This window comes from Nelumbo lutea, chromosome 4 (genome assembly GCF_056320005.1).
Source record: "Nelumbo lutea isolate HS-2025 chromosome 4, American lotus-T2T, whole genome shotgun sequence".
Lineage (NCBI taxonomy): Eukaryota > Viridiplantae > Streptophyta > Magnoliopsida > Proteales > Nelumbonaceae > Nelumbo > Nelumbo lutea.
The window spans coordinates 26,911,370-26,983,458 of NC_142687.1; the positions used below are offsets into that span (position 1 = coordinate 26,911,370).

The 72,089-nt window shown below is 41.5% G+C and overlaps 1 protein-coding gene and 2 pseudogenes across 3 annotated transcripts; all 3 read left to right on the forward strand.

The window, feature by feature from the left end:
- The first annotated feature begins 18,846 nt into the window (after window positions 1-18,846).
- LOC148854763 (leucine-rich repeat receptor-like protein kinase PXC1) lies at window positions 18,847-27,671 on the forward strand (annotated as a pseudogene). Its single transcript, XR_016112977.1, has 5 exons — window positions 18,847-19,159; window positions 24,064-24,142; window positions 25,119-25,170; window positions 25,467-25,934; window positions 26,538-27,671. The product of XR_016112977.1 is annotated as a leucine-rich repeat receptor-like protein kinase PXC1 (transcript).
- Window positions 27,672-36,105: 8,434 nt separating this feature from the next.
- LOC148854764 (disease resistance protein RGA2-like) lies at window positions 36,106-40,339 on the forward strand (annotated as a pseudogene). The gene has a single exon (XR_016112271.1). The product of XR_016112271.1 is annotated as a disease resistance protein RGA2-like (transcript).
- A 28,638-nt stretch (window positions 40,340-68,977) lies between these two features.
- LOC148854765 (protein ASPARTIC PROTEASE IN GUARD CELL 1-like) lies at window positions 68,978-71,402 on the forward strand. Its single transcript, XM_088983098.1, has one exon. The coding sequence runs from the start codon at window positions 69,617-69,619 to the stop codon at window positions 71,099-71,101; it is 1,485 nt and encodes a 494-aa protein (XP_088839224.1). The 5' UTR covers window positions 68,978-69,616; the 3' UTR covers window positions 71,102-71,402.
- Window positions 71,403-72,089: the final 687 nt, after the last annotated feature.

The window sequence follows — 72,089 nt, forward strand, 5'->3', positions numbered from 1 at the left end:
GCGACGTATAAGTGGAAGAACGCTGCAAGGTACATTTTTCAATTGGTAAGTACCATGATGAAGCATATTGTGATATTGTAGATATGGATGCTTGCCACATTTTGTTAGGGAGGCCTTGGCAATTTGATACAGATGCAAGGCACATGGGTAGGAAGAATACCTACCAACTTGAAAAAGAAGGTACACGCTATACTTTGTTACCCATTGCAGAAAAAATGCTACAAATACTCAAAAGGCACATGAGAAAAATTTCCTTACCATCGCCCATCATCATGCTGAATTTGTTAAAGAATGTAAGGATACTCATGAGATACATTTGTTAGTAGTAAAAGGAGAAGATGTTAATGATGAAAATACAATTCCAGCTGAAATACAGGGACTACTGGATGAATTTAATGATGTAGTTCCAGAGGAGTTATCAAATGAACTCCCTCCCATGAGAGATATACAACACCATATTGATTTTGTTCCAGGTGCTAGTCTACCTAACCTCCCACATTACAGGATGAGTCCCAAGGAGAATGAAATTTTACGTGAAAAGGTAGAAGAATTATTGAAAAAGGGACACATTCAAATCAGCATGAGTCATTGTGCAGTACCTGCCTTATTAACACCTAAGAAGGATGGCAGTTGGAGAATGTCTGTCGACAGCAGGACCATTAACAAGATCACCATTGGGTACAAATTTCCCATTCCTCGGCTGGACGACATGCTGGATCAACTAAGCGGAGTTGTAATTTTCTCAAAAATAGATCTCAGGAGTGGATATCATCAAATTAGGATCCGTCCCGGAGATGAATGGAAGACAACCTTCAAGACTAGAGATGGCTTGTTCAAGTGGTTGGTCATGCCCTTTGGACTAACCAACGCACCCAGCACTTTCATGAGGCTGATGAACCAGGTATTGCGCCCTTCATTGGTAAATTTGTGGTAGTCTATTTTGATGATATTTTGATATACAGCAAATCTATCACTGAGCATGTGGGACATATTAGGGAGGTCTTGAAAACATTGAGGGAAAATAAATTATATGCTAATTTGAAGAAATGCATCTTTATGAATGATAATTTATTATTCCTGGGATTTATTATAAGCAAGGATGGTGTGAAAGTAGATGAGGAAAAGGTGAAAGCCATTAGGGAGTGGCCGACCCCATCCACTGTCACAGATGTCAGGCGATTTCATGGGTTGGCAACCTTCTATAGGCATTTTATTAAGAATTTTAGTAGTATCATGGCTCCCATTACTGAATGCTTGAAAAAGGGGAAATTTCAAGAAGAACAAGAGCAAAATTTTGCTCTCATAAAAGAAAAGTTATGTACTGCTCCTATTCTTGCCTTACCTGATTTCAATAAATTATTTGAAGTTGAATGTGACGCCAGTGGAGTTGGCATAGGGGCTGTATTGTCCCAAGAAAAAAGGCCCATTGCTTTCTTTAGTGAAAAATTATGTGAAGCCAGGAGAAAGTGGTCTACCTATGACAAGGAATTTTATGCTGTGATAAGAGTCTTGAAAACATGGGAACACTATTTAATTGCAAAAGAATTTGTTCTCTATACTGACCACCAGGCCCTAAAATATCTTAGTGGGCAAAAGCAATTAAGGAGTGATTTACATGCCAAATGGTCTGCTTTCCTAGACAAGTTCCCATATAAAATTGTGTATAAGACAGGATAGCAAAATAAAGTGGCTGATGCACTTAGTAGGCGTGTAGCCCTCATCAAGACCCTCAGCGTTGAGATTGTGGGTTTTGAGTGCCTAAGAGACTTATATGCCCAAGATGAAGACTTCCAACAGGTATGGGAGAAATGTGTGAATAAGCAGTCAACAGAAGACTTCTTTATTTACGACGGGTTCCTTATGAAAGGGGAACAGTTGTGTATCCCTTGCACCTCCCTCCGCGAAAAGATCATCAGGCATTTGCATGGGGGTGGACTAGCAGGACACTTGGGAAGGGACAAAACAATAGAAGCTGTTAAGGGGCGATATTACTGGCCGAAATTGAGAAGGGACGTCTCTACCATCGTAAGCAGGTGCTATGTTTGTCAGATAGCTAAGGGACAAACCCAAAACACAGGTCTCTACATGCCCCTACCCGTTCCTACTGCTATATGGGAAGACTTCTCCATGGATTTTGTTCTCGGCTTGCCAAAGACCCAGAGGAACATGGACTCCGTCTTCGTGGTGGTTGATAGGTTCTCAAAAATGGCTCACTTCCTCCCATGCAAGAAAACTGCAGATGCATCCGCAACAGCCAAATTAATTTTCAGGGAGATTGTTCGCTTACATGGGGTACCCAATACCATCACTTCAGATCGCGACACACGGTACCTTAGTCACTTTTGGATGACCCTGTGGAGGTTGTTTGATTCATCACTTAATTTCAGTAGTACAACCCATCCGCAGACAGATGGACAAACAAAAGTGGTAAATCGAACCTTAGGGAATTTAATTCGCAGCATATGCCGGGAACGGCCGAAACAGTGGGATTTCGCCATAGCCCAGGCCAAGTTCGCCTATAACAATGCAGTGCATAATTCTACAGGCAGATCCCCATTCTCCATCGTGTACATGAAAGTCCCTAACCATGCACTGGATTTAGTGAAACTACCCAAGGCACCCAACGCCAGTATCTCAGCAGAACAAATGGCAGAACAAATCCGGTCCGTCCAAGACGCCGTGAAGCAGAAGCTAGAGCAATCCAACGCCAAGTACAAGATGGCCGCAAACAAACACCGCCGACCTCAAGTATTTGATGTAGGTGATGAGGTTATGATCTTCTTAAGAAAGGAAAGAATTCCCGTAGGTACCTACAACAAGTTGAAGCCTCGGAAGTATGGTCCATACAAGATCGTGAAGAAGATTAATGATAATGCCTATATAGTAGACCTACCAGATCATATGGGTATATCCAAGACCTTCAACGTTGCTGACCTTCACCGGTACCTGCCAGAGATAACACTTGCCTATCCTCGTCACGACTCGGGGTCAAGTTCTCTCCAAGTGGGGGAGAATGATGGAGGCCCATCCCAAGGCCCATCTCACTCCTAGGGGCGGCAGCTCCTAGGATAAGGCCAAGAGTCCAAGATAATTCAAGAATTCAAGACTTATCAAAATTCAAGAATTCAAGATCCATCAAGAATTCAAGAATTCAAGACTCATCAAGAATTCAAGAATTCTAGATAATCCAAGATTCATGCATGGATAAGATCAAGGGAGATCGGACGGGGGAGATCAAGTCAAGAAGAGTTCGATCCTATCTACAAGTTTGAGATGTTTAGATCAAATCTAATTTCTTTTCCTAGTTCTTTTATAATTTCTCAATGTATTATAAATACTGTTATTTCCTAGAATTATTAATCAATTCATACTTCAGATTTTCAGAATTTCTTCAAGTTCTCTTCTTCCTATTTTCGCTACATTTTTCTCTCTCCTAGAGAAATCGGTGTTTTTCGCTAGGTGCTAGCGGACGCCCGGTGCTTGCATAGCCAGCTCCGGTTCTCATTGCTTCCACGCTGCGTCAGTAACTGTCCTTTACAGGCCACATAGGCTAAGGTATGATCTGCTAATAAAGTTTGCGTTTCTATTTACATGACTGGTAGTGAAGTATTGAAAATATGATAATAGCTTCCTATCACGATACAAGTAGTACATTGTTTCTAACCAGTAAGAAGATTTTATATTACTATTCAAAAAAGAAAGTAGCTGAAGGGAGTCTTATGTGATGATTAATCTCTGAATTCCTTAGCTCTGAGCTGCATCCAGCCCATCTATAAGAGCTCGAATTTCTGCATCATAACTTGCAGACGGCCCAGCAAGGTCGCCCTTGGGCTGCAATGGTTCCTCGTGTGGGGCATTTGATGATGTAGCTTCTTCCTGCAGGTCCTGTGTTAGCATTATATGAGCCATCAAAAGCCAGATGCGGTGTCAAATTTGCTGGGAGGTTCTGAGTAACTGCTGTATATTGTAGACTGTAGAGTATGATAATATCTAGTTTTTTGAATGATGTCCATTCATCCATTGGCGAGTAATGTTTGCCTTGAAAAATGGCCTTGTTTCTGGCTGTCCAGATTAAGTATATAAAAACACAAACCTTTGCTTGTCCAGATGAGCACTCAAGGATTTCATCCATTAATTGTTGTATAACTTCATGCAGTGGGTTGACTACCGCTGTGTCTGGGTTGATTCCCAGTTGACTTCCACACCATATTGCTCTTGCAAAAGGGCATGAGAGCAAGTGATTACTTGTTTCTGTAGTTTGTTTACAAATATGCAGAGGAGATCCTCGTCTTTCAGTCATTGTTTACACTTGTCTTTAGTTAATAGCCCGTCCCATAAAAGCTTCCATGTTAACTGTATGCAACGGTAAGGAAATTTGAGGTTCCAAAGTTTTGGCCATTTGAAATGGGGGGCGGATGACGATGGGTTTGTGGAGAGAAAGGTTCTGTAAGCTGATTTGACAGTAGTGTATTCTCCACTGTTATTTCTTCTCCAGATTAAAATGTCTAAGCTAAGTTGTTGGTTTGGATGGAGACAGTATTTTTTGGGCTGTTTCATCATCGACCAAGTATCCTTTGGAGGTCTTGATTCCAAGTGGATCCCTCAATGAGAAGATCAGCAACTTTGGGTTGGTTTTCTTGCTGAGACGTGGTGTGAACTGGATTTGGTATTCCACTAGTAACGGTGGGAACCCAGGGATCTTTGAAGATCGATATAGAGAGACCATCCTTGACTAGCCAAAGTGAGATGATTTTCAGAGTGGGGAGGAGCTTATGGGCTTGCTTCCACCATAGAGAACTAGATCTCTTCTTCTTGGCCGAAAATAAATCACCATTGGGGAAATATTTTTCTTTTATTACTGTACCCCGTATTGAATGAGGTGCTAAAAAAAACTTAAATTATATATAGATGTATTGAGATTTTCATTTTTTCTATAAGAAATTCACATCAATCAATAATCAACTACGACTTGAAAGATTATTATTTTAAATTATTTGATTAATGATTTTTTTTTAGAATTTGTATTTCATTAATATGAAAATGTAGAAAGGTATTATTGAAATGAATAATCACGCCAAATTATAAAATACAATGTTAAAGGCTTGAATTATCAAATTTTGCTACCTAGTAATAGGATGGACCTGCTTTTGTTTTAGCGCAGGCCCCGTGCAAAAAAAAAAAAAAAATCCAATGTGTAATATGTTAACTAAAGGATTAAAAATAAATGTAAATCTTACATCATTTGCCTTGAAAAAAAAAATAATGAAAGAAATCATAAGGGTGCAATTTAACTAGGCCAGACTTATACCTTTATTGGGCTTGGATTATATTTATATAAAGCCATACTTCTTAATTATTATATATGAATGTATATAAAAGTATAAAACATGTTTACTAGTATAGAACAAGTTTTCAATCATATCTACTCTTATATTAGGCCATAAAATCAAATGAAAAATGACCATGCAAGACTATATATATTCATAAATTCTTTCAAACTCAACCAATCCACCCAAGCCCAATTCCATGCCAAGTTATATTGGGGTTAAACTTTGCTTGGGCCTGCGATAATAAACTTGGACTGACTTGGGTTGGACTGGGTTGATCTTGAGGTTAGCACTTTTAGGGTTGGGCTTGGGTTGATCTTCAACCTGACCCAACCCCCAAGTTGCACTCTAAATGTAAGTCAACAATAATGTATTTTGTAAATTAATTCATGTAATTCACCCACTAAATTAATTTAAATAAAGTTATATTTTGTTAGTGTAATAATTTGTAAAAAAGAAATCATGGTTCCGCATAAATAAAAATGCTATAATAAATGACAAAATTTAGGGTGACCAATTCATTATATTCAATTATATTATAAAACATCTACATGGCAGTTAAATTTGGTAGGATATTGATGAAGGGAGATTTGGCCCGACCTAACAGTTATGCGACACGTGGCAAAGGCAACAGTTCGGCACAAAAGCAAGCCTAAGGGCGAACACCAAGGGGAGAAACCAGCAGTCAGAACTCCCTACTAGGGGCCCGAACTCACCCTTGGCCCCAAACCAGAAAAGTAATCCGAACTGGCCTGCATATAACAGTTCGGTACATACTTCTCATAACTGGCTTGCCTTGTAACAGTTTGGGACATACTTTGCCGAATTGGCCTACCTTGTAACAGTTCGGGATACCCCTCACTGAACAGACCTGTCTTGTAACAGCTCGGGATACACCTCGCCGAACTGGTATGCCGTGCAACAGTTCAGGATACACCTCGCCGAGTTGACCTGCCCTATACATACCTCTGAACTCAAGACTTCGCCTCGCTCACCACTCCACATCGGCCTCGGGGCACCAAAACCAAGTAAACCGCACTATGCCTGACACTGAGGAAGTCCGTACCCGAGGGCGCCGCACCTGACTGACTTGGGATCTGACGCTTGACGGCCACACTCTAAACGACCACCTGCCACCACCTCCTGACACCGCCACCTCCAGTTAGAGAGACGGTTAAGTAGTGACGGTTCTGTCCCAGCAGAAAGGACGACGCCCGAATTGACAGATGCAAGGGTAATCATACCCGACCTGACAAGGGCCTCGGAGCGAGCACGCGAAGTGATTATAAAAGGCCCCCTACCCCCAACAAACAAGGTATGTGAACTTTGCGCTATCTGGTCTACACTTTGCCTTTGAGAGATTACTGACTTGAGCTTCGGAGTTATCACACCAGGTTCCCCCCGGAGTTCTCTCATCTTTCCCGTTTCAGGCTCCCAGACGCTCCAGCTCAGAGGCAAATTCGTTGATAGCTAAGACCGGCCAGATTGCGCTCCATCAACTGGCGCCGTATGTGGGAACGCTTCTAAAAGCCTCCCTCTAAATCTCTTTTACCTACCCTTCTTTCAAAAACTCCAACACCCACTCCAACACCAAAATGGCCTCCTCCAACAGTGCCGGACATGGAACCAAAACAGCCACTACTGGAGAGCAACACCATGTTCCGACGGTGTGCATTGGGCAATTCACCATCCCCCTTTCAGTGGATGGGATCCCAAGTCTGAATGTGCCACAGGCGGTGGCACCTCTGAACACTCCCTCGTTGAACATTCCTCTTCCACTCCCCATCGAAACGAACTTCGCGGAACCAACTACTGTCCCACTAGCAGCCCGCCAAAACAGCTAGATGATCTCATGTAATGCATGCGGGCAATGCAGACCCAAATGCAGCAATTCCAGAAGCACCAACTCCAGTAACACCAAGTGTTGCACCACCTCTCCCAACACCATTATCAACAACAGTTCCCTCAGCTACCTTTGAACCAACCACTGCTTCCCCCCCGACACCCTGTTTCAAAGCCGGTCAAGGCCTCCCCTCAAGGTGGACGACCTCACCAAGGAGAGGCTTCCCGACCACAGAACCCCCCTAATAATCAGGCCTCATCCCCGGGCCATAAGCAAAGAAAGATCACCCCCGCCTCGCAGCTCGCGGGTGGGTCAGGAACCTCACCCACGAAGTCACCCCGGCGCTCCAAGCTCGAGTTCCCACTCACGGAGAACCGCTTCAGCACCTTAGCAGCAGGCCAACATTTCGAGCCCAGCGAGCTCGGCAACACGGAGGCCAGCAGCGCCAGCACCAGGCCCACTCAAAGAAGGTGCCGGCAAAGTTGCCGAACTGCTACCCGTGTGCTACCCGAGCTCAGAGGCAAGGAAGAAACGAGCTCGGGCGAGGTAAAAATCGTCCCCATTCTCTCAGTTCCTTCCCCCCTTTCAGCAGAACTTTTGGCAGTCCCCTTGCCTAGTGATTTCAAACTCCCTTCTCTGGACAAGTATGATGGGTCCTTTGACCCCAACGACCACGTCGACGCGTTCCAGTCGCAAATGCACCTCGCTAGGGCAAGCGAGTCGTGCATGTGCGTGGCCTTCACCACCACCTTCAGAGGGGTGGTCTGCACCTGGTACCGGAACCTAGCTTCCGGGTCAATAAGAAGCTTTACCCAGTTCGTGCAGATCTTCACTGCGCACTTTGTTACCAGTAAAAGGTGTCCTAGAATCGAGGAAAGTATCTTTGGGGTAATCCAAAGAGAGGGAGAACCCATCCGGAGCTACATCAAACGGTTCAATGAAGCATGTTTGCAGATCCCTCGGTTAGACCCCACGGTACAGCTCACCGCGATCAAAAGAGGGGTGATGCACAAAGAGTTCAAATGGCACATGGTGGTCAGCCAGCCAGTAACCGTGGCCGACTTCCTCAAGCTCGCAAACAAGTTTATGAGAACAGAGGAAGAGATCAACCAGAGAAACGAATACGGGGTTGAAAAAAGAAAAAGAGAAGGCGAGCCCTCCAACCCCAGCGACAGAAGAAGCCAGAACCGAGAGGCGAAGCCAAGCTAACCGTCCCGAGCTCCCTTAGCAGTTCGGACAGGCTACACGCCATTGAACACAAGGCGGACCGAGATCTTGATGACGATTAAGGATGCCCCCTACATAAAGTGTTCACCTCGCTTGAAGAGCAACCCAAACGAGAGGAACAAAAATTTATATTATAGTTTTCATAAAGATCACGGTCATAGCACCGAGCAAGGTAATAATCTCCGCGGCGAGATAGAAGGACTCATCCGTCGCGGCTACTTAAGAAATTTTGTACATTATGACAATAGTAATAAAGTAAGTCGGCAAGGGGAACATGGGAAGGATGTCCCCGAGCCAAGCAACAGACCGGCCGAAGCCTTGCAGCGACCTCCCCCAGAAGAAAGGCCAGTCCGGGGAACCATCCACGTGATAGTGGGCGGTTCGGTGGTGGCAGGATGCACTTCGGCGGCAGCAAGGACGTCAGTTCGCGAAGCAGCCCGAGAGGAGCAGAACCCTCCCAAGAGGCCGAAGAAGGAAGAACCGATCTTTTTTACAGAAGACGACGCACAATGTGTTCACTACCCCGACGACGACGCGCTCGTCATAAAGCTAAGGATCAGCGACTTCGAAGTCCGACGCGTACTGGTAGACTCAGGCAGTTCGGCGGACATCCTATTCAAATCGGCGTTTGACCAATTGCAGTTGTAGAAAAGCGAGTTGAAACCCGCGCACACTCCTCTGGTGAGCTTCAGTGGAGAAGAAGTCAGGCCCCTAGGGAAGATAACCGTACCTGTGGAAGTCGGCACATGGCCATACGCAGTAAGACTCAACCACGATTTTCTGGTGGGCGCAACCCCCTCCCCATACAACGCCATAATAGGGCGACCAATTACGCATATTCTGCGTGCTCTAGTCTCCACCTATTATCTAGCAATGAAGTTCCCAACGGACTTCGGTGTGGGGGTAGCGCGGGGTGACCAACTTGAGTCCCGCAAATGCTATGTTGCCACCATAAAGGGAAAAACCAAGGCAGCCGATGACCTCGAACTAGAGCAGCCTGCGGAGTAGGGCGAGGAACGAGCTTCACCCATTAAGGAAACAGTCGCAGTCCCGACCTCGGCTACAGATCCGGCGCGAACACTCCAGATCGGTGCCTCCGTCAAGGAGCCTTTAGGAACTGAACTGGTGAGTTTCTTACTCCAAAATTTAGATATTTTTGCATGGTCCGAGGCAGATATGCCCGGTATTGACCCTGGCCTTATAACTCACAAGCTTAACATTGACCATGTAGTCAGACCCATTAGACAGAAGAAACGCAACTTAGCCCCGGAGCGCTGGAGGGCAGTCGACGAAGAAGTCGAAAAGCTCCTCGCAGCGGACTTCATAAGGGAAGTTCATTACCCGAGCTAGGTAGCCAACTCAGTGCTGGTGAAAAAAGCCAACGGCAAGTGGCGCATGTGCGTCGACTACACTGACCTGAACCGAGCTTGCCCAAAAGAGTGCTTCCCCCTGCCCCAAATTGACCGCCTAGTGGACACGACCTCGGGACATGAGCTGCTAAGCTTCCTGGATGCCTACTCAGGCTACAACCAGATCAAGATGGACCAGTCCGACCAAGAAAAAACCAACTTCATTACCGAGTTTGACCTGTACTGTTACAAGGTCATGCCCTTCGGGCTAAAGAATGCTGGTGCAACCTTTCAAAGATTTATAAATAAACTTTTTCGGCCTTTAATTGGCACGAAAATTGAATGTTATGTAGACGACATGGTTGTCAAAACACAGTTTTCGCGTGAATTAATAAAAGATTTGGATTATGTCCTTCAAATTCTGCGTCAATATAACATGAGACTAAACCCAAACAAGTGTGTCTTCGGTGTCACATCGGGTAAGTTTCTAGGGTACATTATCAACCGGCACGGTATTGAGGCCAACCCAGACAAAATAAAGGCCATCCTTGATATGAGACCACCTCGAAAAGTAAAAGAAGTTCAAAGGCTAAACGGCCGCATAGCCGCTTTGAGCCGCTTCATGTCCAAGTCGACAGACCGCTGCCTGTCTTTCTTTAAGGCAATCAAAGGCAAAGGGTTCGAATGGACCCGAGATTTCTAGCTCACGTTCGACGAGCTAAAGACTTATCTCGCCACCGTACCAACCTTAGCCAGACCCGAGGAGGGCGAGGTCTTAGAACTGTGCCTCTCGGCGAGCGACGAGGTGGTCAGTTCGGTATTAGTAAAACAAATAGATCGGGTCTAGCGGCCCGTCTATTATGTTAGTAAAATTCTGCAGGGAGCAAAGACGAGGTACCCGCAGATAGAGAAAATAGCCTATGCGCTGGTGATATCAGTTTGGAAACTCTGCCCGTACTTCCAAGCTCACACCGTCGTTGTCTTAACGACAAACCCCTAAGGCAAGTCTTGCTGAAGCCCGAGGTCTGCGGTAGGCTGACGAAGTGGGCCATCAAACTCAGCGAGTACGATCTCAAGTACAAACCACGGACCGCAATTAAAGCCCAAGCTTTGGCAGATTTTATCGCCGAGTGCACTTTTAGCCACGAAGCCCAACAGGTTGAGACCGAGGTCCCCAGTTCGGGCGAACCCGGAGCTCCCGAGCCAATAGAGTCTGAACCCCGTGAAGTAGCAGTCAGTGTGGCATCTCTCCTGGTCAGGTGAAACGCAAACTGGGATGAGGAGCCTTGGATCCTTCACGTGGATGGTTCCTCGAACTAGAAAGGCAACGGGGCTGGAATAGTCTTATGTGGCCTGGGCGGCACAAAATTAGAATACGCACTACGCTTTGAGTTCGCGGCATCCAACAACGAGGCAGAGTACGAAGCACTGATAGCCGGGCTGAACCTAGCGCAAAAGGTAAAAGCAAAGCACTTAGTCATCTGCAGCGATTCCCAGCTCGTGGTCAACCAAGTTATGGGCAAGTACGAAGCACGCGAGCTCTCCATGATTGCATATTTGGCGAAAGTTAAAGAGGCCTTGCTCAACTTCCATTCACATTTCATCAAGCAAATCCCGAGGTCAGAGAATACCGAGGTCGACGCTCTATCCCGGTTAGCCAGCACAAGCCACAACAACACGAGAACCGTGTACATAGAGGACTTACCTCGGCCTAGTATTCTCGGTGGGGCAGAGGAGGTCGCTTCCATCCTCGAAGCAGAGCCGAGTTGGATCGACCCACTCGCGTGCTTCTTGCTAGATGGAACCCTCCCTGTGGAACGCAATGCGGCCAAGAGGGTGCAGCCCCAGGCAGCCAAATACGTCATAATTGACGAACGGTTGTACCGACGGTCCTACACGCTCCCCTACTTGCGTTGCCTGCGACCTACCGAAGCCGAGTTCGTACTCCGCAACACTCATGAAGGCCTGTGAGGCGGACACTTGGGGGGCAGAAGCTGTCGAGCTCGTCAGAAAATGCGAAAAGTGTCAGAAGCACGCCAATATCCACCATCAGCCTGCTTCCGACCTGAAATACTTCGCCAGCCCGTGGCCCTTTGCACAATGGGGCATCGACCTCCTGGGGCCATTCCCGCCAGCAATAGGTGGAAGAAAATTCCTAGTTGTTGCAATAGATTACTTCACGAAGTGGATAGAAGCCGAACCTCTAGCAACTATTACGGCCCGAAACATACAAAACTTCTTTTGGAAGAACATAGTATGTCGTTTCGGGTTACCTCGGGTACTAATCTCCGACAACGGAAAGCAGTTCGAGGATATCAAGTTCCAAGAGTGGTGCCAGAACATGGGATTTGACAGAACTTCACATCAGTTGCACAGCCGTAGGCAAACGGTAAGACGGAAGTTATGAATAGAGCTAAGGGATTTTGGGCCTGAAAGCACGTTTAGATCGAGCTAAGGGATTTTGGGTCGAAGAGCTACCAAGCATTTTATGGGCTCACAGAACTACAGAAAAAACCGCCACGAGAGAAACCCCCTTCAACCTCACCTACGGCACTGAAGCAGTGATCTCGGCGGAAATCGAAGTACCAACATTGTGACTAGAAACATACGACGATCGGACAAACGGAGATGAATTACATACCAACCTTGACCTACTGGATGAGGTAAGGGATCTCGCACACATCCAGACAGCGGCCTACCAGCAGCAGGTAGCTCACTACTACAATGCTAGAGTAAAGCAACGAAGCTTTCAAGTCGGCGACCTGGTCCTTCGTAAGATTATGGTGCCCGAACCCGGCGTGGGCAAACTTGGACCAAACTAGGAAGGGCCCTATAAAGTAAAGAGAGTGCTCGGGGGGGCATACGAGCTCGAAACCTTAGAAGGCAAACAAGTACCTCGAACATGGAACACTGTCAACTTAAGGCGATACTACCTATAAATCGCCAAGCGAAGTGGACAAAATCGCTACACGGGCCTAAGGGCCATGATGCAGAGCCAAGAGGAACCTTGGCGTAAGCAAGCAAAGAAAAGTCAGGCATATTCTCAGCTTGGAAAAAAAATCAGTTCGCTACAAAAGCCTTAGCGCCGAAATAGGTCGCGTAAGTACAATAACCCAGACAAGAAACAATGGCATATTATCAGTTCGCCAAAGAATCAGTTCGGGAAAAAGAACAGGCAAAAAGATTGTCTATTCCGTTGCAAGAAACAGGAGTACATTGGCCATCAGAAGGCACTTCCAATAAAAAAAAAATCTTTACATGCCTGGAGATACTTCTTCGCCATCAGAAAGCACTTCAACAACACCCGAAGGCCCTGCCTCTCCTTTAGAGTCCGGCTCGCCATCGGCAGCATTGGCCATCTCCTGAGTTATACGCGAAGTGGATATGGCACTAACATCGAGGTCGGGGTACGTGTTCCGGATCATCAACCGGCTCAGCTTGAACCCCCTTCTATAAGAATCCACCATCAAATCGTCAAAATGCGAAGAGACAATATAGTCTTCAACGACCTTCTTCTTGGCGTCTTCAATGCCTTGGGAAAAAATCTATGTTTTCTCCCTAATGTTCTCCTGAAGATCTTCGACTTGATGTTGCAAGTCCAACTTCAAGTCCGCCATGTGCTTGACGACTACCCCCATGGCCTCGGTATCACGCTGAGACATCGCTTGCCTGGCCATGGCGACGCGAGTAGCTTCTTCGGCAGCATAAGCGGCCGCCTTAGCAGCTCGGGTATTCGCCTCGGCGGCACGGAAAGCCTCTTCAGCAGCATGGGCGGCAGCCTCAGCAGCTCGCGCCTATCGTGAACTCCTCTCCACTTGGGCTGCTAAGGCGTGAATAGAAGAATTCACCTACCAAAAGAAACAAGTGAGCAACAACAGCAAAAGCGATAGAAAATGAAGATGTTAGACGAAATTTGACTTACCACCATAGCATGTGTTACGGTGCGGCAGGCGACCTGATTCAAAGGAAAATCAATCCACGCCGCGGTCTCCTCGGGGAAAGTAGCCTTTCTACTCTTCTGAAGAGCGTAGTGCGGCGTCAACACGCTCCTGAACTCCCCTTGAGCTCCCGAGTCCGAGGGCCCAGCTCGGCTATGAGCGGACCCAGAGTGAGTAGGATCACTGGAGTAAGCAGGAGCACCCGTGTGAGTAGTCTCAGCGTAAGGCACCTCGACCGCTTCATGAACCGGAGGAGTCACCTCGGGCTCCCTTAGCAGATCCTCCGGCGTGTGGCCTGGAACTTGAGGCTCCTCATCCGGGGGCAGCTTGGTACAAGTTCGCTTGGCGACCCGCTTCCTCCTCTTCATGCCTTGGAACAAGCGCCCCCACAAGTTCTCTCCGCATCCATCACACCTGCAGAAACGAGTTTGACATAAAAAAAAAATGAAGGAACAAAGCAAACAAGAAACCGAAGAACTAGAAACCTACCCGAACTCAGGCTGGCCGCAATAAGCTTGGCCTCCGTTAAGTACTGATGGCATTTTAAACCTTGTTGTGCCCATTGTCGGAGGCCCTTCACCGTCTCTTTGTCGAGAGTGACACCAGAATCAGGAGCGACCTCACCCCTCCCGGTCTGAAAGAGCCATCCTTGTGCACTTCGCACACCGAAGTAGTCCCGCTTCCACGCCAGGACCTTATTAGGAAGATCGTGCAGAAGCTTAAAGACCGGGCGAGGAGAAAGGTAATACGCCCGCTTGTCTCTTGAGCATCAAGATGGAGGAGAATATCTCCAAGTCTAAAGGGAAATTCTGCTCGCAAAAAAGGGAGACAGTCCCCACTAGGTTCCGAATAGAGTTCGGATGAAGCTGGCCAATGGTAACACCGAAGTGGTTTATAACTTCAACGAGAAGAGAGTGGAAAGGCAGTCGCAACCCCGCAGCGAGCAACTCTCGAAAAGTCATGATCTCATCAGGACCGTGTTCCCAAGGAAAGCTACCCGAAGGAATGAAATATGTATAGCCCCAAGGCAGATTGTAAGACATAAGTATAGATTGGAGCCCCTCGGGCGTCATGGTTGAGGAACCAAACCTGTCTAGCATCCGACCTCGACGGGAGGTAGATGCCAAACTGCCCGAAGCAGCTCGGCCTACGGGTTCATAGTCATCCTCAAGTTCCACCTCAGGATCGCTAAGGCAGTCGGGGGATACGGCTCATTTTGTAGAACCTACATCAGTCCTATTTGAAGAGTCGTCTGAGCTATCAAAGCTAGACATCGAGGAAATGAGGTGGATTCAGGAAGGTACTCACCGGAAGAAAGTTTTGAAGGCTCCGGAGATGGGAACAAGCCAAAAACCTTGAAGGCTAAGTAACCAGCCTGGACGCGAGCTCAAGAGGAAAACCGCAGAAGTGACAAATCGACTGGGGTCCCTCACTATTTATAGCTACAGTAACCAAGAACCGACTGTGCAGATCAAAGATGGTCTGACAGCCCACATTCGCGCTGACTGCACGTCCCCTGAGATCGAGACGTGATTGGCGCACGTCTTTCCGAAAAGAGTGAAACATCAACACACGTCTTTTTGAAACCGATGTCGCACCGGCGCACGTCTTTCTAAAACTGACAATGCGCCGCACGTCTCCCTGTAACTGACAGAACCGCCAGCGCACGTCCCTTCAGAACGGCAGTGGCGCGCTTTTTTCAAATTTGAATGACCCGCCGTCACGTCCCAGCGGCGTGAATTTTTTGAAATTTAAAATAAACGTGCACTGCCACGTCCGTCAACATTTATGAGCAGTAGGCACGTCTCCCGCCTTCTCGGACACTCAAGAAAACCGAAGAACCCTGGCAAAAGCAACTCGCGCAGTAAAGACTGAAAGAACGGGACAAATCCACCTACCACCTCGCAAAACTCCCCGCACCAGGGCAAGACCCTTGGCGCGAGGAGTGGGGGGCAATTGATGAAGGAAGATTTGGCCCGACCTCATAGTTATCCGACACGTGGCAAGGCAACAGCTCAGCACAAAAGCAAGCCTAAGGTGCGAGCACCAAGGGGAGAAACCAGCAGTCAGAACTCCCTACTAGGGGCCCAAACTCACCCTTGGCCCCAAACTAGAAAAGTAATCCGAACTGGCCTACATATAACAGTTTGGGACATACTTCGCCGAACTGGCCTGCCTTGTAACAGTTCGGGACATACTTCGCCAAACTGGCCTGTCTTGTAACAGTTCGGGATACCCCTCGCCAAACTGGCCTGCCTTGTAACAGCTCGGAATACACCTCGCCGAACTGGCCTGCCATGCAACAGTTTGGGATACACCTCGCCAAGCTGACCTACCCTATACATACCTCCCAACTCAAGACTTCGCCTCGCTCACCACTCCACATCGCCCTCAGGGCACCAAAACCAAGTAAACCGCACTATGCCTGACACCGAGGAAGTCCGTACCCGAGGGCGTCGCACCTGACTGACTTGGGATTTGACGCTTGACGGCCCCACTCTAAACGGCCACTTGCCACCGCCTCCTGACACCGCCACCTCCAGTTAGAGAGACGGTTAAGCAGTGACGGTTCTGTCCCAATAGAAAGGATGACGCCCGAATTGACAGATGCAAGGGTAATCATACCCGACTTGACAAGGGCCTCGGAGCGAGCGCGCGAAGTGATTATAAAAGGCCCCCTAGCCCCAACAAACAAGGTATGTGAACTTTGCGCTATCTGGTCTACACTTTGCCTTTGAGAGATTACTGACTTGAGTTTCAGAGTTATCACACCGAGTTCCCCCCGGAGTTCTCTCATCTTTCCCATTTCAGACTCCCTGACACTCCAGCTCAAAGGCGAATTCGTTGACAACTAAGACCGGCCGGATTGTGCTCCATCAGATATGATGTTACTTCTTTCAGGAGAAAAACCAAAATAAACATGAAAAGAAATCCTAAACTTTAAGGCTATGGAGTTAAAAAAAAAAATCAAATTTGCCATATATCTTTCACCATTTCAATTGTATCATTGTGCAAGGAGACGAAAAAAAATCCAGATCCTATTGGTGAAATCTTGCACCACTTCATGGCTTGCTCATCACGTCTGTAGATATGCAAACACTATAGCTCCCCCTGCCTTCTTTTCTTTGTAATTTGGATTCTTGTACTTGGGTTGGGGATGAACCACATTGTATAACTGAATCTTTGCTTGAAGACAAAATGCCTCCTAACCAGACATTTCTATTGAAGGAAAACAAGCCTTAGTGCCCAACTTAAAAAAAGAAAAAAATGGTTTCTTTATTTTGTAATTTTTTTTCTTTTTTGGATGAGTATTGTACATTCTTTTAGGGTAAATACTAGAATTACATCATTATATGCATAAGACACTTAGGATCTATTTGGTTTACAGTTGGAATCGCAATCAAAATCGAAATCCTTCAGTAATCTGAATCAGAATGGTATTTCCATGTGGTTTCCATGTAGTCTCTTTGATTCAGATAGGACTCAGAATGGGAATTGGGATCAGCTGGAATAAGATTTCATTTCACCGTAAATGGGAATGGGATTCTGATTCCGCCAACCAAACAATTCCATTCAGACTCCACTTTCATATCCTTAATCCCACAAATCAAAGAGGCCCTTAAATAATAGATTTTTGAGATTTTCATTTTTTATGAGAAGTTTAAATAAATCAATAGTTAATGATGACTTAAATGTTATTGTCATTTTTCATGTGATGCATGAGATTTATTGAAGAAAAGTGAAACAATCAAAACTTATAATTAATCTTTATTTTAACAATTTGCTATGAAAAAAATTTAGTAATTTAATAATTTTGGATTAGTTATATCAATAATTTAAAAATAATAATAATAAAGTATTGCTAATTACTTGATACAATAATTATTATTTTTCCATATTATCTATTAATGTTCCATTTTTTTTAATTCATTTTATCAATGATTAAATGTTACAATTTTTGTAAGTATTATTTAAATATTTGATATAAATATATAAAATATTAAATGTTCCAAATTGAGACTTGATGAACTTTGGGTTTGAATTGGTCAATCAGCACATGTTAAAATTTGATATAAATATATCTTTATATGTATGTATGTGTGCATATATATATGGTTTAGAGCTGTTTATGGGCCGTCCTTGGGCTTAGTTTTTGCTAAAATATGATTGAGCCTAACTGGAAGCACTATAAAATCTATATGGGTCTACCTAGAATCCCGCCTTTAAATTGTTCCAGTATGGCTTACAAGGAAGAAGTATACATATATATGCATACAAATATGTACTAGCAAGTTGCAATCAGGTTGGTTCAGTTTAAATAAAGGCTAGACCCAAAAAATAAAAAGCCCAAATCTATTTCAAGAACAAAAAATCCAAGCCCACCACACATAAAATTACAGGTCGGATGGATCTGATCTCCAGTTGGGCCCGCCTAAGTTGCACGCTGAGCTTTATGGGAGAAAACTTTATTCCTTTGGCCGGCCACATGGACTTCCATACAACATGTGTAGTGTGTAAACTAGATGCACCAAATTCTGCCAAAAAGTTAGCCACTGAATTAGAGGCCCTAAGGAAAGTAAGAAACCAAACAATGATCGATAGAAGAAATCACAACCACCCAACAGGTGGCTTACTAAAATTTGAGAATCTCCCTCTAAAATGACATGTGAGAAGTGTAGATCGATCCTTAGCAAAGAGAGAACCAGCAAAGAAGGCATATGCCTAAGCTCAGCTCCGCAACAAGAAAAGAAAGCCAAGGCAATAAGACATCTCGTTTTTGGTAAAAAAGCAAATTTGGACTAACAAAAGGGAGGTTTGGTATTTATTCGAAAACTCAGTCAAGGGAGGTTTATGTATTTATCCCAAAAGAAGGGTTCTCTTCGTTTCTTTTCAAGGCAACTCTTCCTTTCCATTTTTTGGAAAAGAGGGAGATAGGGAGGCAACTTTTTAATTTGTAGGATTTCTTTCTTCAATAAACATAATAAAAAAAAAACTCGGAGAGTTACATGATTCGTGACAAGGGAGAGTGCTACACAGATCTTTCTGCATATAGTTGATCCCTGAACTAAAATATTTGGAACATTGTGTTGTTCTGTTTCTCAACCCACAACCCACAAAAGAAGGGCTGTTAACTCTCCTTTTAACAGAAAAAAAGAAGAAGAATGGCTGCGCAACTCATCTTAGGCGTTGTTGCTCAGGAAACCTTGAGCAGGGTGATTTCCCATGCTGTCCAAGGGATTAATCTCACAAGGAATTTCATGACAGAGATTGAAGATCGATCTGAAAAGCAAATTGGAAATGATTCAAGACGTCATGGGGGACGCCCAGAATCACGAAGCAGAGAAGCAGTCGGTCAGAGAGTGGTTGAAGAATTGAAGCTCAAGAATGTAGCCTATGATGCGGAGGATGTGTTGGATGAGCTCGCAGCAGAAGCTCAACTACGCAAAATGAGGAAGAAGCTAGAAGAGAAACAAGGTACGCAACTTCTTTTCGTCGTCCAATCCGGTGGTAGTTAACTGTAAGATGGCCCATAGAATTAAAAGCATCAATGCATCCTTGGACCATCTTCGACAAGACGTGGTGCTCCGTTGCCTTGAAAAGTAGTTGGGTGGGAAGAAATTCTTACTGGTAGTTGATGACGTGTGGAATGACAAGCGGAGTGAGTGGGATATCTTGAAAGATTATTTGTTAAATATCCAAGCAGCGAAGGGATGCAAAATTAAGGTGACTACGCGCAAAGATGAGGTTGCAAAAATAATGGGCACGCTTCCCATGCTTTCTTACTAGTAGTTCATGCAAGTTACCTTTGCTATTGGGGGTCGGAGCTCTAATTCTCTGTTGCAGCCATTATTTTCCACGGATGAGCTGGTGAGCGTAGGTAACCGTTGCAGAGTACGGTTCTGTTAAACAAGGGACATCTTTTAGGGTTGGCAGGCACGACGCCGCATGGCAAGAGACGTGGGCGCAGTCTCCAAATTTGGCAAGTATGGTTGTCAAGTAGGAGATCTTCCTGTGATATGCCGAGCTGCTTTGCCCCAAGCTACCTTTATCGAGCTACCCTGTGCCGAGGTGCTTCTACCCGAGGTGGCCTACTTGAGTTTGGACAGGGGGAGAGTTTATTCTTAGGAGGCTGCTGAGCTCAACCCGAAGTGCCTTCAGCTCGGGAGATTCCTGTCTTGGGAGAATCTTAGCTCGGGACGCTTCCTACCTGGAAGAGTCTTAGCTCAAGGTAATCGAACTGTCATCTTGTAGCGAGCTGCCACGCTGGATTTTGGCGGACTGGTCGTGCTGAGTTGTCACTTATGTTGAATAACGTCCACGTGTCCTCTTATGAAGAGGTCGGGCCAAATCACCCTCTATCGATTATTATCAAAAGAAGATTGCTGGTCCATATTAAAAAATAGAGCGTTTGCAGTGGGAGGAGCACTAGAAACACCAAGATTGGTTGAAATAGGAAAAGAAATAGTAGAGAAATGTAAATGCTTACCTTTAGCCGCAAAAGCTCTTGGAGGCTTGATTTGTAACCAAAGAAAGAAGAAGAGGAATGGGTGTCTGTCCAAAACAGCGCCTCTGATTCTCTGCCACAGTCGTTATTTTTCAGGACTGAGCTGGTGAGCGTAGGTAACCGTTGTAGAGTACGACCCTGCTAGACAAGGGACACCTCTCAGGGTTATTAGGCACGACGCTGCCTGGCAAGAGACGTGGGCGCAGTCTCCAGATTTGGCAGGTATGGTTGTCAAGCAGGAGATCTTCCTGTGATATGCCGAGCTGCTTTGCCCCAAGCTACCTTGTACCGAGCTACCTTGTGCCGAGGTGCTTCTACCCGAGGTGGCCTACTTGAGTTTGGACAGGGGGAGAGTTTATTCTTAGGAGGCTGTTGAGCTCAACCCAAAGTGCCTTCAGCTCGGGAGATTCCCATCATGGGAGAATCTTAGCTCAAGGTGCTTCCTATCTGGAAGAGTCTTAGCTCAAGGTAATCGAAGTGTCATCTTGTAGCGAGCTGCCACGCTGGATTTTGGCGGACTAGTCGTGCTGAGTTGTCACTTATGTTGAATAACGTCCACATGTCCTCTTATGAAGAGGTCAGGCCAAATCACCCCTATCAATCATTATCAAAAGAAGATTGCTGGTCCATATTAAAAAACAGAGCATTTGCAGCAGGAGGAGCACCAGAAACACCAAGATTGGTTGAAATAGTAAAAGAAATAGTAGAGAAATGTAAAGGCTTACCTTTAGCCGCAAAAGCTCTTGGAGGCTTGATTTGTACTCAAAGAAAGAAGAAGAGGAATGGGTGTCTGTCCAAAATAGTGCCTCTGATTCTCTGCCACAGCCGTTATTTTCTAGGGTTGAGCTAGTGAGCGTAGGTAACCATTGTAGAGTACGGCCCTACTAGACAAGGGACACCTCTCAGGGTTGGCAGGCACGACGTCGCCTCGCAAGAGAAGTGGGTGCAGTCTCTAGATTTGGCAGGTATGGTTGTCAAGCAAGAGATCTTCCTATGATATGTCAAGCTGCTTTTCCCCAAGCCACCTTGTACCGAGCTACCCTGTGCCGAGGTGCTTCTACCCGAGGTGGCCTACTTGAGTTTGGACAGGGGGAGAGTTTATTCTTAGGAGGCTGCGGAGCTCAACCCGAAGTGCCTTCAGCTCGAGAGATTCCTGTCTTTGGAGAATCTTAGCTCGGGGCGTTTCCTACCTGGAAGAGTCTTAGCTCAAGGTAATCGAAGTGTCATCTTGTAGCGAGCTGCCACGCTGGATTTTGGTGGACTGGTCGTGCTGAGTTGTCACTTATGTTGAATAACGTCCACGTGTCCTCTTATGAAGAGGTCGAGCCAAATCGCCCTCTATCAATTATTATCAAAAGAAGATTGCTGGTCTATATTAAAAAATAGAGCGTTTGCAGCAGGAGGAGCACCAGAAATACCGAGATTGGTTGAAATAGAAAAAGAAATAGTAGATAAATGTAAAGGCTTACCTTTAGCCGCAAAAGCTCTTGGAGGCTTGATTTGTACTCAAAGAAAGAAGAAGAGGAATGGGTGTCTGTCCAAAACCACGCCTCTGATTCTTTGCCACAACCGTTATTTTCCAGGGCTGAGCTGGTGAGCGTAGGTAACCGTTGCAGAGTACGGCCCTACCAGACAAGGAACACCTCTCAGGGTTGGTAGGCACGACACCGCCTGGGAAGAGACGTGGGCGCAGTCTCTAGATTTGGTAGGTATGGTTGTCAAGTAGGAGATCTTCCTGTGATATGCCGAGCTGCTCTGCCCCAAGCTACCTTGTACCGAGCTACCCTGTGTCGAGGTGCTTCTACCCGAGGTGGCCTACTTGAGTTTGGACAGGAGGAGAGTTTATTAGGAGGCTGCTGAGCTCAACCCGAAGTGCCTTCAGCTCGGGAGATTCCTGTCTTGGGAGAATCTTAGCTCGGGGCGCTTCCTACCTGGAAGAGTCTTAGCTCAGGGTAATCGAAGTGTCATCTTGTAGCGAGCTGCCATGCTGGATTTTGGCATACTGGTCGTGCTAAGTTGTCACTTATGTTGAATAACGTCCACGTGTCCTCTTATGAAGAGGTCGGGCCAAATCACCCTCTATCAATTATTATCAAAAGAAGATTACTGGTCCATATTAAAAAACAGAGCATTTGCAACAGGAGGAGCACCAGAAACACCAAGATTGGTTGAAATAGGAAAAGAAATAGTAGAGAAATGTAAAGGCTTACCTTTAGCCGCAAAAGATCTTGGAGGCTTGATTTGCACCCAAAGAAAGAAGAAGAGGAATGGGTGTCTGTCCAAAACAGCGCCTCTGATTCTCTATCGCAGCCGTTCTTTTCCAGGGCTGAGCTGGTGAGCATAGCTAACCGTTGGCAGGCACCTCTCAGGGTTGGTAGGCACGACGTCGTCTGGCAAGAGACGTAGGTGCAGTCGCCAGATTTGGCAGGTATGGTTGTTAAGCAGGAGATCTTCCTGTGATATGCCAAGTTGCTCTTCCCCAAGCTACCTTGTATCGAGCTACCCTGTGCCGAGGTGCTTCTACCCGAGGTGGCCTACTTGAGTTTGGACAGGGGGAAAGTTTATTCTTATGAGGCTGCTGAGCTCAACCCGAAGTGCCTTCAGCTCGGGAGATTCCCGTCTTGGGAGAATCTTAGCTCGGGGTGCTTCCTACCTGGAAGAGTCTTAGCTCAGGGTAATCAAAGTGTCATCTTGTAGCGAGCTACCACGCTGGATTTTGGCGTACTGGTCGTGCTGAGTTGTCACTTATGTTGAATAACGTCCACGTGTCCTCTTATGAAGTGGTCGGGCCAAATCACCCTCTATCGATTATTATCAAAAGAAGATTGCTGGTCCATATTAAAAAATAGAGCGTTTGCAGTGGGAGGAGCACTAGAAACACCAAGATTGGTTGAAATAGGAAAAGAAATAGTAGAGAAATGTAAAGGCTTACCTTTAGCCGCAAAAGATCTTGGAAGCTTGATTTGTACCCAAAGAAAGAAGAAGAGGAATGGGTATCTGTCCAAAACAGTGAAATCTGGGATTTACCTGAATCTGAATCATATGGAATCTTACCTGCTTTACGACTAACCCATGACCATTTGCCTTCACATGTAAAACAATGCTTCACGTACTGTTTTTTGTATCCTAAGGGTTATAGGATGGATAGAGAATGGCTTATTCAAGAATGGATGGCATAGGGATTCATTAAACCTCAAGGGTTCACATCCAAAGAAATAATGGTGGATATTGGCAATGACCATTTCAAAAACTTGCTGTGGAACTCTTTCTTTTAGGATGTAAAAATGAACGAATATGGAGAGATAGAAGTGGTGAAGATGCATGATCTCGTGCGCTATCTTGCACAACATGTTTCTAAGGCTGAATGCTTAAAGGGCTTCTGAATTTGATAAGGCTGAGGGTACTACTACTACTATTACTTGTGGTACGTACAAACAGTGAGGCTCACAAATTGCTCGAAGTTTAAAGGGCTTCATAAAGAGATGAGGAAACTTATTTACTTGAGGCCTCTTGATATCTCCGAATGCGATAACTTGCAAAATATGCCAACCTAATGGAGACCTCGCGACCTACCTTCGACAACCTATGGAGACCCAACTGTGCGATCTCATACATAACTAGGGCAATTCGGTAGAGCAACTAGAAACATCTTGTCCAGGGCCAGCTTATAGTACCTCATCGTTACCAGTCCAAGGGACCTCGGTGTGAGGAGAGACTTGCGAGACATGCTCGTCGACTTCTTCCTTAAGTATGTTATTGTTTACGAATTCTTCGGTATCACCACGCTCGACCGTTATAATCGTTTTGTTGTATCATCCGCATCAGAGTTGATTGAACAGACCCTATCCCTCTCATTCGAACATGGTGGATGCAGTTTTTCGGGAATTTCAGACACGTTACATGAAGCTCTCGGTTTTTTATGCCTATAAAAGTCTCATTTCTAACCTTAGAATGTATGCATAATTTAGTTCTCGCAGCTCTCTAGCTCTCTCACTTTTAACTCTTTCAAAAATCTTCAATTCATTAACTTAAGCATTGGAGTGCCCATTCCGGATAAAGTAGATAGGACACTCTGACACAATCTCTTTGCATCCTGGGTAAACATCCAAATCACCTTCCAACTCGACACTATTCAACTAGGCATTTAATTCACCTTTCAAATAGGAATTGTCTAACTCAACATCTAAATCACCTACCAATAGGGAGCTGCCAGATCGTGCATCATCAAGATTGTCCATTGAAACAACTTCCTTTCTTATGAGAGTGAGATAAATAATACAACTAAAAGACCGAGCTTGTTATCACACCCAAATCCATGAGCGATAAAGATTAGTCTCATCAAACCCGGTGACTACAATGGCTGCCCAGGTTGAGGTGGGTCAGTTGAAAGAGTGGAGAGAGCAGGTTGGAAGAGATGAAGAAAGAAGGAATGATTCTTTTTGCGGTGTACTCAGGTGGAGATACTGTCTCACCGGTTAGTAGAATGTTTTCTGACGCATTATGGGTGGAATTTCACATTGAAGAGTTTTAGGAGAGAATGGCAAAAAAAGATAGAGGAAGTTTATAGGGTATTTTGATAATTTGTCTTAATGTCAAAGTTTAGGGAATCTTTATCACAAAAAAAAATATAGTTTTTGTCATACTCCACATAGTACAGGGGCGCAGTATAATTTACCCAAAATAATATCATTTGATCTTTATTAGAATTCAGTTTGAAAACGGTCCTGTAAGAAAAAGAAGGGTAAATTAGGGTAGATTACAAAGATCTCCTGCATTATGGGGTCTGTGACAAAGATCCCCCTATACCATACCGTGAGACAAAGATTCCTTCGGTTGAAGTCCGTCGTTACTAATTATTCCGAGAAAATCACTATTCATCTTCCCCCGGTTGTGGTTTTGAAACTTTGGACATCTTAAATGCTTCTGCAGAGGCCTTCTGGTGGGGACCAGAAATGACTTCTCCGGCGTGGTCCCGGCTAAGGTCGGTTCCCTCAAACGTCTCCTCCGGCTTGACCTCTTCGACAATAATCTGCGAGGTCCCATTCCTACGGAGATTCACAACTTAACTCGTCTCCTTACGATTAGACTCAGGGAGCTAAACTTATCTAATAACAAGTTGTAAGGGTAGGTGCCATCCGGACTGGTGAAGAAATTCGGATTGCGAAGTGTTGTGGGAAACATTGGGCTCTACGGTATGAGCCCATTACCGGTCTGCTCGTTCACAGGTTCCCCTCCCACGGCTGCGTCGGCTCAGACCGTGGTACCGTCCAACCCTAGCTCCTTGCCTGCTACGACTATTACAGGTCCGACGGGGAAGGGAGAATCCCGAAAGGGACTCAGCACCAGTGCCATACGGGTGAGAAGAAGATTTATGCCAACAATGGAGGTGGCGGTGGGGGAGACGGCAATGGAACGACGGCCACAGACCGGAGCAAGCTTGTTTTCTTTGATAGAAGGAAGCAATTTGAGCTGGAGGACCTGCTTCGGGCATCGGCAGAGATGCTGGGAAAAGGAAGTCTTGGGACGGTCTACAAAGCGATATTGGAAGATGGGTGCACGGTGACGGTGAAGAGGCTCAAGGACGCAACCCATGTGCGAGGAAAGAGTTCGAACCTTACATCGATTTGATCGGGAATCTCCAGCATCCGAACCTGGTTCATCTCAGGGCTTATTATTACACCAAGGAGGAGAATTTACTTGTCTACGATTACCTCTCCCATATAAGCTTCCATTCTCTTCTCCATGGTAATAGCTAATTAATCATGACTCGTAGAGATTTGATTTTAAAAAAAATTTAAAAATAGGTTAACTTTTTAAAAATAATATCAAGAAACATTGATCTTCTTCTTCTTGCCATTTATTTATAAAAGCCGCCGCCCGCCACCACCATCCGTTGTCGCCAGCCGCTACCTTCGCCCACCTTCGCCTCCGCCTCCGGAAATATCGCCGGAGGTGGCCGGAGGCAGAAGTGGTGGCGGCGGCGCTGGTGGTTTCTCTGTCCAGTGCCGCCACTTCCACCTCTACATTTGGCAACGTTGTCGGAGGTGGGTGGAGACAGAGGTGGCAGCGGCGCTGGTGATTTCTCTGTCCAACGCCGCCACCTCTGCCCACTCCACCTCCGCCTCTAACAATATTGTCGGAGATGGGTGAAGACAGAGGTGACGGTGGCGGCACTCGTGAACAAATGGCAAGAAGAAGATGAACGATATTTTTGCTTTGCCCGTTGATATTATTTTAAAAAAGTTAACTTATTTTTTAATTTTTTTAAATATATTATTTTTATTGAAATTAAACCCAAAGTTGTCCTTATATGCTATTACCCCTTAATTTTTTGTTAATTTGAATCAGCGAATCGAGGACCGGGGAGGATTCCTTTGGATTGGACAACGAGGATTAGTTTGGTGCTGGGAGCTGCTCGTGGGCTTGCACGGATTCACGAGGAGTACAGTGGATCAAAGATTCCACACGGGAATGTGAAGTCGTCGAACGTACTTTTTAACAAGAATGGTGTAGCATGCATCTCCGATTTTGGGTTGGCCCTGCTTTTGAGCTCAGTTCATGCCACGACGAGATTGGGAGGGTATAGAGCGCCAGAGCAAATCGAAACCAAGAAGCAGTCACAGAAGGCAGACATCTATAGCTTTGGGGTTCTACTTCTGGAGGTGTTGATAGGGAGGCTCCGCTACAGTATCTTGCCTCAAGTCCGCATGGTGAATAGAGTGTTGATCTTCCTAAGTGGGTAAGATAGGTGGTGAGGGAGGAGTGGACGGTGGAAGTGTTCGACCCGGAGCTTCTGAGGTACAAGAACATAGAAGAAGAGATGGTGGCGATGTTAAATGTGGGTTGACTTGTGTGGTGGAGCAGGGGGAGAAGAGGCCTACGATTACGATGTCAGAGGTGGCATAGATGGTCGAGGAGATACGGGTGGAGCAATTCCCACCAGGCGAGAATTGTTTTTTGTAAAAACAAACTTGCAGGTGGTTTGGGTCAAGCATCCAAAGTTTTTTAATATATGAAATGGGGAAGAAGAAAAGGGAGGAGAGAAAGGAGAAGGGCAAGAAGGGAGATCGGGAGAGAGAGAGGGAGATAGGGAGGACTTTGGAAGTCCACCGCCGTTACAACGGTTACTGCCACTGCTGTTTGTGTATCATTAGGTTGGGTGTTTTTCTCCGAATAGTTGTTACAAGGGTAAGGGTAGTATTGGGATGAAAAGATATTATAACACAAAAGGCTAACGGAAGGGGGAATTTGTTTCACGGTCATAATACGGGGGGGTATTTGTCGCAAAACAAAGAATAGGGGGTCTTTGTCATAGAAGTACCGGGGGGTCTTTGTAATTTACCCTAAAAAATGTTTGGAAATGGTCATACTCCTCTCGAGTTCACATCTCCACTCCACAACGCCCCACAACATATCCCTGTTGTGTATTGGAAGCATCTCTTAATGATGACATCATCATTGATGGTACTATCATCGAGAGATGTTTCCCATACATACCATGGATATGCTGTTGGACGTTGTGGGGCGGCCCCTTGTGGGGCCGAGATGTGAACTCCCTACCGAGTACAATACTAAAAAAAACATCTACATCTTGTTTTGAAGAATTGGGATCTGTTTTTCACACAATGAGTAAAGTATCGATATCAGGTATCATATCGGATAGCTCAGATACAAATATGGATACAGATATGCCTGGGAAACGCATGGATACGAACAAAGATATAGAAATCCTTGGATACACTAGTGAAATGCATACAAATCACATAAAAACATTAATCATACTAAACCAAAAGCCGAATTATCTATGAATAAGATATAAACACATGAAAAATACATACTTCAATAGGTTTCTATGAAGATAAATATTACAATAAACAATACCGGGACTCTATAACATTCAAACATTGTATAATAATTATCGCTCTTTCAATTTTATAATTATAATTATAATTAATTTTTGGGAATATTTATTAATTTAGTATTTTATTTAAATAACAACTATTTTTTAAATAATAAATATGTTTTCATTTTTAACATATAATGTTTTTATTTTACACATAATTGTAAAATAAAACAAATAAATCATTTAAGGTAGATAAAATAAAGGGATTTTTGGATTGCACTCCACCTCAGAATTTCGATTTGAACTGTAGACCTACAACAATTCAAAATTTAAAACAAGTCGACCTATAACACACCCATATCCGCCATTGAATTGCATTAATTCCGAGCTAGCACCTACCCCAACTATACGGAGGAGCTAAGATTTCTAAGGGTGGTCTGAATGGTAAAAACCCCTAAAATAAATTATATTTAATTTTTAGTTTTTTATTATTTTTTTGGGAAAACTAAATCTTAAGTTATTCGTTTCAGTTTTTATAATTATAATTTTCTGCTTTCCATTAATTTTGTTGAGAAAATTTATTTATTTAGTATTTTATATAATGACTATTTTTTCAAATAATAACTATGTTTTCATTTTTAACATATAATTATGTGTAAAATAAAATATATAAATAATCTAAGGTAGATGAAATATATTATTTTTAGTTTTTATTATTTTTTGGAAAAATTAAATCTCAAATTATTTATTTTAGTTTTCATAAAACTATTTTTGAACTTGTATTAAAGATGGAAAACAATAAAAAAAAATACTTAATTTATAATTTCGTCAAACTAGACATGGATACACCTCCATATTGGTGCGTATCGGACCATATCCACCGATACAGTGTGATACGGCTTGATACAGAGGCATATCATACCAATACACAACTTGTAGGATATGTATCCAGTCATAACGTATCCTACAACCATGATCGTGGATACGGATAGGATACACCCCATACTGGGAGTATCATATTGATACCTTAATCCTTGATCTCACACCGACCTCACATGCACATCTTAATATGTATTAGAAACATCTCCCATAAATAATAACGTGTATATATGAAAATATGTTTTAATTGAAAGGATGAGAGATCCATCATATGAATAGCCGAACCTTACAGATAGGTAGGGCGAAATTTCAAAAATTTCTCTCTCCCATATGGGAATCACATTCTCTGTTTTAGAAAATTTGCATTTTCAAGGATCAATCTTGAACTAAGAACAGAACCAGATCTGAAACCAAAAAGTAGGAGAGGGAGGTACTTGATATGAAGAAACAATATCTCCCATGAAGGTGTTCACACCTAAGGAAAACTCTAAAGACTACTCCCACTGAAGATGACAACGTAGAGTGGAGCAAAATCAGCATGTTCTTCACAAGAACTGAGTCCTTCAGCAAGAGTTCGACGGAGGGAATGTGTGCACGACTTCAGATAAGTTTTTTTTTCAAAAAATTGATATCAAAAACACTTCTTGATCGCTCCTACAGTGGAGATCAAATTGGCAATGGCAATAGTAGAAGGGAGTAAGAGCAGAAGATGGCGCAGTCTTACTGTAGTTGTCTTCTCTCTTTCTGTGATCTGAGATCTATTGTGATGAGATGAATGGAGGTTCGCCCTCTTCCTCCTTTTATAGCCTTAAAGAGAGCTCCTAATCTCATTAAGAGTTTCCTAATCCAAATCTGTATTTGGATCAACACTTCTCTTTAAGAGATAAGGATAAACCCTTATCTTATCTGCAGATTAGATCAACCCTCCTAATCTTATTAGGAGTTTCCAAATCCAAATCTATATTTTGATCTGGACTCTCTGAGTGGATAGGGATAACTCCCTATCGTATCTGCTGATACAAATCACAGATCCGCCCCTTCTTTAATTAATCAAATTAGACCAGTTTGAATTGGGTTTTAGGCCCATTAAGTCATGTGCTCACTAACCTTCCAAACTGCTACCTAGTTGGGTTTCCTTGTATGGCGCGAGACCCAAACATTGATCTACACATCAACCACATGGGTTCAGCCTAGCCTCTATTACAAGGCCTGGCCGAATTCACTCTTATGGGCAGTAAACCCCTGAGCCCATCACCATGGGCTCTTAACAGGCCTAACACTTACACTAGGTGATCCCTGGGCCAAGCCACCTTATAAAAACCCAGGGACTGTGGGCAGATGCAAGATTAGCCCATCAGGTATTACACTAAATGATTTTACACTTAACCTCTCAACCCATAATGATCAAACACTGCCCGACAAGAGATGACCTCTCCCTCGGCTGCAAGGAACAATGCTGCACTCTCTACTCACAATATATATATATATATATATATATTTGTAAAAAACAAACTTCAACGATTGAAATCAGTTGCCGACAGCTTTGGTTTCCATCAGAGAGAGTGCATCCTCGATCATTACATTTGTCCGACAAAGGAACTGATCCTGTCACTATGATCACCACTTAGATGAATTTTCGGATTGTCCCAACATACCTAGGTTTTGACCCCCTCTAAGGATCTCACTGATTGGCATATCAAAGACAGCCCAATCTGACACGTAGTGCAGTATCATAATCGAGTCTAGGGGTTAGGTGTAACATTCTGGTTTTGCCCACTAATCACCAAGGTCCAGGACAATACTGGAATTCTGGTCCGATTCAGGGTTTCAAGTAAACCTACACTGCATGTACCTCAGGTCTCACCTTGGCAGCTGAGACAGCTACTTCAACCAACTTGGCGGCACATCAGTGTCAACCTTATCAGGATAAATCTCCCCAGATCTATCCAACGGCTGTGAATATTCTAAACTAACACGAGTCTCATATATGTCCAGTTTAAGGGTATTACACAAAAACACAACATAATAACATGAATCAAATATGTAATTTATTCATTTATATTAAATGTCATAAATTACATAATTTTGATTGGAGCTAAGGACATACACTGTCTAACATTAATAATTAATAATTCAAAATTGATGCTAAATTATGCTATTCACCACTTGTTCCCATATATATCTCATAACAGTTGCGCATTGGGAATATCTCCATTGAAATGTTACATGGTGGATAGCAGATGGGGTTTCTAGTTCCACCATACAGTTGGGATAGGTGCGGGTTCTGAATTGATGCCAAATTCACAGGCGGTTACGGGTGTTATTGGTGGAGGTATTTATATATTTAATTAGACCCCTTTAAATGGAAGAAACGAACAACTTAACCCACTCATGTGTGAAAGATTGGTCTTTGTGGCTTAAGAATAAAATTAGAATTTGACAAGTAAAGAGTTGGTGAATCATTGAAAAGAATCTGCGGGTTGGTGGTGGTGGGGTTTATTAGTATTCATCTTTTGGATTTAGTCAATCCACTTGATCATCCCTGACTTTTTAATTGATGATGATGATCGTGGATGATCTCTTTTATTCCGATACCTCGACGGATGAGGTATCCGCGTCAACAGCTGCAGATCAAGATCTCTTTGTATTTAGTTTATCGTGGAAGAATATTGGAATTATAGTCATTTTACACCCCAGAAGAATCACAACTTTGCAGATCTTCTCTACTCCCACCTCTCGGAAGAAGAAGAAGAAGAAGAAGAAGAAGAATGGCGGAGGCAGTTATCATCGGTGATATTGCTCAAGAAATCTTGAGCAGGATGATTTCCCTTGCTGTCCAAGGGATTAATCTCACAAGAAATTTCAAGACAGAGCTTGAAGATCTGATAAGCAAATTGGAAATGATTCAATACGTCATGGAGGACGCCCAGAATCACGAAGCAGAGAAGGATGTATCGGTTAGAGAGTGGTTTAAGAAGCTCAAGAATGTGGCCTATTATGCGGAGAATGTGTTGGATGAGTTCGCAACAGAAGCTCAGCTACGCAAAATGAGGAAGAAGAAGAGAAACAAGGTATGCAAGTTCTTTTCGTCCTCCAATCCGATTGTAGTTAACTGTAAGATGGCTCATAGGATTAAAAGCATCAATGCATCCTTCGACAATCTTCGAAAGCAAGCTAATATGATCCAACTTGTACGCACACCTAACACCAGGGTCAGGGGGGCTGTAGAAAGTAGTCAAATAATGCACCGAATCACCCATTCTAAAGTAAATGAGTTAGTAAGTCGTGGGAAGAGGAGCTGAAAAAAGGAAGATAGTAAACATTTTAATTAACGATCAGAACCAGAAAGCTGCTACTTCAGTGCTACCCATAGTAGGAATGGGTGGTCTCGGAAAGACCACCCTCGCTCAATTGGCCTTCAATGATAAATCGATAGAGGCACATTTTGATAAACGGATGTGGGTTTGTGTGACTGAAAACTTCAGTATTCACAAGATTTTAAAAGAAATCCTGGAGATCCTTGGAGAAAGGGACGCCTTAACAAATCTGGACGTGATGCTCCGTTGCCTTGAAGAGCAGTTGGGTGGGAAGAAATTCTTACTCGTACTTGACGACTGCTTCTTCTAGGGTTTGCGAAAGGAACCTCTTGAACTCGGGATCGAGGTCACGTTCCAAAGCTTCATTTTTGGGAGCAAAAAGGTGATGTTATACTTCCCGACTGCTTCTTCTAGGGTTTGCGAAAGGAGAGCTTTCTCGACCAGTTCGAAGAGTTCAGTGTAATGTGAGTCGAGGAGGGCCACTAGGCCGGAATGAGAGTCGATTTGGCCGGAGTTAGATGGGGAAGACTACTTTACACCCAAATTTTCTGACAATGTAGTGCCACTTGCAGCAAAAAAGAGAAGGAACAACAAGTAGAACAACATAGACACACCATAGATCTCAGAATCCAGGCAATCAAAGAGGGGTGAAAATTTGACACAAAAAACCAGAGAGGCTTTTTTGCCTCTTGCAGCAAAAAAGAGAAGGAACCAGTTTCAGAGATGTGAAAATTTGACACAAAAACCAGAGAGGCTTGGATCTCGGATGCTTGTTTTTGCTCCTTTCGTTTTCTTGTCCAAGTCAAATGGGCATTTTCGACCTGCAAATGGTACTTTGGGTATTACGTAATATTAAATGAAACAGGTGAAATCACACGTAAACAAAGACTTAGGAGGTAGTCACAGTCACTTTTCAAACAGTAAGGATATAATTAATGAATTAACTAAACCATAAGAATAGTTTTAAAAAATTTACCCTTTTTTATTTGATTCGATGGAAGTTTCATTACAAAAATATTCATCTTTTGGTAATTCCAATTGCCAACACCTTATTTTTTAAAAGAAAAAAAAAAATCATCTTTTTCATCATATATGCTGAGTTGTCCAAATCTAATGATCATGGATGACGATGATGACAAGTTTAATTTCCAACTGAGTGAGTGAGTGACCCGAGTATTGGGATGAGATAAGTGTGCACGGTTGAAGAGAGAAATTTTGTTTGTTGACGAAAGAAAGAAGAACAATGGCTGGAGAAATTATCATCAGTGTTGTTGCCAAAGAAATCCTGAGAAGGGTAATATCTCTCGCTGGGCCAGGGATTCATGTCACGAGGGCTTTCAAGAGAAAGCTTCAGAATCTGGAAAGCAACTTGCAAATGATTCAAGCCGTGGTAGAAGACACCGAGAATCGCCAAGTAAAGAATCCGGCGGTCAGAGTGGTTAATCAGGCTCAAGGATGTAGCTTATCGTGCCGAGGAATATTTTATCATTAATTTATGAATATTTTATTAATATATCATTATATTATTATTAACTTAATAAAATTTTTATTATTACATTTGATTAATGATTTATTATTTTCTTATTAGCCTATTAATACTCTATTATTTTTGTTTATTATTTTAAAATTAATTTATTATTATTTAATAAATAATATATTTTTTATTTTATGAATATTATACTAATATTTTATTATTACTATTTTAATATACTCTTATTTTCTTATTATTATTTTATTTTATTTTTACTTTAATAATAATTTAATATTTTATTATTAATTTAGTTATATTGTATTAATATTTTATTTATACTTTATTATTATTATATTTAATAATTAATATCTTTATTTGTTATTATTAATTTATTCATATTTTATTGTTTTGTTATTAATATATTATTCACTTTTTGTTTTATTATCTTATTATTAATTTGATAATATTTTATTATTTTATTAATATTAGGATTTGGGGGGATTTTTATCATGAGTTCTTTAATGCTTGATAGACTCTGGAATGGGAATCCCATTCCCACAAGATTGAGAATTGAAATACCATTCCTGCCAAACAAACAGTAGGAACCAAGATGTGCCATTCCAATTCCGATTCGAGACACCTATTCCCGTAAACCAAATGGACCCTAAGTTTTTTTGGGTGTCGTGTCTCTTTGTGTCATACTCAAACTCGAATATTATATATTATTAATAAAATGAGCTAAAATGACTTTGATATCAATTTCATATATCACAAATAAAATGAATTACAGATAATTTAGAGCCTTGAAGCAATATGAATCTTTAGTAAACAACAATCAACCAACATTAATTATATATACGATATCAAATTATAAGTAGATATTTAAATATTATAGGATTCAAACCAACTTATGGTGTCTCAATCGCTAGGATTTCTAACTTATTCTAGCAAACTGCCACCAGGGTTGGGGGTTAAAGGAATGGAGAATGAGCAACTTACGTTGTGTAAAAGATATTATTGGATTCAATCATAACACCACTTATAAACAAATCGAATTGCAACCACTCTTAACTGGGGCAGACTGGAATTTGAACAAATAGATACATTTGCAGCTCCTAGTTGCCCCATTTAAGATCAACTCCAAATGACAAAAACATATCTATCATGTGATGATGCTTTTCATCATAAAAATTAAAAAATTAAAAGAAAAAAAAACAGTTGAGACTCGTCCTCGTTATTATTTTTTTTTCTGATATATTTTTTCACCTATGTATTTTCACGTGTGCCAAAGAAGGAAATTTTAAGTATATTGAGTGCACATTATTTTCCTCGATTCTGTTCCTTAGAAAATGTTCTCAATTTCGCATTTGACACCTAAGAACAAGTCTTACACAAGGTTAAATTATAATACCAAAAGAACTTGTAACCAATCAACCTATATCATAAAAGCGGTAAACATGGCGCACATTCATATAGAATAAATAGTTTTTAACATGTTTTTAGATGGAAGTTTTACCCTAATTATGACCATAAAATAATTTTTAATCTTTTGGGGAATAATAATTTTTTCCCCAATGATAAAACTGTCTCGAAAACAAGGTATAAGATAATGAAAAGATGGTCATAGCACAGTAGGAACCCTCGGATTGTTCCTACCGTATAGCTGTTATTGTTCCTACCCAACATAAAACCATGATTCCTTCAGCATTTTTTTTTCATGGAGTATTAAAACAGCTTACCACAATTATTTATCATCTTCCTCAATCAGTGCCATGAAACTCTGAGACAGGGAGGAGAAGCAGACAAGGAGGTTGAAAATGGAGTGTGATTGAAGGTCCACTCCCTTGCAGTGTGGCCACATGATCGTGTCTCCTCTCATCACCTTTTATTTATTTATTTATTCCGTTCTATACAGAGGATTGAGGATTGATTTGGGCACATTCCATTTGTTGATGAAAAGTATGTTCTTTTATCATTATTTATGATGTTTCCGAAGTATGTGCCCAGATTAATCCTAATGGGTCACTTGGCCCACCCTAACCCTCTTGTCCTGACCCTAATGGGTCACTTGGCCCATATGACCCACTGCCAGATTGGTGGGTATGGGTGGGTTTTGAAGTGGAAGGGTTGGATGGGTTAAAAGGGTCAGGGCCAAGGTTGCCAACCCTGTAGATCCATCTTAAAATCCTCTGATAAGAGATACGAAAATGTCTAAAATATCCATATAATTATTATTGAAGCCGGTCTTTATAGAAAAGGAAGTACAAACTTCATGAACAACAAGAAAAATAAAAGAGATTAAAGTTGAGCGATTGATACGAAGAATAAATTTGAAAAATAAATCAATTTCAAAAATGTGATTAAGAAGTTTTGGGAATATGATTGATATGAAAAAAAATTAAAAAAAATAAACATTTATTCAAAAATAAATGCATGAAAATCTTAGATATTTTCATGTCTCTTATGACATGATTCTAGTTCATACTTGCAACCTGTAATAGAAACTTCAGGGAGGTTTTAATAATTTACCAAAATCTCATTTGCATAAGAAAAGTCTTCCGCCCATAACCCAAATTCATCCTTCAAAAATTTTTGGACTACACATGACTATCGGGATTTTTTTAGGCTATTTGGGGTCTGATATTTTTAGGCCAATGTCAAATCATCAACCAGACAACCACTTTTTTTTTCAAACCCTTATCGGCAAGGCGTCTCTATTTCTAGCTTTTTCGCATATGACATACTTTTTGCCAAAGAAAAAGAACCAAGAGAGTTGCATAAACTTGCTTACTATAGTCTTTAGGGTTTTCTCTTTGGTTCAGTTACTCTGACCAGGGATGAGATGATGAGATATCCATGTCCATGTCTGCATGTCTCTCTGTATATCGTTGATCCCTGAAGTAAAAGATTGGAACATAGTGTTTTTTAACACTCCATAAAAGAACTGCCCTTGTTCACGGAAGAAGGAAGAGTGGCTGGGGAAGTTATCATCGGCGCTGTTGTTCAGGAAATCTTGAACAGGGTAATTTCCCTTGCTGCGGGATTCATCTCAAGAAGAAGTTAAAAGCAGAGCTTGAAAACCTGGAAAGCACATTGAAAATGATTCAAGACGTGATAGAGGATGCCCGGAGTCGTGAAGTAAAGGAGCAGGGGGCCAGAGAGTGGTTGAATAAACTCAAGGATGTAGCTTATGATGCGGAGGATGTACTGGATGAGTTTGCAACCGAAACTCAAATACGCAAAATGACGAAGAAGAAGAGAGAAAAGGTACGCAAGTTCTTTTCTTCCTCCAATCCAATTGTAGTTTACAGTAAGATGGCCCATAGAATTAAAAGCATCAATGCATCGTTTGACAAACTTCAAAAGCAAGCCAATATGATCCAACTTGCACGCACAGTAGCTAACACCAGGGGCAGGGGGGCTGCAGACAGTAGTCAAATAATGCACCGAGTCACCCATTCTAAAGTAAATGAGCTAGAAGTCGTGGGAAGAGACACTGACAAAGAGAAGATAGTAAACATTTTAATTAACGACCAGAACGAGAAAGCTGCTATTTCAGTGCTACCCATAGTAGGAATGGGTGGTCTAGGAAAGACCACCCTCGCTCAATTGGCCTTCAATGATAAATCGGTGAAGGCACATTTTGATAAACGCATGTGGGTTTGTGTGACTGAAAACTTCAATATTCACAAGATTTTAAAAGAAATCCTGGAGAACCTTGGAGAAAGGGACGCCTTAACAAATCTAGATGTGATGATCCATTGCCTTGAAGAACAGTTGGGTGGGAAGAAATTCTTACTGGTGCTTGAAGACGTGTGGAATGAAGAAAAGAGTAAGTGGGATATCTTAAAAGTTTATTTGTTAACAATGCAAACGGCGAAGGGGAGCAAAAGTATTGATAATGGGCACGCTTCCTATGCATCATTAAGAATTATTATCGGAAAAAGATTCCTGGTCCATATTCAAAAAACAGAGCGTTTGCAGAAGGAGGAGCACCAGAGACACCAAGATTGGTTGAAATAGGAAAGGAAATAGTAAAGAAATGTGATGGCTTACCGTTAGCCGCAAAGGCTCTTGGAGGGTTGATGTACTCAAAGAAAGAAGAAGAGGAGTGGGTTGTGTCCAAAACAGTGAAATCTGGGATTTACCTGAATCTGAATCATATGGAATCTTACCTGCTTTAAGGCTGAGCTATGACCATTTGCCACCACATTTAAAACAATGCTTCACATATTGTTCCCTGGATGCTAAGGGTCAAACGATGGACAAAGAACGGCTTATTCAAGAATGGATGGCACATGGAATCATCCAGCAGCAAGTTCAAGGGTCGACCTCTGGCTCTGGAGAAGAAATGGAGGATATCGGAAATGACTATTTCAATAACTTGTGGAACTCTTTCTTTCAAGATGTAGAGATAAACGAGTATGGAGACATAGAAACGGTGAAGATGCATGATCTTGTGTATGATCTTGCACATGTTTCCAAGGCCGAATGCGTAATATCTACGGAGAAGGATGAGGATTTAGATAGAGTCCAAGGCCGCAGCACTCCTATTACTTGTGATCTTGATGTTCGACATATGTCAGTGCATCATCAAATGTTAAAAAGAATATTATTGGAGGCCGCCTCATCATCATCATCACCATCGCCAACATATGATCAGTTGCACAAATTGCGCACATGCCTTGTGTTCTTCACTGATGGATATCTTGACGATGTTAATGACTTCCTTGAAGACTTTTGTCGCATTGAGACGGTATTTTTCAAGTGCAAGTGCTTACGTGTGTTAGATTTGTCAGGCATCTGGCTTAGGCCTCATTTCCCAGCGTCAATCAGCAATTTTAAATTACTAAGGTTCTTGGACCTTTCAGAGAGCGAAATTGAAACATTACCCGAGTCTATTACCAGTCTCTGTAATTTGCAGAAACTAAGGCTCAAAAATTGCAGGAGGCTTAAAGAGCTTCCTAAAGAAATGAGAAAGCTTATTAACTTGAGGCATCTTGATTTATTAAATTGTATTAACTTGCAACAAATGCCAGTCGAGATGGGGAGATTACGCTGCCTTCAAACGTTAAGTAGGTTTGTAGTGGGTCAGGGCGCTGGACATGGCATTACAGAGTTACAACACCTAATAAACCTAAGGGGTTGCTTAACAATTGCCAATCTCGAGAATGTGAGCAGTGTAAGAGAAGGCAAGAAGGCGAATATAAAGGACAAGCAAAATATCCAAATATTGGATTTGGTATGGAGTAGCTGGTATATTAATTTGGATACCAACACCATCGATGATGATGATAATGATGATCATGATGTACTACTGGAAGGGCTGCAGCCGCACCCAAATTTGAAGGGGTTGAGAATTGCTAACTTTAAGGGCACTAAATTTCCTTTGTGGATTGTAGAGATCCATTCCTTCCTCCCCAATTTGGTCCAAATATATCCAATAAGATGCAGGAGATTGGAAAATGTTCCCATGCTTGGCTATCTACCGTTGCTTATAAGTCTTCACATAGAGGGAATGGATTTCAAGTGTATCCAGTTTTATGGAGTAGTCAACAACAGTAATTGTAGCAATGCAGTTGTAGGCCGTGGTGGTGGTGATCATGAAGCAACAACCGTAACATTGTTTCCATCGTTGGAACGCTTGTGGCTGAAAGACATGCTTAATTTAGTAGAGTGGAAGGAAGCTTCACCTTCTTGCTCTTCTAATTACATTTTCCTTTGCCTCGAGCATTTCATCATCCAGAATTGCCCTAAGTTGACAGTGACACCAAATTGTCTGCTCCCTTTTCTCAAGGGATTGGTGATTGAATCAAGCAATGCCTTATTGCTAAAGCAAGGAGGATCCTTTGTAGCCAATCTCAGGTCTCTTGTTTCCCTTGGTATAATCAAGTGTGAAGAGCTTAAGGTTCTACCGGAATGGCTATTACAGAACAACAAAAATACCCTCCGCGAGTTGCAAATTACCCACTGTCCCAAGCTTGAACCTATTCCCATGGAAAGACTACAAGTCCTCTTCACATCTCTCCAATGGTTGAACATAACCGGTTGCCCGTTGATTCCAGATGTTTCATGCTTGGATGACTTTCAGAAATTATTAGGACCAGAAAGAAAATAATACAACAAATTGAACTAGTGTTTACAAGAGGGGATTCCGCCGGTTCTTCACATTAATTCATAACAGCACTGCTTGATTGTGGGATGCTCATTTTCTTGAGGAAAGAACCAGCAGGCAGAACGATCGTCAAGGATCGATAGCTCCTTCCATTTCAGATGCACCAAAGTGTTCATTAATTTGAGACATTCTTTGGTGATTTCCTGACATTATAACATCAATTCGTCATCATCAGATTAGATGCATTTAAGGCTTCTACGCTCCACGGAGATCCATCAGGTTAATTTGTCATATCCTCTCCTCAGCAATTTCATATGCATGTGGCTGGGTTTTGTTTGTTTGTATGTTTGTAAACGACTACCAAATGTCTTTCTTTCTGTGTCTTGTTAGTTCTAGTTTGGGTGTATAGTCAATCTACTCCTCTATGTGCTGTTGTGTTGTTTTCGTTTTGTTGTTGGTATGTTTCTGGTTTTAGTCTGTACGTTGTACTCTCTTTGCTTTGGGTGTTTTGTGTTGTCTTTTTCAGTGTTGGTTTTAATGATTCATTTGCTTATAAAAACAAGGGATTATAGTTGATAAGGGCAACTTTTGGGCCCTAATATCAATAAAAGTAATACTTTTAATAAAATTTTAAAAATAGGGCAAAAATATTGTTCATCTTCTTCCTCTTATAATCCATTCTGTAAACTTCGGCAATGCCTCCGCCTACCTCCGCCGTCTCCGCCCACCTCCATGTCCACCTCCAGCAATGTTGCCGGCTCAACCAGCTTAGATGGTGTTAGTGTTAGAGTAGACGTCAATGCACACGGTGCTACCATTTGCAGGCTTAGATGAAATGTGCATTTTCAAGTCCGATATCACATCCCATCTTGAACTTGAGTCACTGCAGATGATCCCAAGCTTGGCTGCCTCTCCCAATTCATCAGCTTGTATATACAAGTTTGTGCCCTTAAGCGATAAAGTTTTCTCGGGTGTGTAGCTCCAAGCTTTAGATTCAGGAACCTAGCTTTAATGGCTCGATCAGAGATTTTCTCAGCACACAAAGGCCAGTTGATGGACAGAATATTACTTTGTCTGGCCTCACCTCTGAAGAAAGACATGGACTTGCATTAATTTTACAATATTCAAATTAAAAGGTTAAATGTAAACAAAACAGATCAAACATACATATACCTTGGAAGGGAGATTGGAGTGCAGAGATCCGTTGAATGAAGGTTGAATTACGGGTGTTATTTCAGTCCCAACTCAAAACCCCATAAGTCTCATCCATCCCCACCACCCCCTGTCTCAAGTAGTAACTCCCAACCAGTGTCCACAGCGCCCAATCCCAATCGAATTGGGCTGCAACACCAAGAAAGCAATTAAAGAACCTATTGTCATTTACGATGGTGCCTCTCTGATCCACACCAAACTCACTGATGAAAAGTGGTCAACCTCGGTCCAACAAAAATCCTCCTTTTCTCATCAAGTTATTCACAACAGTCGCACAAACTTGGTTTGGATTGCCCGACTCCCACGCCTTGCCGTCAGAGAATGCATACCAGTGAAGCTCAAACGCTAATTTCCTAGAAAATGTTAAGTTCAGCGATCGCTTGGCCAGGTGACGGCAGCAGAGGCAGAGGTGGGCGGAGGTGACAGCGTTGGGCAGAGGCAAAGGTGAAGGTGGGCAGAGGAAGTGGCGGGCGGTGGCACTGATGAATGGATTGCAAGAGGAAGAATATGAACATTAATTTTATCCATAATTGATATTATTTTTAAAAGTTAACATATTTTTGAAATTTTATTAAGAGTATTACTTTTATTGATATTAGGGCCCAAAAGTTGCCCTTATCAGCTAAAATCCCTAAAAAAAAATGAGTGCCAAATATCAAATAAACGTCCTTGTGGACAAGGTGGGCATTATTGGTTGTGTGGTTGAGTGATGGGACAAAATATTATGAGCCAGACTGTTGTGCCTATTTTTCTTTCGTTCTTTTCTATTTTTTGGTTCTTGGAAAATTAGATTATGATTTGTTTCCAGATGTAGTGTTGATTTTCTTTGTTTTCAAATTCTATCAAAAGCAGCCTAACATTACTTGGGATTTTAACCAATCAACCCCTCGTTTCCAGAAATAAGTTAGACATGAAGTGATGAAAATGATTCTCAAAATGTATTCTGATATGGGAAGAGCTTTAACCAATCAATCAACCCCTTGTGAATTTTGATAAATGCCACTTGATTGGTTACAACTTTTATGATATTAGGTGATTGGTAATAAGGGTCTACTTAGTTCGCAGATAGGACCAAAAATGGAATTGGAATCGAAATTCCTTGAAATCAAAATCAGAATCATCTATTCCTAATTCTTGTTTGGTTAATCAAGAATTAGATTCTGATTCCAATTGTTGTTGTTTGGTTCATTGGGACTTGGAATTGGAATCAACTAAAAATTTTTAATTTTGTATTAGTCTATTTACAATTTTATTATTATTTTATGAATATATAATTATTAATTTATAAGTACTTTATTATTATTATTTTATTAGTATTTAATAATTAGTGCCTTAGTATTTATCATTAATTTATTAAAATTTTATGAATATATTATTATTTTCTTATTTGTTTAAATTTTATTAATAGTATTTCTATTACTACGTTTTCTTAAATAATTTATTATTTTATTACATTTTATTATTATTTTCTTATTACTTTATTAATTTCTATTATTTTTGCTTATTATTTCAAAATTAATTTATCATTATTGAATAATTAATATGTTAGTATTTTATTATTACTTTAATTATATTATATTAATATTTTATTTTTAGTTAATTATTTTTATTTAATAAATAATACATTTTTATATTATTACTTTGACATTATTATTTTATTAGTATTTAATAATGAATATATTAGTATTTATCATTAGTTTATGAATATTTTATTAATATATCATTATATTATTATTAAATTAATAATATTTTTATTATTATATTTGATTAATAATTTATTGTTTTATTATTAGATTATTAACATCCTATTATTTTTGTTTATTATTTTAAAATTAATTTATTATTATTTAATAAATATTATATTTCTTATTTTATGAATATTGTACTAATATTTTATTATTATTATTATTAATATCTTTGTTTGTTATTATAATTTATTTAAATTTTATTGTTTTGTTATTAATATATTATTTTTTATTTTATTATCTTATTATTAATTTGATAATATTTTATTATTTTATTAATATTAGGATTTGGGGTAATTTTTGTCATGAGTTCTTTACTTCTTGATAGACTTTGGAATGGGAATCCCATTCCCTAAGATGGTTATGGAATGACCACTCCCCCATATGGGGGAATCCCGCTCCCCCAAGATTGGGAATCGTAATACCTTTCCTGCCAAACAAACAGTAGGAATCAAAATGGGCCATTTTAGATCCCATTCCAGGCACCTATTCCTGTAAAGCAAATGGACCCTAAGTATTTTTTGGGCATCGTGTCTCTTTGTATCATAGTCAAACCCAAATATTATATATTATTAATAAAATGACTTTGATATCAATTTCATACATCACAAATAAAATGAATTACAGGTAATTTAGAGACTTGAAGCAATATAAATCTTTAGTAAACAACAATCAACTAACTTTAATAATAGATACAATATCAATTATAAGTATATATTTAAATATGGCTCAAATGCTTTGATTTCTAACTTTATTCTAGCAAAGACCTAAGATCAAATCCTACTGCCACCCAGGTTGGAGGTTAAGGGAGTGGAGGATGAGCTACTTTTGTTGTGTAAAAGATATTATTGGATTCAATTATAACACCACTTGTAAACAAATCGAATTCCAATCACTCTTAACTGGGGCAGACTGGAATTTGAACAAATAGATACCATTTGCAGCTCTACTTGCCTCATTTAAGATCAACTCCAAATGACAAAAACTAACATATGGATATCATTCAGATTCCCAAGTGTCAATCTTCTTTGCCCTATTTGAAAAAGAGTTTACCCAAGGGACCATCTTTGCCCCTGAAAAGCATATTTGATACTGGAAATCAGAATTATCAGAAACATTGTTGGCCAATTAATCAATAATAGAACTATTTTTTTTCCTTTTCTTCGATACAAAAGGAAGGAAGAAGAAGGTCGGGAAGATGGGGTAGCTCTACAACACAGTTCCACATTAGAAGAATATTAAAGATTCCATGGAATAACCAAAGATATAACAATATCCCCCATCAGTCCTATATGAGACAGCCATATAGGACACATGAGAAAGATCCCCAAATGGTTGTCTTTCACTATCTTTTAACAATCTTTAGCCACCATTTCATATCTCCTTGGAGGTCTGATCCATTTAGCCTATATGGTCAGCTTGTAACAATTTCTGAGTCACCTTTGATCCATATTCTGTTATACCCACTTGAGACTGCAATCTCATGGGCTTTTAGGGCTGTTAATTTGTTATACCCACTTCATCCCTTGTCTGCTACATTTGAGATATATGAGAAGCATTAAGGTGGAGGGCTCCATTTTACCCATATCCATCATGTGATGATGCTTTTCATCATAAAAATTAAAAAATTAAAAGAAAAAAAAAAAAAAAACAACAGTTGAGGCTCGTCCTCGTTATTTTTTTTTTTCTGATATATTTTTTCACCTATGTATTTTCACGTGTGCCAAAGAAGGAAATTTTAAGTATATTGAGTGCACATTATTTTCCTCGATTCTGTTCCACCATTAGAAAATGTTCTCAATTTCGCATTTGACACCTAAGAACAAGTCTTACACAAGGTTAAATTATGATACCAAAAGAACTTGTAACCACTCAACCTATATCATAAAAGCGGTAATCATGGCGCACATTCATATAGAATAAATAGCTTTTAACATGTCTTTAGATGGAAGTTTTACCCTAATTAACACCATAAAATAAGTCTTAATCTTTTGGGGAATAATAATTTTTTCCCCAATGATAAAGCTGTCTCGAAAACAAGGTATAAGATAATGAAAAGATGGTCATAGCACAGTAGGAACCCTCGGATTGTTACTTTTCATTTTAAATCCTAATCTGAAAATAATATAAAAGAATGATGAAATTACAAGAGTTAATTTTACACGTATAGCTTTTATTGTTCCTACCCAACATAAAACCATGATTCCTTCAGCATTTTTATTTCTTTCATGGAGTATTAAAACAGCTTACGGCAATTATTTATCATCTTCCTCAATCAGTGCCATGAAACTCTGAGACAGGGAGGAGAAGCAGACAAGGAGGTTGAAAATGGAGTGTGATTGAAGGTCCACTCCTTTGCAACACGACAAGGCCCTGCAGTGTGGCCACATGATCGTGTCTCTTCTCATCGCCTTTTATTTATTTATTTCATTCTATACAGAGGATTGAGGATTGATTTGGGCACATTCCATCTGTTGATGAAAAGTATGTACTTTTACCATTATTCATGATGATTTCCGAAGTATGTGCCCGGATTAATCCTAATGGGTCACTTGGCCCACCCTAACCCTCTTCTCCTGACCCTAATGGGTCACTTGGCCCACATGACCCACTGCTGGAATGGTGGGTATGGGTGGGTTTTGAAGTGGGAGTGTTGGATGGGTCAAAAGGGCCTGGGCCAAGGTTGCCAATCCTGTAGACCCATCTTAAAATCTTCTGATAAGAGACAAAAATGTTTAAAATATCCATACAATTGTTATTTTTTCTTCTTTAATGGGTAAATCTAAAATATAATAACAAAAAGATACAGATATACACTCATTAACCCTAGGTATCCCATTTAAGTAGTTATTACACACAAACTCTGCCCACGTCTACCCACATAACATGGCAGTCAAACATGGAGGACATCTAATCCTTCTACATAGTATTATGCAGGGGAAGATGTTCCCAATTCATGGGGGGTAGTGTGTTGTGGGTAGACATGGGCAGGAGATCCGGAGTCAACCCATGTTGCATTGTTGCCACAATTAAATAAAAATAAATAAAACTTGATAAAATGGAAAAAATATAGAAATTAAGGAAAATTTTGAGAACATCTTTAATATCATATATTCATTATATTAGACAAGAATAAGTATGACAAATAAGAAATACTTTAACTAATGATGGAAATGGAATATAAAATTTAAAAACAATTGGAAATAAAATTATTTTCCTATTCTCTCCCATTAAGTTTCTTATTTAAGGTATATTCTCTCATTAAATCCTATATTTAAGATATATTTTTCTCATCATTAAATTCTATTAATTGAATCCACAACATTGATTTCAATAATATAAAAATAAATATTTTGAAAAATAATTTGAAAATAAAACCATTTTCTTCCCTTCCATAGGTGGGTAAGCAATTCAACCATTTGGGTCAAATGGGTTAATCAATAATGCCATAATCAAATAATAAAATATCAAAATAAATAATATATAAAAATAAGAAAAAGTAATTGAGCATATCTCTAATATTATATATTCATTATACTAAATAAAATTAAGTATGAAATGTAAGAAATATTTTTATTAATGATGAACAATAAATATTTAAAAGAGATAGAACACAAAAAATGAAAAGTATACAATTTTGTCGAAAACATTTAGGACATTTGTAATGTTATATATTCACCATATTAAATAAAAAATTGTTAAAATACAAATTATTTTTATTTATGATGGAAATGGAATACAAAATTAAATAATAATAATAACAACAACAACAACAACAACAACAACAACAACAACAACAACAACAACAACAACAACAACAATAATAATAATAATAATAATAATAATAATAATAATAATGATGATGATGATGATTGTCATTGAAATTTAAATTTCGACATACAACTCAACATAAAACCATGTTGAGTTGATACAAAACAGTTATTTTACACACATAGCTTTTATTGTTCCTAATTATCCAATCACCCAACATAAAACCATGATCCCTTCAGCATTTTTATTTCTTTCAAGGAGTATTAAAACAACTTACCGCAATTATTTATCATCTTCCTCAATCAGTGCCATGAAACTCTGAGATAGGGACGAGAAGTAGACAAGGAGGTTAAAAATGGAGTGATTGAGGGTTCCCTACTTTGCAACACGACAAGGCCCTCTAGTGTGGCCACATGATCGTGTCTCCCCTTGTTGTCGCACGGATTGGCCAGGGGCAACGAGGTAAATTCAGTCTCTAGGTTCTGAATGTTGGCCGATGCTTCGAGGCCTAAGAATAGGTGAGCTGAAGGCGAGGACCGTAGGCCGAGGTGAGGTATTCCTTCTGAGGACCGTGGTAGCCAAGGACTGTAGGTTGAGGCGAGGTCTTCCTTTCGAGGATTGTAGGCCAAGGCGAGGTCCCTGGTGACTAGGGGTACCAACATTTTCTCAAGTTTGGCCTAAGGTTTCCCCTTCCTTCTTTGATCTCCAAGCTACTGGAGTGATATGACATCACTATCAGCCAGCTCGTACCCAACGCCCCTAGGACCATAGTTGCCATGATGGTGTGGTCTCGGCTCAGGGGGGTGGAGTTGACATTGAGGTTGTTCCGATCCATGTTCGCGCTGAGTAAGCATGCTTCCGAGGCCAATATGTACTACTTCCACCCGAGGAGGGGGAAGTCTATGCAAAACCCCTCGTCTGTTCACGGGTGGAAGGATAAGTTTTTCTATGTCTCTTGCCCCGAGGGCTGGCGGTTCAGGTCTGATTGGGGGAGGCCTACGTCGATGTCGAGAGATGTCCCTCACCGCTCCAAGACGAAGAGGCTGTAGATGTAGCTCACTTGCTCATGATGGGGACATTCTAGGCGAAGCCGTTGTTGGAGGAGGAGGAGGTCCCCTTACTCTTCGCTGGAATTTGCCCAGCCCCCCTCGGTAAGAGAGGTTCAGCGGTTACTTAGTGTGCCTTCCACATTTTTCCCTTCAACATGCTAATTGTTTCCCTTTGCCATTTTGTAGAAGTGCCAATGGATGCCAAGCAGCGTTTATTGGAGAAGGCCCGAGCGGAGTAGGCTAGGAAGAAGGCCGGAGGGAAAACGTCGAGGAGGCTTGGCGATGAAGCTACCCCCCTACCCAAGTGAAGGGGGAGATCCACAAGTCCCTGCCAAGGGGAAGCAGTCGGTGGTGGCACCAAAGAAGCTGACGGAGGTGCCAAAGAAGCCCACCACTGGGGCCAAGGCGCTGAAGAAGCCCACCGATGGCCTGAGGTGGGTAGGAAGAGGCCCACTGTGGACACGCCAAGGGAGGAGCCACCGCGGAAGCTTGCCAACACTGACAGGCAAGCCAAGGAGGTGGTGTGGAGGTCCACGCCTGGGGAGCGCCCATCCGAGCCTTCATCAACCCCTCCATCAATACAGGGGCTCCCCAAGAGAGCCGAGGGGGTCGGGAAGATCTTCTACCCACAATGGCAACTCCAAGAGGGGGGACTCCATTCAAGACGAGGGGGTTAGCCAGGAGCTAGTAAGCGGGGCCATCCTGCTGAGGGATCGTTACCGTCTACTGTAGAGCGACCCCAAGGCAATCTACGACAAAGGCCTGTATCACTTGGCTGAGGTAAGATGTTGTTCGGCTTTGCGTTTTCTTCTCTCCCTACCCTTTTGTTTGCTAACTGGTTTTGTTGCAAGTTTGTCTGCACTTTGTCGATTTGGGGGACCGAACAAGACTGGCCATGTATCACGTTGACAAGGCAGAGAAGGAGAGGAAGGCTACCGAGGAGAAGCTCTAGAAGGAATGGGAGAGGTTCTAGAAAGCAGTTGCCGCCTCCGAGGACAAATACTAGAAATTCCGAAAGGTGCTCCTGGATGAGCAATTAATTCGGGAGTGCCTCAAGGCTCAACTGAAGGAGGCATAGCAAGGGCTCTCCAAAGAGCAGATGGAGCGGGTTCGACTAGAAAGCATCATTACGAAAGCAGAGAGATGGGCAACCGAGGCCAAAAAGATGGATGCTAAGGCAGAGGAGAAAGTTGTCGAAGCCCTAGCCTCGACAGAACAGTCAAAGAAGGAAGCAGCCGTGGCGGTGGAGGTGTACAAGAAATCCTCCGACTACCTGGGTGCACTGGCAGAGTATGCTTCGGCGTCCTACCTCGATGGTATTGAAGATACCAAGAAGGCACTCCTACTAGTGCTGCCAGATTTTGACATTGAGGGGCTGCAAGAGATCCCCGATGCTCCCGCCGAGGCTCAACCAACTGAAGACTCCATTCCCCCTCCTACCAACGACGAGGCACAAGTGTATATTTCCCCCTTTTTTTGTTCAATTGTTGTAATACTTTACATTTTGTTTTTCTTCTTTTTCTTTCTGTGAAGGCAATACAAAACTTTTGTAAAGGCTATACAAGACCAGAACTGAGTAATGAATGAAGCCATTTTTTGTATCTACTATGCTATGTGTATGTTGCCTCTTCCCCTTTCTTTCTCTTCTTCCTCTTTCTTCTTTTTCTTTTGTGAGAGGTCCTTGCCCCTCTGAATAATCAAGACCACAATAAACAAGGCACACACGATTCATTCTTAGTACTCATTTATTTGCATGCTCGCCTCAAGTAATTGGGACATTGGGAGCTTATGCGAAGTCACACGTCCGAAGTGGGGCTCACCTGGCTCCTAAATCCCTTGTTAGGCAAGGCCGAAGGGACCTAGCACCATGGCTGAGGTCTAGGGCCAAGGTACTTGGTTAGACGAAGAGCCAAGGTGGTACAGCACCATCGGGGTGCAATTCCCCTGGCCCGTTCTTACCAAGTGTTTTCTCAGGGGAGGGTGAGAGTTCTATCTCGTTATTTTCTTTGCACTAAGTACGGGTAGCTGAGGGGGTCACCACACTCCGAGGTGACAAGGTGTAATAGGCCTTTCGCCTTGGCGCGTATGTCCTGGGTGAGGTGTTGTTTTCCGCAATGGCCCATGCCGAAGGTTTGTCTCTCAGAAGAGGGCTTTTTGCATCAGTAGGTCCCGAGGCTACGGGTCTTTTTGGACATAGGATTCATTCGTCCGATCATTCGAAGTGAAGAGGAACTTTGTTTCATTCATTCATTACTTCATAAAAACATTGCATTCATCTGTAGTACATCTGGATGCTCTCCCAGTTCCACATTCGAGGGACGGGTTTTCCATCTAAATTTTCTAGCCGAAATGTATCGGGGCCGAGATCTTGCTTAATCCAATAGGGGACTTCCCATTTGGGGCCCGACTTTCCCACTCCAGCTTTGAAGACCATGACCTTCCTGAGGACAAGGTCTTCCTCTCTGTAGTGCCTTTCTTTCACCCTGGAGTTATAGTAGCGAGCCACTCGTTGCTAATAAGCAGTCATCCTAATTTATACTTGTTCTCGGGCTTCTTCTAATAGGTCTAAGTTCGTTCTGAGCGCCTCGTCATTCTCGGCCTTAGTATACCCTTCAATTCGAAGAGTTGGTTAGCTGATTTCTACTGGGATTCCATATCGTAGGTTAGGCCGAAAGGGGTTTCTCCCGTGGTCGTTCGAGGTGTGGTTCGGTATGCCCAGAGGACGTTGTGTAGTTCATCGACCCACATGCCTTTAGCTCTATCCAACCTGGTCTTTAATCCATCCAAGATGGTTCTATTCGTAACCTCGGCCAGGCCGTTCGTCTGGGGTAGCCCACCGAGGTGTACTGTTGTCGAATTCCGAGAGAGGTGCACCATTCTCGAAATTTAGTGTCATCAAACTGTTTTCCGTTATCTGTGACCAGCATGTGGGGAAGGCCGAAGCAGCAAATAATGTTCTTCCAAAAGAAATTCTGAATTGTCCATGCTGTGATAGTGGCTAGGGGTTCGACCTCCACCCACTTGGTGAAGTAATCCACAGCAACGACAAGGTACATCCTGCCCCCCATTGCCTGTGGAAAGGGGCCGGGGAGGTCCATCCCCCACTTGGTGAAGGGTCAGGGACTGCTGAGGGCCAAGAGGGTGGTGGCTGGTTGGTGGCAGAGGTTGGCATGTATCAGGCACTGGTCGCATTTCCGCACCAGCTCGGCCGCATCCTTGTGAAGGGTCGGCCATAAGTACCTTTGCCTTAATGTTTTCTAGGCTACGATTCGGCCACCAAGGTGGTTGCCACAAATGCCTTCGTGAATTTCCCGGAGCACATACTCGCCCTCCTCCTGGCGGAGGCATCAGAGGTAAGGCAAGGTGAAGGACCTCCTGTACAATTTACCTTCTAGTAGGGTGTAGTGTGTTGCCTGACGTCAGAGTTTTCTGGCTTCGTTCTTGTCGTCGAGTAGCCTCACCATCAATAGGAAGTCGGTTATAAGGTCCATCCAAGATGGTTCAGCCTCTATGGGGAGGATTTGAATGCCCTCTATGGAGGGCTGAGATAACCTTTCCACGTGCACAGTGCGGCAAAGGGCCATGTCCGAGGTGCTTGCCAATTTGGAGAGGGCGTCGGCTCAGGTGTTCTTGGCTCGCAGGACTTGCTGTAGGGAGAAACGTCGGAAGCGGCAAGCTAACTCTTGAACCTTGGTGAGGTAGTTAGCCATGCTTTGTTATCTGGCCTCGTACTTGTCGTTGACTTGATTCACCACCAATTGTGAGTTGTTGAGGACTTCGATGTGCTTAGAATCGAGATCTCTAGCGAGCTGTAACCCTGCCAAGAGGGATTCTTACTCGGCTTCATTGTTGGATCCAGGGAACTCGAATCTCGGCGCATACCCTATGACGGCACCGTCGGGGGTGAGGAGAATGAGGCCCGCTCCACTCCCTTTGGCATTGGACGAACCATCAACAAAGTCTCCATGCGGGGGGGTCTCCTCGACCGGGCGTGTTTCTTCTAATTCGTCTCCATGAGGCCGGTCTAGGGGCTTGCTGACGGTGCATTCCGCTACAAAATCAGCTAAGGCTTGCTCTTTGATTACGGGACTCTGCTGGTATTGGATGTCAAACTCCGACAATTCGGTTGCCCAATTGATTAGGCATCCCAAAGTCTCTGGCTTGGCGAGAGTGGCATTAAGGGGCTGATTCGTCAAGACCATGATGGTATGGGCTTGGAAGTACGGCCTGAACTTTCTGGCCGAGGTGACGAGGGTGTAGGCTAACTTTTCCACTTCGGGATACCTGGTCTCGGCGTTGTAGAGAACCTTGCTGACATATTATTTAGGTCTCTGGACTCCATCATCTTTCACCAGGACCGAGCTGACAGCCTCGTCCCTAGCTGACAAGTATAAATATAGAGTTCCCCTTATGTCGGCCGAGCAAGGAGCGGGGGATAAGGCGAGGTATAGCTTGAGCTCGTCGAAGGCACGCTGGAACTCCTCCGTCCACTGGAAATTTTTCAGCTTCTTGATGGCATAGAAGAAGGGAAGGCAGCGATCTTCCAACTTCGACATGAAGCGGTTGAGGGAGGCTATCCTCCCGATGAGTCTTTGGATGTCCTTTACTAACCGAGTGGGTGTCATGTGTAGTATGGCATGTACCTTGTTTGGGTTGGCTTCAATGCCTCTTTGAGTGACGACGAAACCTAAGAATTTCCCCGAGGTAACTCCGAAGGCACACTTACTCGGGTTGAGCTTCATGTTGAACTTGCGTAGAGTATCAAAGGCCTCGGCCAAGTCCGAGGTGTGTGCTTCGGCTTTCAGACTCTTCACCACCATGTCATGCACATAGGCTTCAACGTTCCTCCCCATCTAACTCTTGAAAACCTTGTTGACAAGGCACTGGTAGGTGGCCCCTGTGTTCTTAAGGCCAAACGGTATTACCTTGTAATAGTACGTGTCATTATCAGTGATGAACGAAGTCTTCTCGTCGTTGGGGTGCATCTGGATATGGTTGTACCTGGAGAAGGCATCCATGAAGCTGAATAGTTCAACCCTGTAGTGGCGTCGACGAGGTAGTCTATCCTCGGCAAAGGAAAACTGTCCTTCGGGCAAGCTCGGCTAAGGTCTATGAAATCAATACAAATCCGCCATTTCCCATTAGCTTTCCTTACCAAAACCACGTTAGACAACCAGTTGGGGTAATGTACCTCACAGATGAATTCGGCGTCGAGTAGCTTATCAACTTCCTCTCCTATGGCCTTCCATCATTCTGGTGCACAGTTCCTCTTCTTTTGTCGGACTGGCTTAGATCTCAGGTCCACGCCCAGCCTATGACTAATGACCGAGGGGTAAATCCCGGGCATGTCAGCGGTAGACCAAGCAAAGATGTTGGCATTAGTTCTGAGGAAACTTACCAGTTCGGATAGGCGTTCAGGGGGAAGGTTGGACCCGACGCGGACTGTCTTCTCCGGAGCTGACTCATCCAGGAGAACCGATACGAGGTCCTCGGTTAGATGGCCTCGGCTCGCAAGCTCCTCCCCGAGGTCGAGACCTTCCATTGATAGAGCCTCATTATTCTTTCCTTTTAGCGCTGCCACGTAGCATTGGCGAACTATTTGTTTGTTCCCATGAACAACTCCGATGCCGTTCTCAGTGGGAAACTTGAGGGCCAGGTGATAGGAGGACATGGCAACCCCTAGTGCATAAAGGGTAGGCCTCCCCATTATTGTGTTGTAGGGAGAGGCAAACTTCACCACCAGGAACTCATACATCCATGTCGCCTAGTGTGGCGTTGTCCCTACCGTGATGGATAGGGTAATTTTTCCTTCTGGCCTGACGACGCTGCCAAAAAAGCTGACGAGGGGGACGTCGACAAGCTGGAGCCATTTTAGTGTGAGCTTCATTCTCTCATAGGTGTTGTAAAAAAGGATATCGGTTGGCGAGCCACTATCCACTAAGATCTTCTTCACCATAAAATTGGAGATGATTGTTGCGACCACGAGGGCATCATCGTGGGGGACTATGACCCCCTCTAATTTATGTTGGTGAAGATGAGGGCATGTGGACTACTCAGTCTCTACGGGGCGTCCGGGTACTTCTACTTCTTCGGGGCAGGCTCCTCGATGTTAAGCTGCCTAGCGTAGACTTTTCGAGCCGAGGCAGAGGCTCCATCAGAGGCCATGCCCCCAGCGATGACGTTGATGATGCCTGCCACTTGTTGATGCTTCTGCTGATGCTACTGGGAGGACGAGGTGTTGGCCTCTCCTCCAACAAACTGCTTAAGGTACCCGTGGCGGATAAGGGACTCTATTTCATTCTTTAGATCGTAGCAGTCCTTATTGTCATGCCCAGTGCCGCAGTGATACTTGCAGTACTTCATAGGGTTCCCCCTCTTGGGGTTCCGCTTCAATTCCGTTGGCCACTTCACAAACTTCTCTTCCCTAATCTGCATCAGTATCTAAGTGCGGGTGGAGTTGAGTGGCTTGTAGTCCTTGTAAGCCAAGGTTGGGGCCAATGGCCTCTTGTTGTCTTTGCTACCATGGTTGCCGGGGTGGTGCTGGTCCCCGCCTTTCCTCCTCTTCTTCGGGGGCCCATCGTGGCGCTCGACTACCCTTTCTTGGTTGTCCCCGGCAGAAGCCTCTTCAGTCGCAATGTATTTTTGGGCCTTCTTGAGGAATTCAAGCTTAGTCTTCGGCGGTGTCTTGGTGACCGAGCACTTGAGGGCTAAGCCAGGGCGAAGTCCGTTAATGGTGGCGTGCATGGAGACCATAGGGTTGAGGTCTCGGACTTCGAGCTCTTCCTTCTTAAAGCAGTCAATGTAGGACCACAGGCTTTCACTCGGCTCCTACTTGAGTGACATCAGAGAGGCTATACTCTTCTAGCATCGTTTACTACTAATGAAGTGGGCGAGGAACAAGGTTGTAAATTGCTCCCACGAGTTGATTGATCGAGGAGGGAGGCTAGAGAACCAGTGGCGAGCGGCCCCCCTGAAGGTGGCCTGGAATGCGGCTGAGATGCCCATCATCATCCCGAAGACCTCCCTCCGGCGATGGTGGTGTTGCTCTGAGGGTTGATGACTAACTTCGGATTGCACAGGCACGCTTTCCCTTCATCTAGGAGGACAGATGTTCCTTCGTGGTGAATCCGGGGGATGGTTGTTGCTCGATTCTGATGGCTCAACCAACAAGTTACCATGGCCGAGGGTTGGTGGCTTGACATGCTCATGTTGGCCCTGATCCTGTGACACCCCAACGGGGCGGTCACCTCGAGAGGGACCTCCTACTCAGGGGCAAACTTCTTCCATGCGTTGAGTAAGGTAGTCCAAACGATCGAGGATAGCCTGAAACTGTTCATAGGTGACCAGGTTCTGATTGTTCCTGGTTCTCCGCACCATAGCTTTCAAGCTTAAGAGAGCTTGGATTTAGAGTTTTTTTTTTTTTATCCTAAGGTGGGGGTCATCTTAGCAACAGTTCCACAAACGGTGCCAATTATTATCGCACGGATTGACCAAGGACAATGAGGTAAATTCACTCTCCAGGTTCCAAATGCTAGCCGACGCTCCGAGGCCTTGGAAGAGGTGAGCCGAAGCCGAGGACTACAGGTTGAGACGAGGTATTCCTTACGAGGATCGTGGTAGTTGAGGACTGTAGGTTGAGGCAAGGTCTTCCTTCCGAGGACCATGGTAGCCGAGGACTATAGGCCGAGGCGAGGTCCTTGGTGACTAGGTGTACTACAAGACAGGGAATGTCAGAGGCCTCAGGTAGGAACTCGAGGCAGAGGCTTCGACGCTCAAGTTAGTACGAGGTGTAAAGTAGGGGAGGGTTCAGGCGAGGTCTTGGCAATAGTCCTCGGATGCACCAGATCTCCCATAGTAAATGCTAAGGAAGCAAGGTAGGTGTAGGGAGTAAATGAGTAAGTTGTGTTAGAATTTTCTGTTTCGGATCCCCTCAAAGAGGGAGTTACCTCATATTTATAGGCAAGCAGACTAGAGGTAGGTGAAGATGAATGCCCCGGATGAGAGTATTACGAGGTTAGGCGGCAGGCCCTGGTGGATACGTCTGACTGTCATTCAATTGGCTCCGTACGAAGGCAATAGGGCCCCCCCTGCTGTGGCTGACGCCATCAGATGTTAGTGGGCTAGGCCTCCCAGCCTGAGATGGGCTAGGCCAGGCCAACCCGCATCACCTCTCATCACCCTTATTTATTTATTTATTTATTTCTATACAGAGGATTGAGGATTGATTTGGGCACATTCCATTTGTTGATGAAAAGTATGTACTATACAAATGCACCTTTTTATTATAACTTTTATCATTATTTATGATGATTTCCGAAGTATGTGCCCAGATCAGTAGTGGTGGGAGGGATTTCAGATTTTCTTTAAAATGAACTGGACTCGGATCCTCGCCCAACTGGGTCTACTAAGGCTTGGTTTGAAAAGAGTATAAATGCAAATATGTACAGTGTAAATACATATAAAATAATAAAAAATATAAGATTTTGCACTCTACATATTTGCATTTGTATTCCTTCCAAACTCAGCCTAAGTCTTCTGTTAAGTCAAAGATTTTGGACAAAGTTTTTATTATTTTGGGATTTAGGTTTTTCAATCGAAACCCTATTTCTAAATAGCAATGTTTTCGAATCATTATTGATATGCATAGTTGAATCATTTGGCATGGGAATCATTCAGTGAAGTGGTTAGTTCCTGCTCAAAAACCGTTGAATTGGTCAATGATTCGTTAACTTGGATTGTCAAACCATCAACCTGTTTGACCCATTCAGTGGTTTTTGTCCATTTTTTAATTAGTTTTTATTTTTTTAGTTAAAATGAATCATCCATTCGAACTGGACAGTCGAACCATCAACCAATAATGGTTCTGGTTCCATGTCGGTTTTTGAAACCTTACTAAATAGGTCAAGTTTTCATCCTTTTGTCCCTAAAAAATTGGGAAATCATCTTTAACCTCTTTTTCTTATTCACAATATCTAAAAATTTTCCTTATATGTAGATAGCTCCGAAAAAATGTGAAATTACCATATGTCCAATACATGTGTTTTAAGTATACCAAAAATACTCTTTTAAGTAATGGTCGTTTTGCAAATAGAATAAAATGCCACTGATTACAAATGAGGGACTCGTTGAAGTGATGAAGAGTTGAGCATGAATGCATGAGTGCATATAAATGTAGTGGAGAGAGAGATGATTAGTATGTATGAGGGGTACTTGTGTCACATTAGAAATAAATGTAATGACATCATATGGGTTATGGTTATTTGTGTTATTTGAATATTACTTTTTATAAAAGGATTAAGAAAATGTGACATTAAGGTTGTATCTGGTTTGAAGAAAAAAAAAATAAGGAAAGAAGGAAAGGTAAGAAAATCTATACAAAATTTGTAAAGATTTTTTTACTTTTTCCTTCAAACTAAATACACACTAAGATTATGTTTGGTTTGAAGAAAAAGGTAGGAGAATAAAAGAAAATGAAGGAAAACTTATATGTAAACATTTCTCTACCTTTTTCTTTTCTTTCCCTACTTTTTCTTTCAAACGAAACACAACTTAAAGAGAAGCATTTCATTTATAAAACCTCTTGATAGGAGATTTCTCTGAGATAGAATTAACTGAGTTAGCATTTTACACTACTTCAGGCTTAGGGTTTTGGGTTACGCTAATTTCAATTTTGATAAAAGCCCAGACCAAATGCACCCAAATTTCACCCCTACTTGGGAGTATCTAAAAGTCAAAGGAAGTTTTAGACATTACCATAAAGTGAGGAGAGGTTTTAGATAATTTCCTAACAAAAGTAAAGCAATCAATTAACCAAAATGCCACACTGCCACTTGCCATTTTAAAATGGAATTGTTTAAAAAAGAGAAACAGAGAAAGCCATTTCAATCAATATTTTAAAAAAGTTGAACAGTTTGGGTGGGATAGCGTTATACTATACATTTTACACATTGAGATGTGTGAGATATTCTTATTAATTAATATAATCCATCTGATCTACAAAATCCATTCTAAGATTTCCTACGCAAAAATAATGTCTGTCCAAACGAATGTCCTTGACCGTTTGACCAGATACATTGTCCCCTCCAAAAGGAAAGATATCTCAAGTATTCTTCATCTCCTGCGGCTGTGTGGGACACTCTGCACTCCCTGGTTTTTCATTGTAGTTGCGTCTGTTTCAATCTAAAAGGAAATTATTTACTGCCCTCAGTTCCTTTCATTCTACGGACGGAAAAGAAAATGTTTTTGGCAATGAAAACTTCCCATTCTTTTTTTTTTTCGAAGAAATACGGATAGATTGAGTGCAGAAATCTGATTCTTATTGTACAGTCATAAACATTCAAAATGTCCAAAAATCACACTCTATGCACCCATATCCGTTCGTGATTTGGCATTAATTCCGAATAATGCACAATTTTTCTAAATATCCATTATACCCTTTTATAAATTTTTTTACATACAAAATTACTGAAATAATCCTATTTTAACTTGACAAAACCTCCTCTAATGATCTTCTTCTAAAATTTTTGTTGAGTGAAAGCAAGGTTATTTCAGTAATTTTGTATGTAAAATGATTTATAAAAGGGTATAATGGGTATTTGGAAAAAATTGGTGCATCTATCTAACATTTTTCATCTAGGAAGATGACAAAAGGGAGGATTTTGTCATTTTTCAAAAGTTTAGGAGAAGTATTTATTAAAATGAAACTATAGTGGAGGTTTTTATGATTGTTAGAAACTTTGGGGAGGGTTTTGTATTTTACCCTTTTTTATTAACCCCAAATCCCCAAGCTTTACTCTGCCCGGAGGGGACAAAGCTAACAAGAAATCTTTTCTACCTTTATAGGTGGAAAGAAATGAAGTCTTTACAAGAATTTGAACTTAAAAGGGAAAAGGGAAAGAACAAATTTTGATGTTTATATCTTCTCATAAATAAAGATTAAAATATTGATATACATCTAATTTGGGATGTATTAATCATGGTTTTTTAACCGCCATTGACCCAAACAGTCAAACCAATTGGCCCGGGAACCGTCTAGGCAACTGGTTCCGTTTTACTCCAAACTTGGTCCCTGGCAAAAAATTGTTGAATTAGTCAATGACCCATTGACTCGAGCAATCTAGCTGTCAATTCATTGATCCGTTCAATAATTTTTGGCCATTTTTATTTTTTGTCAAAATGGATCATCCGTTCAAACCAAACAGTCAAACCGCCAACCTGGAAACTGGTAGCCAGAACCGTTCCATTTCCAGGTCATTTTTTAAAACCATGGTATTAATGTATCAATACTAGTGCATACACATATACTTGGATATATTGATGCACGTGTTATTTTGAAACTTTAAAATTTTAAAATGATGGGTGGAACCCTCCAATATATATAAAATAAAAAATTAAAAAATATAAAACAAGAGGTCGATTATCGATAAGGTATCAGGCATATCAATATTTTTATCCTACTCATAGATCATGGTCTCATAATTTGTTGCCACATTTTGAAAGCTAAAAGTTGGTTCTTGTATTTAGGGTTTAGGGAGGGATGGACTCGATGTGAATGTAACCTTTGGCACTTTTTTGAATGAGATGGTTGATTTCATAACATGGGTGCTTTTAAGGTGAATATGATCAAACAGCTAACAGGTTTTTCTCAAAAGCGTATTCCTTTTATTTACCTGGGTGCTCCTATTGGAAAAAAAAAAATGTCAGGACTTTGAACCTACTTTGCAAAAAATAAAATAAATAAATAAAATTGATGGGTGGAGGGCCAAGCTTTTAAGTAGTGGAGGGTGTTTGACTTTAATTAAGCATGTACTTGGAGCTGTGATCCACATGGTCCATAAAATGTTTGCTAATTTTTTGTGGGAGCCTCAAATTTTGGAAACAAAAAACATTGGATTGGATGGACAAAAATTTGTAACCCTATTGATGAAGAGGGTTTGGGAGTGCGATCTATTTTTTATATTATTAAGGCTTTGAGGTTAAAATCTTGATTTAAAATCATCAAAAAAGAGGGCATGTGGGCAAAGTTTATGAAATCAAAATATATAAAGTCCACACCTATAACTTTGCTCACTACTCCTTTCTCTAGTAGTAGATTTTGGAAAGAGATGTTGAAGATCAAAGATATTGCTATTAATTCTTGTCAATGCATAATAAGGAAAGGTGAAATTTCCTTTTGGTATGATAACCGGTTGGGTTCCGGGCCTTTGATTTTACTTTAAATAAGGTTTTGAACCAAGAGGGAGTATGGTCTTTTCATGACGTTGGAACTATTCCTCATGCCATTCAACAGAGAGCTATAGACTCAAATTGTTGTTTAAGCAATGAAGATGATAGGTTAATTTGGAAATTTAATCAAAGTGGCTCTTTCACTACAAAATCTACTTGGAATATCATTAGGAATCATGGGCAGCATCTACTGGTTTAAATATATTTGGAAGGTTAACCTCCCAATTAAAATAACCATTTTTATGTAGAGATTTATGCATGGTGTTGTTCCAATTGATGAGATCATATCACGAAGAGGTGTTAATTTGGCTTCCAAGTGTTGTGGTAATCATGGGGTTGAATCATTAATCATTTATTTTCACTGGAGTTATAGCTTGTAAAATTTGGTCTTACTTTAGTAATCTCTTTAACATTCCCAGCTATCCTGCTCAACATGTAGTGGATCGAGTTCTTAATTGGTGGAATGTTTGAAAAAAAGATACTCAAGTGAATCAAGTTATTTGCATCACTCCGCCTATAATCCATTGGACTATATGGAAAGAAATATGTAAACTTATATAGGAAGGTAAGGGTTCTTCATCCTTATTAGTTATAGAAAATATTAAGAAACGGTTGAAGGACATCAATACTCTTGCTAATGATCCTTCAAATATGGATAATGACCCTTTTTCACTTCAAGTGCTAAACATTCCTTTGAAAGCTTCAAAACAGAACAAATACAGATGGGTTAGCTGGAAATTTCCAAGTAATTTTGCTTACAAGATGAATGTGGATGGTGTTTGTCGCGGAAATCCTGGTGAAGGAGGTGGGGGTTTACTTAGAAACTCATTTGGAACTCTCATATTTGCTTTTCATTGTTACTATGGTCAGTCTACCTCTACTCAAACAGAATTTTTAGCTTTGTATGGTGGTCTAAGCCTTTGTTTGCAAAGAGGCTATAAAGCGATTGAGGTTGAAAGTGATAACATGATTATTATTGACATTCTAACAGGTAGATCGAATTATCCCTGGAATTCTGTTTACATCTTGCGCAGAATTAAGAACTTAGTGTAAAGAACGAATATTAGGTGGACCCATATCATACGAGAAGGAAACCGTTGTGCTGATCTCTTAGCTAACAAAGGAACTGATGAAAGATGCACGCTTAAAATGATCAATGGTAATTCCCAAATTCCTAGAGATTTGGCTCGTCTTATTCACAAAGATAATTTGGGTTTTCCTATCCTTAAAATTAATTAGGTTTTGCTAGGACTTTTTTTTTTTGTTGTGGGCCTGAGATGGTGAGGGAGAGCAATGTATGCTTGGGTAATGGGGCAAGACAAGCTAACTCGTCTCCTGTTATCACAAATTTTTCTTATGAAAATGATTAATAAAATTTAAGGTGATCGCCCCTCCACCTGGAGTAAAGTTTGGGGTTTAAAGAAAAAGGTGGGCTAGTGATAATTAAATAAGTAATCAATGAAAAGAAGAGTTTTGTGGTTCAACTCTCTTGGAATGTGAAGATTGAATTCTTTTAGATCTAATTTGGCTAATACTATTATTAGTATTTTGAATATTTCCGGTGCAGGTATGGACAGAGCTAAGGTACTAATTTAGATGGCAATTTTTTGTTATTGTATTTGAATTACTAGAAATAATTTAATTTTTAGAAACCAAACCTGCTTGATTGATAGATTGATCTCTACTATTTGTGTGATTTTTGAGAAGCCTTTCTACCATTCAGGTGCAATTTGCTTAGGAGGACAGAATGGACAACTTCGCCTCCATCTTTTATACCTTCAATACATTAGAGAAGGTGCATGATTAGAGAAGGGCCTATGGAAGCAGAATCGTTGGCCTTTTTCAGGTCTTTTATGAGAAGGTGATCTACTTGATTGAACTGTGTTTTGGATGCAAATAGTTTCTTATAATAGTATATGTTTATTTTAGCGATAAAAAACTATAAATTAAAATACATTTTTTTATAGATGGAAAGCTCCCCATACAAATTCCCATTTGCTTTTGCATACTCTCCCTTGGGACCCCAATTAAGTGTGAACACGGCAACAGTTGAAATAAATTTACAACATTGCTGATGTGTTCCTGTTTCATTGGGAGGTTGCAAGAAAGCAAGAGAGTGATGCAATCAGTCACAGCACAATAAGAAGACTTCTTGCAACGGTTTCAGGATAAATGTAAACACATCAGCATTTTGAATCAAGGGATAAATAGACTGCAATCACCTCAGAAATCTGAATTGCACCCCCTCCTAGTCTATTAGTAGCCTCTCCCCCCACCCATAAACAGTATCCTACCCATGAATTTGGCATCAATCCACGGATAGGATTTGGTCCACCCTTAGAAATTCTAACTCCACCTTAGGGGTGGATTCTTGAATTAAATAACAGTTGATGCGATGTTTTATTTTCTCAAAATTGTATTGATATTTTATTGTGAGGTCTCTCGAATGTCCTACAACGATCAGGTGATGGATTCCGTTTGTCCTCAAAACCAGATTTTTTTTCAAAAATCATTGATTTTGATTAGTAAACCACTGACCCAGACAGTTAATCATTCGAACAGTTTTTGCCATTTTTTTAATTTTTAATTTTTTTTATTTTTTTGACAGAACAGATCGACCATTCAACCTAGGAACCGGACCCCTAACCAATTCATTCTCCAGATCCATTTTAAAAACCTTGCTTTAAGTTAAAACTCCCCAGATTTTATTTTCAGCCTCGAAACCATACTTTAAGATTAAGCTATGAAATATATCACATAGACCCACATGACTTTACGTCATTGGAAAGCATTTAGTGATTAATTAGTCTTGAAGCTTGTATCGATTCCATCACCCTGAAGAACTAGAGGTGTAAAAGACTTCATGGCATTCCCATCATCATTAATGTTTTAACATATGGATGGCTGCTGCGACCTCAGTCACTTAATTCTCTCAGCATTCCCAAATCCAGTAGCCATTATTTGGTGTAATGCTAAGGTTAGGATCATATCCGATTTATCACATCCCAAGATCCCAAATGGTTGGGTTCAACATTGAACAATCTCAATGACCTTTTTTATTCCCAAATAGTGTACTCATTTGGCGAATTGTGCGGCAAAGCACAAACTAGGTCATCTACCATTAATTAATAAATTTATTTAATAATAAATAGCTCTAAGCTCGCTTTGTTTGGAATTTGGTATTCTTAGAATCCGAATAAAAATGATTTTTAGGTAACCCAATAAGAGACTTTGTTTAAAAGTAGTGTTATCAAACCTAATTAATTAAAGAGATTGATTTGGGAGGTCATTCCAACCAAGTAAGACGATTGAAGATGAAAGCCCTATCTTTATTCCCTCTCTTTCACTAAATTAAGGAGTAGAATGGTTTGTACGTTTCAAATGCAGTACCGGTAGTGGGAGTGTGTGGACCATGAGAGTGCAAGTGGGACGCATTCAAGGTGGTTGAGATAGTTAACCTAACAAATATACTAAGCATCCTAAAAAAATGGACGGGCTGAGATGTTCATTAATATTATTTCATTTGCGTGTTTTTTCGTATGGACTGTCAGTTTTTTAGAAGTCTGACAATTTGTTTTTTTTGGTCTTCTTTCATAGATCTTTTTACCAAAAATCACACTCCAAAAAGACGTGAGAAGTTGGGTTGAGTTTATTTTGGGAAAGTAGAAATGGAGCTTTTTGTCTTTTTTGGTCTCATCTCCATGCAAAAAGACATGCAGAAAAATACACTTCAACCAAATCTTTCAGTTATCAGATATTTCAAAAAAGATTTGTCAAACAGTATCCTTGGTTATGCATTGTTTGGGGGTATTAATGGACTGATTTTGGATTGGTCCTGTGCAAATCAAAATCTATCATTTTGAATGGATCAATAACACTTTATTAAATTGGACCAGTCCAAACTTAATAGTCAAAAATACTTAATTATTGGATTGAATTAAATCCCATCCATCAATAATAGTTTTATATTGAATTGGATCATATTAAACCAATATCTAGTCCATTGATTAAAGATAAGAATACTGGTGTCAATAGACCAGGTTTCAATTAGAACCAATCTAAATTAAATGGTCCAGAATATTCATCAGATTGGATTAACGGGCATGGTTCATCCATAATAATGTATCATACTGAATTGTATCGGATTGGACCAAACGTGATCCAATTGACACCGCTATTACTACTGTTGACAGAAATAGTGACTGAATTATTTTTATCTGAAATTTTTCTTTCATTAAAGACAATACAAAAAGGACTTTTAAACTAATGGTAACAAGATTCTAAAATGGTGAGATGCAAGCACCGTCACGTACTGCTCGAGCCATTTACTTAATATCAAGAAGTATAAATATAAATTTATACATTATAAATACATATAAAATAATACAAAATATATCATTTTGCATTAATAATCTAGGTTTTGGGTGGGCCACCTTGGTCCGCATATAATAATCTAGGTTTTGGTGCTCTTGTTTTGCTCTTCTTTTTTTTTTCTTTTTTTCTTATTTTTTGTGCTACCCTCAACAAACCATTCAGACCTGCTACCTCTTATTCTGATTAAGATGCAGGGTACTAGACGTGTGATAGCTATAGTCAAAAAGAGGTCATCTGTTCTGATTTTGATTCAAACTAGTGGTGATGTATTGCATCTGTGTGCATTGATGTTTTAGCTAGGAAAGCCCAACACACAGTAGCTCATTGGGCTGACATATAAATGATAAACACCACCCACCTGTTGATTCCTCTTGATGAGTGATCTAGATTGGCTCTAGCCCTCCTTTTAACATGGCAATTGGCAAGACTTTTCTCAGACATTTTAGCTGAGATCAAGTGTGGCATCTCTATTCTTATCCTGTGACATCATTATGAAGAACAAACCCACCTTTTCCATGATTATTAATTGCAACCTGAGTCCCCTCTTGAGACATTTTATCAGTTCTCAAGTCTTGCCGGACCCCTGTTTGGGCCTACAAATAATGGTTTCAAGCCTGAATGTACTCAGTTGTTGGAATGTTTAAATTGCAATCATGAAACCACATGCTAGAGTCCCACTTATCCACCATTAGAGAACAGTCGTTATGCCTTTATCTGGCTTCAATCTAAAGTTATTTAAGGCAGTGTTTGGCATTGATGCCATTTTTTGAGAAATCAGCGCCATATAGGTGTTACATCAGAAAATGTGGTGCTTCAGAAAACGGCCTCTTATTTGATATTATTTTTTCAGAAAAAAAAATGTTATTTCAGATTACACCTTGAAAATTGAGAAAACAGCCCATTGCTGCTAACAGTGCAATGATGTAGCATTATTTTGGACATTGGATAATATGACCAATGCTAAAAACAGTTTTACAGCATTAGTACCAAATAAAACTAGTGTTGTTTTCCTAGAAAACAGCCTATATGACAGCACCATTTGTTTTTATGAGAAAATGGTACTGTGTTCTTAGCACCAATGCCAAACACCCACTAAGCTTAACCGAGATTATTCAATGCTAACCAGGGTAAGTTTTTTAAGTTTAAATTGACCAAGAGAGAGAAAGAAATGGAGATAGAGAGCTGATAGTAAGGACTCAACCACACTGTCAAATTGAAGGTTGTTGACCAACTTTTGAAAGCTCAGTTGTCTTCAAAAAAGAAGGAAAAAAAAAAAAAAAGCTAAGTAAAGGACAAGGAAAGATATCACTGCATTTGAAAGCATCCATTCTAAAATTGGGTCCTTTCAGAGGTGCTACTAAAAGAAGAAACTGGGTCATTTTATGGCTCCCTGAATTAACCCATTTCTAATTTTTACTTGCATTTGGAAAATGACTCCAGTGTGTAATAATATAGCAAGGAAAGAGAAAAAACAAATGATTTCACCCCATATGAATGAAACTAAAATATAAGGGGAAAAACGGTTGTCTCACATGACTTTTGACACCATTAGCAAACCAATTCATTCATTTATTGGACAATAAAGCTCATTTTATAAATCAAATATAGTTCCTAACAAATAAAATTGACTCGTTTTTATCTAGTAAAGTCCATGTGGAGAGTTTCATCAAAGGTTCATTTGTTTGCACTGAATAGACGTTTGAGGTCTGAAAAAAAAAAAAAAAAAGACTTTTTAGATGTTCTGGACTGTTGGGTGCAACATTGTAGTTTGGACTCTTAATTATAAAGATTCCTTTTTGTGGCTTAGAGGCCCATCCACCTTTTCAGGGGAGTAATGAATTAAGGTTGGAAAAAAAAAGGGAAAGTAGGGTTCTTTTTTTTATTTTTTCATTTAGAAAAGAAAATTAAAGCTCATAACTTCGTAGGGTAAATATGTAAAACGACCCTTTTAAGATGTTCAAATAGTTCATCTGCATTCAGAGGATAGAAAAGAAAAAAGAAAACTCTGGCTATTCAAAATCAAGTGTCACATTCAAATTTTTCTGCTTCCTAAAAAATCATAGTTCAGTTTTGCCAAATGCCACCTTGTTTTAAGTTATAAACTGCCTATCAATAATACATGGAAAGAGTTATGAATAAGAGAAATTAATGTATCATTTATTTTGAGTGTAAGATTGTGATATAAAAAAAAAAAAAAAAAACTTGAAAGAAGCATTAACTATAATTTTATTAAATCATACAATTGCAATTAATGTTCTGTTTATTTGTCATACACAAATGTGTCAATTCAAATAACGAAAATGTTTTTTTTTATGACATGTTTGTGCCATGAAGAGAATGCATTTCTGTATCCATTTTTTTTATACAAACTTGTGCTCTTGAAAACCGAAGTAAACGGGTTTATTCATTGTATCGATCAAGCAGGAGGTGAGACGTCGCTCCCAGGGTTCCACCAACGGTAACTTATCCTCGTCTTCTCCGACCACTACGTGGTCGTCGCCGTCCATCTTCTCCTCCGCTCAGCTGATGTGGTCTTTTTGATTTTGCAGGTCTCCTCCGGTAGCACAGTCGATCTCTTTCTACGGCTTGACCACTGCTATCAGATCCGACCTCATTTTTTTTCTCTATATAGATCTGCAAATGAAGACATTGCATATCTACGCATAAGCGAACATAGATATGCAAATCATATGCATTTTCCGATAGATATAGATGGTGGATTGGCAGTTCATCACCACGGTTTAGGTTATTTTCTTGTTTTGATTGTCTGTGGAGACGTAGATCAGTAGTTTTCCCTCGACCTTTCATGATCTGGAATTCAGACAACCGACGTCTGCCCAATCTATAGTCGTCTATGTGTTTGAGTTCCAGAACTATGGTGTTTGTTCTGTTTTCCATAATGTTCTTGCATAAACTTAGGCCCCATTTGGTTTAGGAGAATTGGGGTTTGGAATTGGAATCGGAATGGGCTATTCTGATTCCAACTGTTTGATTGGATGGAATTGGAATCCCATTCTCATTCCTGCTGGAATAGCATTCCCTCACTTCATTTGAGGGAATGGCCATTCCCTGCCCCTCCCTTATTGATTTTAATTCCCACTCTCATTCTTGTCTGAACCAAACAGATTATGAGAATGGATCATTCTGATTCTGATTCCAGAGAATTTTGATTCTAATTCCGATTGTAAATCAAACAGACCCTTATTTCAGATGCTTTGGTGCGTTTGACCAAAATTCAACACACCAAGCCATCATTAATTGGTGCATTTAATGTTTGCTCACATAGTTCTACCAAACACCAACAATTTTTGTATAGGTATTTGCCTCAAATGAAACAAACGGCAAGAGTACAAAACAGATGAACCCATATTGCATTCATGAATCCGAATGAATGTATTTATGCATTCTACAAATTTGTATTTGCAAAAAGATAGAACAAAAATATAGTCCTTTAAATAATGAGAAGCAACTAAGGCTAAGTTTGGGATGAGTACAAATGCAAATATATAGAATGCAAAATCTTATATTTTATATGTATTTATGTTGTAGATATTTGTATTTATAATCTTTCCAAACCGAGCCGAACAAATTGTCTGACCTTGTTTTTTATACAAGAGAACCTTTGGTAAGAATGCAAAAGGCAAATGCATCAATGTAAATGCAAATTCGGTCAGAAAGTACGAATGTATATATGGTTCCATTTTGCATCGATAAATTTTGTATTGTGTTTGATTGTGATGGATATAAACTTTACCTATTTTACATTGACCACTGTAAGTGCAAAATTTTCTTCTATATTTTTTTTTTTTGAAAGCAAATTATAGTCTATTGTGAATGCAAAAATGCAATGAGTAACAAATAACTTAATTTTCAGCACAAAGATATATACGCAAACAACTTCCAAACTGACTGAAATTCAAATTGGCCTTTGGTTCTGTATTTGCACTCTCTCACCAAGTGCAGAATATGTATTTGTACTATTATGAGGGGAGGAAATATTAACTTCTCCGTCTTCCAGAACTAACTCTACCCAATGTCATTAATTTTCTTTCCTCGGCCATAAATAAAGTAGATCAAGTATTCAATTCATTTTGATAGATCAAGAATCCACACAAGGCAGGACCATAGGCCTGTGCAGGCATTTGGCTTCTATTAATTATTGTTGGGAATTCACATGGGCGCCCCACATCGCATTTTAACTGTATATTGGGAATATTTGTCAATGACAAGCAGGAGATATTCTCAATTAACGCTGAGATATGCATGTGAGGCGTCTGTAGGATGCTGATGTGATTTCTATAGTTGGACTCTCACTCACTCACTGAATAAATAAAGAGACAGAATGCTTGTGCCAAACATTTATAGAAGTTGCCCCGTTTAGCCAAACTCTAGGTCTCAGTAATTCACAACTAACATATAAAAAGAAGAAAAAAGAAAAGAAAAGAGAGAACAATTCAATACTTATTAACCCACCCGGCCCTGGTATCAATCGATGTAATAATTTGTTTCAAATTTTAACCATAGGAAAAAGAAAAATTCATGAGTGGAAAAGTTGAACAATTTTTTCAGGATTATTAGGAAGGAAATTATAAAGCACATGAAATGTTTCTTTTTTTTTTTTTTGTTGGAATAAATTTTTAGGTATTGCCCTTCTTCTAAGTGAATAAATTAATTTTTCATGCAAAGAAAAAGTTGACCAAAACTATTATGAGACTAAATACCCTTTATGAGCATATAAAATGTAGAGCTCTTTTGAGAATTCTAACCTACCTTATTAGCAATTTTTGATAAAAATAACAAATAAATGTATTTACCTGACCGAATAAATATATTCCCAATCTGGATGTTACTAGTTGGAAGTTGGAACAACTTTCAGCTGAGAAGAGTTGGGGTTTCATTTGCCTATATTGTCTTAAACCCGACCCGTTTCCGAATTTCAAAATCCTAGATGATCCAATATTTAATGGACCACCCAAGATTTCCACGTGATCATAACCATCCAATGTCTTGATTCTAAACTTGTAGAGACCTCTTAGGTGGGTCCCAATTATTGTCCATTAGGCATTAGCAACATCCACGAAATGGGTTCAGACTTCGGAGTGTCTTAAGGAAATCATGCTGATGAGCTGAAATGCTGAATGCTTAAACCCAGGAACAAGATAGATATGGTCTTAGATTGTGGCAGAAAATCGACCCAGCCGCAAATCCCTGTCTCACACCCTTTGAAAATTGCAAGTTAGGTTCAAAGCCCCTTTCTCGCTTAATGCTTTTGTTTTCTCCCAACAAATCTGACGTGAGTCACTGTAAATTCTCCCTCTAGTCTCTCCCCTTCTCCAATAAAACCAGACCTCACACCACATAATCTTTAAACACCCCCTTTCCCCCTCTCTTTCTCTCCTTCCATTCTTCTTCTCCCTGCAACAACAATGGCAGACGGAGGGCCTGGTTTTTGTTTCTTCTGGGCTGTATTCTTTGCTTCCTTCTTCTGTGTTGCTCTTTCTAGGAGCTTAATCGAGATCCCTAAAACCACTGTGCTCGATGTCTCCGCCTCCCTTCAGAAAACCCATAATGTTCTCTCCTTCAACCCAGGGGCCTTTCAGACCCTCCATCCAAAAGAGCAGACCACCACCGAACCATCGTTGGCTTCCTTGGTTCTGTCGATACATCCACGACACACACTTCACAAGCCCACCCACACAGACTACAAAGCTCTCACTCTAGCCCGACTCAAGCGAGACGCGGCCCGAGTTAGATCCCTCAACACCAAAGTGGATCTGGCTGTTAAAGGCATCAAGAAATCAGATCTCAAACCCTTGTTGATGGAAGATGCAGTACAACCTTCTTCTAAGGATCTCGAAGGTCCGGTCATCTCAGGGATGAGTCAGGGTAGTGGCGAGTATTTTTCCCGATTAGGTATCGGTGTTCCGGCGAAACAGTTGTACATGGTGATTGACACGGGCAGCGACGTTAACTGGGTGCAATGCGCCCCCTGTACGGATTGCTACGACCAAGCCGATCCGATATACGAGCCCTCTTCTTCTTCTTCGTACTCGCCCCTGTCCTGCGACTCCGAGCAATGCAAATCGCTGGACGTGTCGGCTTGTCGAAACGGGTCCTGCCTCTACCAGGTTTCGTACGGAGATGGGTCTTACACCGTCGGCGACTTCGTCACAGAAACGATATCGTTCGGCAACTCGGGGGCCGTTAACAACATCGCTCTTGGCTGCGGCCACGACAACGAGGGCCTGTTCATCGGCGCCGCTGGCTTGATTGGTCTCGGCGGGGGACCGTTGTCATTCCCTTCTCAGATCAAAGCTGCTTCTTTGTCATACTGCCTCGTCGACCGGGACTCGAGCTCGTCGTCCACTCTCGAGTTCGACGCCCCCGAACCATCCGACGCCGTTACCGCTCCGTTACTCCGTAACACTCAACTCGACACTTTCTACTACGTGGGCTTAACCGGGATCAGCGTTGGCGGCGAGTTGCTGTCAATCCCTCCATCAATGTTCGCAGTGGACGAGAGCGGCAACGGTGGAGTCATAGTCGACTCGGGAACGGCCGTGACTCGGTTGAAAACCGAGGCGTACAACTCGCTCCGCGACGCATTCGTCAAGGGAACCGGAGACCTACCGTCAACGAGCGGTGTGGCTTTGTTTGACACTTGTTACGATCTATCGTCGAAGACGAGCGTCGAAGTCCCGACCGTTACGTTCCACTTCCCCGGCGGGAAGTCGTTGCCTCTACCGGCAAAGAACTACTTGGTTCCGGTGGACTCACAGGGGACGTTCTGCTTCGCGTTCGCGCCGACATCGTCGGCGTTGTCGATAATCGGTAACATCCAGCAGCAGGGGACACGTGTCAGTGTCGATTTCCAGAAATCTTTAGTTGGGTTCTCGCCTAGTAAGTGTTAGATTGACAGCTTCACTTCTAATCGGGTTGTTTATGGCCCTTCGTTTAAACTTTTCGTCGGTCGCTTTCCGGTTTTGCCCTTGGTGAAAGAGAGGTTTTACGGTTTGACCTCTCACAAGTCACAACTTCCAGATTTTATAAAAAAGAGATGCAGGTGAGTGGGTTAGTGGGGGCCGTTTCTAATAAGTGTAAGGAGGGAAATGGGGCAAGTTGGTGTCGTTATTATGATCACAGTTCGGTGGCATGTATAGTAATTTAATTAAAAAGTTAGGGGAGTAATTAATATATCTGAGAGATTATATATGGACTATGTTTTTTTACCGTTACGGCGTTACGTTTTATTAATGTTGTTTATTGATGTGAAAATGATATTATTATAAAAAGTAAAAAAATATGGAATTAATTAATTAATTAGCGAGAGAGATGATCCAATGTTGTGTGCTTGTCGTGGTTTGCATGGGTGCCACGTGGAATGATCTGGCACCTACAAACTCTCTTTTGGAGGGATGTTGGGTTGGTCTGGTGGGGATGTGGGGACGGGGAATCTGCTTTATTCGTGGAGGGTGGAGTGGTGGAGGGAGAGGGAAGTTCATGGAGTTGAGTTGGGGCCGGGTCGGGGTGGGCTTCGCTTTCTTGGAAGACGGGAATTGGGAACCAGGTCACATGCATAATAATAAGATGCGTTATCACGTCACGTATGGGCTGGTGGGCTCTAAAGCTTGGCCCACTACCACCTTGGCCTCTTTCCCAACACGGGGGCCAGGCCCGTACGTGTCCCCCATGTCCCGTGCACAATATCCGCAAGGGAGGGGGGACCACTTCGTCACGGATGAGATAGTCCAGAGAGAGAGAGTCTGGTCAAGATGCTGCATTTATCTCGAAAATTGGGTGTTTTCAGTGATTTGGCAACAAGGAGCAATGGCATTAGCAAATTGGTTCGGATCTGTTATCCACTATTTGTTCCTACATCTCAATCCAACGGACGGTGTT

What these genes read in the sequence shown, in the direction of transcription:
- LOC148854765 (XM_088983098.1), top strand. Translation starts at nt 69,617, where the DNA reads ATGGCAGACGGAGGGCCTGGTTTTTGTTTCTTCTGGGCTGTATTCTTT.